Consider the following 72,089-nt stretch of genomic DNA (forward strand, 5'->3'; position numbering starts at 1 on the left):
GGTACCGAACCAAAATCGAATGGTTTGGCAAAAATCGAACCAAACCGAATACCATATGAATTTTTTAATAAATAATAATAATAATAATAATAATAATTAATAAAAGAAGTAAATCCAAGTCCCTTGATGTCTGTTCCGCCGTACTTATTCTCACTGTATCTCCCTTAAATTTTTTATTTGATTTCTTTATAGCTTGTTGTCTACATTGCACTTTTGTGGTTTGTCGTCACAATTGTTCTTTACCTCACAGTTATATCTAACTTGAGTTATATTTACAATATTCGGTATTTTTCTTAGTTTCATGTTTCTATAAATTTAATGTGCTTTATAGTCACTCTAATTTTGATTTCCAGTGCACATAATTATTTTCTAGTACTGGAATACATTTCAAGTACACTAGCAATGACAGATTGTGTCCAAAAATTAACTATAGAGTACTTGACACTTGTTCTTCTAATATCAACTATACAAATAGATGATTATTTATCTTGGCAATAAAAATATTCCAAGTGAACCAACTGAAGAGTCGGTTGTGCAAACAAGTTAACTGATGCTGGGTAATTAGTACTTAGTTTTGTGTTTGAATTTTGGATTGCTATTTTGTTATATAATGTTTAGAGTATGAATTTGGATCATGTGAATTAGGAAATGTTGAAATTTGGAGATCTTAACCCGAATCGAATACTGAACCGAATTAAATCTGAGTCGTTTCAAACTGAACCGAACTTTAAATTTAAACCGAATGGTTTAACTTTTTACAACCTGAAATTTGTTGCTAACAAAGCACATTAAGAACACAAATCACGCACCTAAAGTTTTAAAATGACGCACCTTAAATTTCAACAACTGACGCACCTTAAACATACAAATCACACACCTTAAGAAGGAAAGTCACGCACCTAAAGCTTTAGTCGGACGCACCTTAAGTATTAATAGTTATTATTAATAAAGTACAATGTTCCATAAAGTATTTATGTATACTTATCTCTTATATTTATATGGTAAATCTGCTTTAGATGTGTATTTAGATGAAGCATAGATGGATATGAAGTCATATGCTAGTTTGGATATCTTGAACTATTGGAAGGATAATAAGCATCGTTTTGGTGAGTTAGCTTCAATGTCATGTGATGTGTTAAATATTATTCCTATTACTACATACAATAACATCAAATCAACTTTTAGTACATGAGGTCGTGTGTTAAAAAAATATAGAAGTTGTTTGCTTCCTTCAAATGTTCATGCATTGATTTGTACTCGCAATTGGTTAAACGGTATTGTTTTAGATGATAATTAATGCTAAATCACTAAATTATATATTATTTCATTCAAAATTTTAATGATTTAATTATCATAATTAATATGCTTTCAATTTTCTAAATTTTTGTATATGTGATAATGGTGATGGTGATGATCTCATGGACGGAGCCAAAGAGAGGGGGGGGGGGGGGGCAAGGGGGCAGTTACCCCCTCACTCCACCCCCCGTATATAATAGTTGTATGTATATATGTAAATTGAACCATGTGCTCCATCTCTCCACATTAATGGATATATGCTCACACGCCCACCGGTAAACCGTAGTCGCTGAACCATGACCTTTGGTCTGGCTCTGATACCAAATTGAAGCATGTGCTCCATCTCAACTAAAAGCCTAAGCTTATAGTTGGAGACACATTAATGGATATATGCTCACAATGTATATATATAGTACAAGTTTTAGTATTAATATAAAGAAACAGATAAATATTATCAAGAAGTGAGTTATATTAGTTGGTAGAGCATATATTTGATTATAGTAAATGTCTAGAATTCAAATCCTTTGTTGGCATTATCATAATTTTACAATTTCTCTTGGCTTCAACACAATCACAGTATTAATAGCTTTTAAATATTTAATAAAAATACACACTCACACACCCACACACATATATATAACATTCTTTTATATTAAAAATGAGATGTGTAATTTATAATGTGTTCTCTATTCAAATTATTTTATTAAATTAATTATGTTTCATATTTTGTTATGAGTATTTTTAATAAAATTTCTATGTATTTTATTTTTTGCCCATATCCAATAATATTTATACCTATATTTTTTGGGTAATTTATTTTTTTAAAAAAAAAAATTTATCTATTGTGTTTTAATGTTTCGCCTTCACTCGAAAAATTTGATAGATCCATTGATGCTTCTTCGTCCCCTCTTAACAAAATTTCTGGCTCCGTCCTTGTATGTTCTAACGAACTGAATTTTCTGAAGCCTAGGACCTAGGGTGTTTATATACTGATGTGTGTAATAATGAATTGATATGTGATTATGAACTTTGAATATTAATATTTTTAGTGTGTTTCATTGTTTTGAATGAACTTGAACGTGATTTTAAGAGTTAATATTCAAAATAGTCCCTCGACTATGTCGTAATTACCAATTTGGTCCTCGACTATCACTCTTACCCAATTAAGTCCTCAACTATACAATTTTTACCCAATTTAGTCCTTTGTCAATTTGACTGTTTGTTGACTGTCAAAAGTGAAAATAAAGTTGTAATTTTACAAGTTTTCTCCTTCCTCCTCATTTAGCAGCGCCAAACCATGTAGCAATAAGCTCCGGTTGGGTTCTAAACCTGTCAGTATCGAAGTAGTGGTTATGCATCGGATAGCCCATGAATTTGATTTCCAACGATTTTTTGACGATCGAAATCTGATCGGAGTGTATTGCTGCATGGTTTGGCGCTGCTAAATGGAGAGGAAGGAGAAATCTTGTAAAATTATAATTTTATCCCGACTTTTGACAGTCAACAAACAGTCAAATTAATACAGAGGACTAAATTGGGTAAGAATTGTATAGTTGAGGACTAAATTGGGTAAGAATTATATAGTTGAGGACTTAATTGAGTAAAAGTTACATAGTTGAGGACTTAATTGGATAAGAATGGTAGTTGAGGACCAAATTGGTAATTATGGCATAGTCGAGGGATCATTTTGGGTATTAACTCTGATTTTAATATATTTATTGACTTATTAATTATTACTATTAGTCTAAAGTTAGCCCGCAAATCGGCAATGTTAGTGTTTTTATTTCTTGTCCATTTTAAAGGTATTTTTGTTAGGAAGTTTATTACCTTTAGATGTTACGTTGTAATAGGACTCGTAGTCTAGTATTCATATACTCTTGTAAAGACTATTATTCCTTAATTATTCAGAGATCTTAATCAAGAAGATCAGATTTTTTGCAAACTTATCATACTCAAGGCCATTGATTTCTAAAAAATTACAATATTTTCAACAAGCAATAGCTTCTCGGGTTCTTGGAGTGCCTGCTGCAAGCAAACATTTGTACCACTGCCCCGTCGCCATTACCGAATGTCATCCACAACGCCACTTTTAATTAATTAGTTTGTACATGTTTAAATAATGAATCCTATGCATACAAATAGTGAACTTTTTTTCATATAAATAATAAATTCTCAACTTATTTTCATACTATTTTGTACACATTCAAATAATAATCATTACATATAAAAAAATAATGTATCCTTTACATATAAAAATAATGCCTATAAAGTTGTAACAATTGTGCAAGCTATGGTCCACCAAATAAGCATTGGTTCTGGCAGATTATATTGTGGATCATAGTCCACATTGTAATGTAGATCATGTATAAATGTTCAATTTGAATTTGTTAAATATTCATTTTAATGTATTAAAAATTTATTTTAGATAGTATCTCTAATAATGAATTGTACCTTCAATATGTATTAAAAATAAATGTACCTTGAATCATGGGTCATGATATAATGATTGAGGTAGTCCCAGCCTAAGTTAGCTCGGAAAATCTTAGGGGGTGTTTGGTTCAAGTTATATAAGATAATTAAGATTATATTTAATTGGGAATATAAGATTCGCATGTTTGGTTCAGATTATGTAATTTTTTCAGAGAATGTCACATAACTTTCATATTGAGTTTTTAGCTATGGGAAGGGAATGTGAGATACCCTCCAATTTCTTAGGTAATCTCACATTCCCTTGTCTTATTATTAATTTTGAGTTTTTGACATTTTAATCAATTTGTCTTGTTCTTATTTATATACCTTAGATTTAAACCAAACACAGGAATCTAACATTTCTAGTAATCTAACATTCCCAATAATCTAACATTGCTTAAGATAATCTAACATTCCATGAACCAAACACCACCTAGGTTCTTATTTTTTCTGGGCAATTCATGACTAAAGTCTTGATTCCCGAATGGACCTATGGTCGCCTCTTATTCAAGTTCTAAGCAATTCATCATTTATGATTTATTTATTTCTTAATTGATTGAATTTTTCAGTAGCAACAAATAAAATTGTCTAAAATTGACTAATGTTATTTCTCACTCCTAAATTGACTCCCTCATGCATCTTCCTTTATTTTTGGTATATCGTTTATGTTTTTTTTTTTTTAAAGGAGCCAAGGTGGCAATTTATTCAAAATAATGCGAGATTTGTGCTGGTGGGTTCGCATCCCAGTACATAGCTGAAGTTTGACTAACAACTGAAGTAGCTAAAGCATGTGCTAAATAGTTTTCTGATCTAGGAACAAAAACAACTAAACAAGAAAGTAAAGAATTAATTAAATTCCTGCAACCATCTATTGCGTAGCCAACATATGATCGATCGGTACTAGCTGAAGTAGTTAGATATTGTTTGACCGTTAAACAGTCCGTGAGTAGTTCCAAGCTTTCCTCTCCACGATTCTTTAGCCAAGACAAAGCTTCCTTGCATGCCAATGCTTCCGCCATAAGAGACGAGAAACAATTTGGAAGTGAAGAGACATAGGCAGAGATATATTGTCCGTTCCCATTCAAAAGAACTGCACCTACCGAGGCCGTATTCGTGGCATGGTGATAACTCGCATCCACATAACACCTGCGAGTGTGTTGCCCCGGCGTGGCCGTGACTGCATTGGTGTGCGGCGGTGCAGGGCTGCTTTCGGTTCCACGGTGCACGGCGCACCATGCTTGCATCGTGATGGTGGCCGTCCTTAGCGTCTTCTTCGGCATTGGCATATAGGCGTCCCAAACGGCATTGTTTCTTGCTCTCCAAATATGATATAAGATTGCAGCTGCATACACCAGACCATCAGTGTCCAAATTATCCAAAATCATATTAAACCATTCATTAAAAATATTCGTCTGGATAACAGGGATTGGGAGGCTAGCTTGCCCCCATACAGCCTTGGCATAGTCACACGTGACCAGGGCATGCATGGTATCTTCATATAACACTCCACACATAGCACAACTAGGCTCAATATCAACTCTCTTGTTTCGCAGATTCATAGTAGTGGGAAGAATGTCACTCAAAGCTCTCCATAGAAAGGTTTTCCATTTTGGGGGGATTTTGAGCTTCCATAGCACTTGCCATTTATTAAAGGGAGTAATCGTATTATCATACCTGCCAACAATACACTTATAACCACTTTTTACAGAATATAATCCTCTTGGGTCATCATGCCAATACCACGTGTCTTCATAATCTGGTGATATGGGAATTTTCAAAATTCTGGGTACATCTTCTGGCACAAAAATATCCGTTAAAATGGAAGTATCCCATGTCCCAGTCTCTTGGTCAATTAATCCAAAAACTCGTGCATTAACTAGTTGTGGTGGCATTTCTGTTTGAATCATTGGATTCTGCTCATCCTGCAGCCAGGGATGATCCCATATTCTCGTATCCTTGCCATTCCCTATCCTCCGCCTGACACCAGTACAAACCATGTTTTTTGCTGCCATAATACTTCGCCAACAAAAGCTTGGATTATTCCCAAGATGTGCCTCTGAGAAAGTATCTTTTGGATAATACCTGGCCTTATAAATACGTGCCACTAGGGATTCTGGCCTTGTGAGTAAACGTCATGCCTGCTTTCCCAACATTGCCAAATTAAATGCCCTGAGTTCCTTAAAACCCAAACCTCCATATTTCTTAGGGATGCACAATTTATCCCATGCCTTCCAATGTATTCCCTGATTAGTGCCTGAGTTCCACCAATACCTATTCATGGTCCTCTCAATAGAAGAAACAACATTCATAGGGAGTAAAAAAACACTCATTGAGAAGGTAGGCATAGATTGAGCCACACTTTTCAATAATATTTCCTTACCAGCCTGAGAGAGCAACTTCTTATTCCATGAACCAATTCTCTGTTTAATCTTTTCCTCAATATACGAGAAAGCTGCCTTTCGATTTCTACCAATAAAAGACGGAAGCCCCAGATATTTACCAAAATTCGGGGCTTGCAACACCCCCAGTTCCTGCGCCACCATGTCTCTGTCCTCCTCAGTAGTATTTTTGCTATAACAAATACTAGATTTATGATAGTTTACCGCTTGTCCTGACAACTTCTCATATGCCGTTAGGCATCCTTTTATCACACTTGCTTCCTGCAAATTGGCTTTAAAGAACAACAAACTGTCATCCGCAAAGAAGAGATGGGATATTGGGGGAGCTCCCCGAGCCACTCTACATCCATGAATACTATTATTCAATTGTGCCTGTTGCAACATCATAGAGAGTCCCTCTGCACAGATAATAAATAGATACGGAGACAATGGGTCCCCCTGCCTCAATCCACGAGTAGGTGTAACTGAATCAGTACGAGAGCCATTAATTAAAAATCTGTACGATACAGTAGACACGCATAACATAATTAAATCCACCCATTTTTTTATCAAAACCCATGGCCACAAGCATCCCATGTAAGAACGACCACTCCATTCGATCATATGCCTTTTCCATATCTAATTTTAGTGCAGCCCATCCAACAACACCACACTGTTTCCTGTGCAAATAATGGCCAACCTCCGATGCTATCAAGATATTATCCGTTATAAGCCTATCGGGTATAAACGCACTCTGGGAATCCGATATAATCTCATCCATCAAGGGTTTCATTCTATTAGTCATTACCTTTGCCATTACCCTATATATCACATTGCTCAACGCAATTGGCCTAAGATCAGATACTCGTTCCGGGTTTTGCTTTTTCGGGATCAATACCACATCTGTTTCATTCAGAGTTGCTGGGAAGCTACAATTATTCAAACAATTGACTATAAAGGATGACATATCCCCCCCTACCACATCCCAAAAATGTTGATAGAAGCCAGGATTCATTCCATCCGGGTCTGGTGCCTTGTCAGGATACATAGAAAAGAGAGCAGTTTTGACCTCATCGTTAGTGAACGGCCGGACTAAAGATTCATTTTGTGCCAGAGTGACACGCGGGGCAATACTATTAAAGAAATTTTCCCCATTCTCCGGGTTTCCCGAGGCAAAAATATCTTGGAAGTACTGTAAAACAATCCCCCTCATAGGCTCACCTTCCACCCAATCCCCATTATCATTCATAAGCTTATCAACATTATTTTTCTTTCTACGATGAGAGGCATACTTGTGAAAGAATTTTGTATTGGCATCGGCACCCTTGAGCCAGTGTTGCTTAGCTCGTTGTCTCCAGAATGCATCCTCCTGCGTCTCTGTTCGGCATAATCGTTCCTCCAAAGACCGGAATTCAGCTAACGAGGCTGGATCCGTTTTTCCTCTCAGACGCAGCTGCTCTTTCCGCAAACTCATAATTTTCTCTCCAAACATATGAAACCTGTCACCCCCCCACCGAGATAGCCGAGAGCCACAGAATTTTATGCAATCCTGCAGTCCACGGTCCTTTCCTTCATCCCATGCTTTTTCCACAACACTCCGGCATCCCTCATCATATAACCATGCATTCTCAAAACGGAAACCCCTCCTACTAGCCCCACCCCTCCCTACGGAGTCATGGATGCTTAGAAAGAGAGCCGAATGATCCGACTTGCGGGTTAAAAGATTAGATACTCTGGCTCCTGCAACAATCTCGCGCCACTCATCCGAGACCAACACTTTATCCAAACGTTCCTCTATCCAGTCAGCCGTTCCTTTTCCCCTCTCCCATGTAAACGGATATCCCTGCATAGCCATCTGAGATAGGCCACACTCCTCAATAGTATCCCCAAAACCGCGTAGGAGCCTATCAGGGTGTGGGTTTCCTCCTCGTTTCTCGTGCTGAAAAAGAAGGTCATTAAAATCCCCAACTACTACCCAAGGCAGGTTAGACTTGGTAGCCAAAGATCGTAACTTTCCCCATGATTCCTCACGTCTGGGTCGTTGTGCCAACCCATAAAAACCAGTCATTCGCCATTTAGGAAAGCCATGCATACTGACCTCAATATCCACATGATTATCCGAATAGCTGAGCAGACTAGCTGTATTATTTCTTCGCCACAACAACGCTATACCACCCTTCACACCATCACTATCCACACAGAAAAGACCATCAAAACCTAACTTGACTCGTAAACGTTCAGCATGTGACCGATCAACCATAGTTTCCATCAAAAAAATAAAGTCGGGTTTCTTACGGGACGCAAAGTCCAGAACTTCACGAACTGTCCGTGGATTACCCAAGCCACGACAGTTCCAACTAAGGGTACTCATTGGGTCGGGCGGGTCTGGGAACCAGAACCCGCCTGCTGCAAGTTTTTTGACTGCTCTGCCATAACAACATCTTCCTCCACACTTCCCCGCCCCCCATCATCCGTCATCTCACGGCGCCGCTTAGACACGGCCACCAGCTCTGCCTCCCTGGCGTTACCGGCCCGGCTAGCTTCCACCGGCGCTGCACCACCCGACGCCACATCCGCCGTCTGCCTCGCCACCATCTGTCGGCCGGTTGGTAATAACCAGCTCCCACCGACCGGTCGAGGACCCCGAGATCCCCCCGCCTTCAGTTCCGGCCCATACAAATATTCCTCCACCGGTAGAGCCGAATCCCTCGCTCCCCGACAGAATTTGTATGAATGTCCCAAAAGTCCACAAAAATAGCAATATGTGTGCAGGCGTTCATACTTGAAATTCACCCAGCAACTCGTCTTATCCCTTTTAATAAAATTCATACGCCTCCTCAACGGTTTGTCAACGGCCAACGAAACCCTAATTCGATGAAAAATCTTCCATGGTGCATTATCAAAACGGTCATCCGCCTTGACAAACTTCCCCAAGAAATTCCCAATCTGTTCTAATATTACGGCAGTCGCATACCCCTTCGGCAAACCATGGAGTTGTATCCATAAATCAACCGAATCAAGCTCAACATCATACGGGGACATTCCATCCGCGAACTGCTTGCATACAAAAGTGCTATTATCAAACGACCAAGGACCATCATTTAGAACACGCTGCATATCAGAACACACTGGTATATCGTTTATGTAGTATGGTACACTCTTGATACTATACCCATAGACATAAATGAAGATTCATCCTGTAACATTTCCCAAGACGACAATGATCTTGCTGAGCTACTTATAATGTCAAAACTTATCATTTGGATGAAGTGTGTCAATGATACATAAACATTGCTTGCTTTTAGGCATTGAATCGAACTATGAAGGATCTGTTACGATTTATGAATCCTTTGAGTTCAAGTATGACATTTGGGGGAAAATAGTGGTTATTGGTGGTGATTTTTGATAAATACTACATGTGATTCTCACGGGAAAAAGACAAGACATTGTTGGGCAATTATAAACTCTTCATATATTTGGAATAGTTGTAAAGTGTTAAGATTGTCTAAATAATTAAGATTACAAAGAGTAGGGAATGTTGATACCTTTGAAGAAATATATGCTTTTTCAAAAAGAATTGATGATGTATATAGGTGATTAAGACATGGGGCACTAATATCCTATGGAATCCTCCCGAAGAGATCATTCTGATGCTTAATCGCGATGCTAATGGCGTAGCTGTGAGAAGATTTTACTAAACTCTCGGGGCCTTTGGCCCTTTTCTCTACCAAAAAAAAATGATGGTTTTACAAATATAGAAATCTCGAAAGACAATTTAATACAACCCCAAGATTATCCAATTGCAACAATAGTTAATAGTATATTCCCTATTTTTTTTCCTGATACTTGTGATTTAGAATATTTAAATGGCTGTGCAATTTCAACACCAACATATATTGGATGTACTTGATGAGATCAATGAGTATATGAGTAGCTTGAATCCAACTGAGGGTATAATGTATTTTAGCTCTAGATCTGATTTTGTTTGTTAATCGGATTCTGGTTCAGATGCATTAGCCCAATTGCACACCCACAAAGTTTTTGAATAGGTTAAAATGCTCGGGGATTCCAAATTATTATCTTGCTTTAAATGTGGGGTCTTCAATCAGGCTTTCATGGAACATTGGTTATTCATTGTGTTTGTGTAATGACACGAGATTGGTTATTAGTAAATTAGGAAATCATGTTATTGAATCAAAGATTATGTCAAGAAATAATTTGGGTACTCGAATTTTGATCTCGAGATTGACATTGACTCCATCAGATCCTCAGTTGACATTTAAGTTCCAAAAGGACAATTCCATCTAATGTTATCTTATGCAATAACAATAAACAAGAGTCAAGGTGTCTTTCAAATGTTGATTATTATTGACTTTCAAATGTTGGATTACTATTGAAGAAACTTGTTTTTATACACGAACAACTGTATGTAGCTCTATCTAGGGTTATCAATCTTAAAGTTATTATTTTAAGCCAAAATGAAAAGTACTCTTATTCAAAGACAAATATTGCGTATAAGGAAGTTTTTAACAATTTGTAAAGTTTAGTATTGATGTTTAGGCTTTTAAAATCTAAGCCGAAAAGGAGTGTAGTTTAAAACTGCAAAGTTGAGCAATTAGGTTAAAACTCTGATTTGATCTTAAATTTGTAAAGCGCAGCACACAGTGATGTTAAAACTGACGTTGTAACACAAACAATCTGTAACGCAGTTCGGGCAAACAACCCTAATAATCTAATATGCAAGGCACTTCTCAATTTGAGAACTTGTCTAAATCCACTAAAAGCTCAATATTTAAAGTACACTGTTTGGAACTTGAGATTAGAATGATCTTTCCTACCAAACTATTGAAAGCTAAAACAAATGTACTACTTTCTAGGGGAATTTAGTATCTCAAAGACTCTCGTACCTCACAAGATTAATGTTGAATGCTTGATCTCTGTGATAAAGGACAATCCTTATTTATAGTAGCTACTTCTAATAGATTTGTGAATAATAATGTTATTCCTAATCAAACTAAACTAGAAGATCTTCAATAACAATTCTTCTTAGAACTACTAGTATTCTTTAATATCTATTTCTTTTAGGACAGTATTCCTTCATAGAACTGGAATCCTTTTTGCATATAACTCTGACAAGGTCTTTGAGTCAACATGATCTTTCGGCAAAAAGCAAAAAAAATTTGCAGCTTAATTCCACCGCTGACCGGTAAGAATGGCGGATTGTGAGGGGGGCAAAATGGCGGCTCTAATTCCGTGTGGGCAGAGAGCATTACAGTGGAATGCTAATCATGAATCCAACAACTTATTGTGCGACGAATTGGTGTGCGAGATACTTGTAAGACTACCCACAACAGCAGCCGTTCGATTCCAATCGGTTTGCAAGCTCTGGTATTCTCTCATCTCTTCTCCTTACTTTATTGCCCGCTTCCGTCACCATCATAACCATACAGATAATGATGATGTTCAACCAAGCAGCCTTGTTTTCCGATACGCATATCCTTGTAACTGCACCCAGTGCTGCAACCAATGCCATTCTCGCTTCCGAATCGTCTCTAACTCTTCTTTATTACGAAAGGTGTACGGAGATGAGGGTGTATTCTGTTTAAGTTATCTCCCATGTTCCCCTACACAGCTTCGATTGGAAGCCTCCTTTGCTGACTTAATCTTATGCTCTCGCCTTAGTTTCTTTACCAACAAAATCAATTATTATGTCTCCAATGCGCTCACCAGACAATGGATTGCTCTCCCTCCAGCTGCCTATCATGATGAGGCCGTCTCAATTGGGTTTTTATGTGTGGAGGATACTTCTTATCATAACAAGTTCATGGTGGTCAGGCTTCGTACGTTCTGTAGTGTTCATTGTACACCTTATTCCGGGTTTAAAGCCCAAGTCTTTTCTTCAGAGAACTGGCAATGGAGGACTTTGGTTGTTTCATCCCCTCTGAGCTTGAAGAGCCACGGAGAGAAAGCTCCTCTTGTCGCCTATAGAGGGATGCTGCATTGGCTAAACGGTGATTGTATCGTGGTGTATGATCCACTTAATACCCCGGAAAGATTCTTTCGTGTCATTGATCTTCCAATTCAAATATCCTTCAATATTTTTTACAGAAATAGTTGCTTTGGAGTAAGCCAAGGTTGTCTTCGTGTAATGAAAGTTTCGGATGAATTTACAATAGAAGTATGGGATCTGGAGGACTATGAGTCTGGGTTGTGGAATTTGGTTCACAAGGTTCACCTTACAAATCTGATCCATAATGAGTTATTTGAAAGTTTGCAGAGTGAATTGCCTTGTTTCCAAGGACTAAGTCTTCATCCTGAAAATGGGGATGTTATTTATTTACGGTTATTTAATGGGGTAGTTCTTGTCAACATGAAAAGCAAAATAATAGAGCAATTCTACCCAATAAATGAGGGGGCATTGTTTTGTTGGAGGGATGCCTTTCACCTTGTTGACCAGCCGTGGCCAACACCAGTATCGTTATTGCGGCACTAAACATATGGCAGGCTATGTATTTCTTATTTTTCTTGCTTCTTCCTTTCCAATTCAATAGTAGAAACAAACTTCTTTGTTGGTAATTAATAACTGTTTATTTCTTATCATCTTATTGCATGGCATGCATGGTTGGTTGTTTAATATATAACACTTGAAACAAACTTCCTTGGCGGTAATGTTTTTATGATAGGTTTCGTAGAGCAACTACATCAGTGATTTTTGCTCAAATTTTGAGACAAAATCATTGGACTAGTGTAAGAGGTGTTTTTTTTGAAGTTTTTACTTCTACAACATCTCAGTTTTTGTTTTTCTTTCGCTTTTCTCTTTCATTCTCCCCCTCTTTCTTATATGGTATGACAAAAACTAAATAAAATTCACAACTGATGTGGTTGCTTTTAGACATTACTTTGGTTCTGACAGGACTGTTGTTGGGTATAGTATACACGTGGGATATGTATGTTTAAACATACATGTATGTATATGGAATGGTAAATAGCAGACATTGAAACAATTAGGAGGTTAGGTTCGGAACTCAGTTTACAACTTGAAATTTGCTGCTAACTTTTTGTTTTAGCTATGAGTTATTTTGTATACGTTTTATCATATTAAAGTTATCCAATGCATTCATTTGGTTTTAATTGTGACATCTTTATTGGTATTCAAAGCCTGGATACCTCTACACATTCACACATACAATAAACTTTAGATTTACTTAATATCAGATTTAATTTCTAAGTAAAGGGGTGGGGTTAGATGGATGGGGTGTATTGAATAAGTATAGTCTAGTTATATATACTTTACAAATAATAAATCTCATGTGCAGTAGAAATGAGTTTAAAATATACATGTATAAATAATCAACATTTAATCAGTTTTACATGTTCAAATAATGAATTCTATGCACACAAATAGTAAACATTTTGTATGTCAATAATAAAGTCTCAAGTTGTTTTCATATTATTTTGTACACACTCAAATAATGATCATTATATATAAAAATAATGTATCCTATACATATAAAAATAATGTATCCTATAAATTTGTAACAATTGTGCAAGCTATGGTCCACCAAACAAGCATTGTTTCCGGCAAATTATATTGTGGATCATGGTCTACATTGTAATGTAGATCATGAATAAATGTTGGCAGAAATGTCATATAGGTGGGATCATGAGTAAATGTTGGCACATTATACCTCATAACGTGAACTTCCTTAGCTTCTATTTCAATCAGATTGTGGCTGCAACCAGTAAACGCAAGCATGTTATTTTTGTATCTACACTCAAAGGAGGTCGGTTAATTAAGTTACAGCAATATACAGATTGTCGTTATCCCTTAGTCTATTAACCAAGTTTTTTCTAAGCTCCTCAATCTCAGGTATGTATCGAAGAACCTCATAAACACATCATCCAAAACCAAAATGAAAACCAATGCCAATGTCAATGCCAATAAATGGGTTCAAAAACCACAAAAGCGGTAACATACTTATTTCACAGTCGATGGAAAAATAGATTCACTGTTTTCTAGAAAATTCGTAGAAGAAATTAACATAATCTGGAAATACGTAAAAAAAATTGAATTTTTCGTCGAAAAAAGTGACTAAACCAGCAAGTTAGATGAAAAAAATAACATGCTAGCAGTTTATTTTTATTTTATTTGTCAATGTAAGCAAATTAGATGGGTTACTTGTAAGAAACTTGCTCAAAATGCTAGATGAAAAATAATTGGGAGTATAATAGCTAAGATAGACCATATTTTAATTCATGGTGCTAGATGAACAATCAATGTTAGTACATGGGCATATTTGACCCTTCTGCCATAAATGTTTAATTTTAATTTATTAAATATTCATTTTAATGTATTAAAAATAAAGTTGAATATTTAGGATATATAATTTCTGAAGAAGGATTACAATTGCAAGAACATAGACAATAAAAATCGCGAATTGTCGCGAAATAGCATAATTTCATCGCGAATCAGGTTTTGCGACGGAATCTGTTCTGTCGTCTATTGGCTTGTCGTATTTTTGTACGTGACGAAATAATTCCGTCGCAAAATATTGCGACGGAATAAGGCATCGCAATTTGCGATGGAACTTTTTTCGTCGCACTTTTGCAACGGATATTATTCTGACGCTAATTCTGTCGCCATTTTGGAAATGAATATTTTGGCGCCATATTTTGTTTTTTCCATAGCTATTCCGTCGCATTTTGGCAACTGAATTGTTTTTTGTCGCATTTTGGCAACGGAATTATTTTCCCTATTCCTTCTTACCAAATAATGTAATTTAAATTCCCACCGAATTACAATTCTTTTCCCTCCTCCATCCCTCCAACCAAACGCCCCGTTAGTGCAACAAATATTTCGTCGCAAAACTTATATTCTGGCGTGATTCCGTTGTCTTTTTAAATTATTTTTTTAACAAATTATTTATAATTATTTTTTTTAAATAGTAATATGAACTTTTAAAATATTAATATAAAGAGTAAATTCCGTTTTTGGTCCTACTCTTATAGGGATAATTCTAATTTTATTCCACCATTATTTGCCTTGCGACATTATGACCACTGTTATTATAAGTGTTTTACTTTTAGTCCACCATTAACATTTCTGTCAGTTAACCGTGTAATTCAGGAGTATTTCCGTCATTCTATAGTTAAGCTTCCCCTTTACCATTTTCACTGGTTTTCCTTTCCCTTTCCCAACCAAATTGTATAGATTATAAATGGATATATATTTGAAACCTAATTCAAACCCCTCTTCTCCACCCTCATTTGTCTTTATACCAAAAACGCCATCTTTTAAATCCCAGTAAATCTATGGGTTCTCTTTCTGATGATCAAGAACAACTTCACAGATAACCAACCTACGTAGAGGTAAAAAAAAAATAATAATAATAATAATAATAAGCAGAATACCATTATGTAGCTAAAAGATCAAGGAGTCCTTATGTAGCTAATAATATTCCCAGTTAAATTTCGGACGAATTTTTCTACCCATAGAAAATGATAGGTCAATTGAAAAGAACAAGAAATATAACACTACTGGAAATTATGGAATTTCCGACCACCTGAAAATGATCTTAAATCAAGTCGAAAGCCTTGTTCCGACCACTTTTGATATCCGGAAAAACCTTTGTTGCTATTTCCGACCACTTTTTGGTTTCAACTTGATTTAAGATCACTTTCAGGTGGTCAGAAATTTCATAATTTCCAGTAGTGTAAGCAGAAAGAGGAGTAGTTCGTCGGCCTGATCCCAGTAAATTCAAACATGAGGCAAGAAAAACAAGAATAGATTCCTATAAATTTCTATAATTATATTGGTTGAGACTTGAGAGTTTCTAGGGTAATGAGAAGAGTATGAGTTGTATCAACCATCAAGAACAATTAACCTACTTCAAGTCTTCAACGTACAAAGCTCAAGTTGGCATGCACGCACCAACCGAAGATTAGATGTTGTGAAGATTGTAATTGGTTGTAGTGGCCGATTGCCTTGTGTACAAACCCCATATAAAATCTTGGTGAACAATCTTGTGAATTGGACTGACGTGACGTAGGAAAAGTGCTTCGAACTGCGTGAAGAATTCCTGTGTACTTGGTTTTATTTCTTGTCTTTATTTTGTTATTTAATTTCTCAAAATGACTTAATTAATTGGTACGGTATTTCTTAATCTAAAATCAAGTAGAACTATTAGAAGTAACTTGCATTCAAGATTCACGGCAATTTTTCAAATACATTTACATAAAACCTTACCTTCAATTTCTTCTTCAATCGTCTCAAGTGCATGTATTTGTTTTGACGTATCCCTCTCTTTTGTTTTCTTCTTGTATTTCTCTTTGTTTTTCCTTTACCGTTCTTTTTACGTCTAAAACAGCCGCAGCAGCAACATAATTTCGACCAACAATTGCAAGTTTTACTGGGCCATAGAGGCCGGAGACGATTGCTTTTTTTTTTTTTTTTTTTTTTTAAATTTATTTTTAGTTTATTTTAATTAATTATTATTTTTTAAATAGTTTAAATTAGGTGACCGGTAAGAAATGGAAAAAACCTGTAAATTGGACAAAATGCTTGAAATGGATTAGTTTAAAGACTCAATTGTAACTTTTTTAGTTTAATGGTCTAATTGTATTATTATGTGCAGTTCGATTACCTATTTGACCCTTATGCCTACTATATAATATACAAGAACGAAGCTTTTGTGATTTCTTTCATCTCCTAAAAAGATTTTATTTTTATTTTAAATAAGAATTTTCTTTTTCCATCCAAAGAAAACCATAATTGAATTAAATGTATAGATTTTTAAGGCTATCACTAGACATAAGATATTTTTATATTTAACGACATGAAGATATTAGACACCGGCCGGCTTTGGGTTTCTGGTTCATTCTCAATTTCCGTGTTTATGTTTCAAATTTGAACACGACTAGCTTCTTCAGTGACCCCCCTCAACTAACTTAAGACGTTTGGTCCAACCTTGTCTACGTTCATGTGTTACCCGCCACAATTTTTAGTATCACAAATGTTGACTCATAGTGTTTTGTCAAAGTTGTGCAAAAAGAATTCCAGTTCTATAAAGAATATCAGTCATAAGAGGAATAGCTAATTAATGAAGAATACTAGTTCTAAAGGGAATTGTTATTGAAGTTTTTCTAGTTCTAGTTTGATTAATAATAGCTTTGTTATTCACGAATATGTTAGGAGTAGTTACTATAAATAGGGATTGCCCTTTATTGTAGAACTCAAGCATTCAACATTAATCTTGTGAGGTACGAGAGTCTTTGAGAATAGGATACTAAATTCCCCTAGAAAGTAGTACATGTGTTTAGGTTCCAAACAGTGTAATCTCAGGTGGTACGAGAGTCTTTGGTAGGAAAGATCATTCTATTGTGTAATCTCAGGTTCCAAACAGTGTACTTTAAATATTGAGCTTTTAGTGGATTTAGACAAGTTCTCAAATTGAGAAGTGCCTCACAGATTAGGGTTGTTTGCCCGAACTGCGTTACAGATCGTTTGTGTTACAACATCAGTTTCAACATCACTGTCTGCTGCGCTTTACAAATTTTCAATTGGTATCAGAGCCAAACTGCTTAAGTTACTAGCAGGATCCTAATGGAGTTTCCCAGAGAATGACTATCTAACACAAAAGGGATACAGTGCTATGAGTGCAAAGGGTTTGGACACATCCAGTCAGAATGTCCAACATACTTTAAAAGGAAGAACAAGACATACATGACAACATTAAGGGATGACTCAGACAGTGAAGAAGACACCAACACCAATTTCGTAGCATTCACCTCAAATCATGAAAATAACAATGGAGAAGATATACAAGAATTACTAGAGGCATATACTCAACTACATGCCAAATGAGAATAAATCATCAAAATAAATCTAGATCTCATGGAAGAAAATCAGTTTCTAAAAGATGAAAAAGATAGAGGAGAAAAACGCCTTAAAGATACTCAGAATGAATTAATGGAGTCGAAAGGCAGAGAGGCCAAACTGTTACAAGAGATCAAGGAACTAACTGAGAGGCCTAGATCTCCAAATCCAGCATCCAATGAAAGTCATTCTTCTGAAATTCCTGAAGTGTCGCAACATCACTTCCTTCTGTGTCATTTTTTCTTTAATTTTTATTGATTTGAGCCGTTGATCTAAATTTGATCAACAGCTCAGATCTAACCGCACAACCGCACGGGAAGCTATACTCGCACATGAACCCTTCCCTATATATATATATATATATATATATATATATATATATATATATATATATATATATATATATATATATATATATATATATATATATATATATATATATATATATATAAAAGCCCAAGAGAGCTAGGCCTATAATGGGTAGAAAAAATGACGGTTAAATTTTTTAATCAAATGAATGGCTCAGATTGATCAGATTTTAATTTTTCCTTAAGATTTCCTAATTTATCCTTAATGAATATGATTTTCCGTTAACTTTTCCGTTAAATATTATCTTTTCCGTTAATTTCTGTTAGTTCACCGTTAACTTACTCATTGATTTCAACAAGAAAGGTCTTGGGTTCGAACCTCATCCCAATCACAGTTGGCATAATTAGTAATCTATTTTACTCTTATTAAATTAAATACTCCGTAATAATTTAGTAGCTATAACAAAAAATAATACATATGCTTTCTTTAATTTAGAATTATGTATCTACAATGTCTTTATTCAAAAAAAAATTATTCATTATCTATAAATTAAATAAAAGAAATAATTTCATTAGTTATATTGTATTTATTTTTCTCCAATATAAAAATTCTTTACATTCAAATTCATCAATTGATTATATTCGCTACATTGTCCCTACAATGCTTTATTTAAAAAAAATTATTCATTATCAATAAATTAATTAAGAGAAATAATTTTATTAGTTATATTGTCTTTATATTTCTCCAATGTAAAAATTCTTTACATTCAAATTCATCAATTGATTATATTCACTACATTGTCTATTATCTTTTTCGTGCACTATTTTTTAATTAAAGATCAAAGTTATAATACAAAATAATGTTATATATTTATTTACCAAGTATTTTATTAATACCATGAAAAATTAAAAAAAAATATAATTAATAAAGCCAATCATATTAACTACTTTGAGGGATTTGTTGACAAAGAGAGTATTCAAATCACACAACAAATTGAAGTGAGAACTACCTCGCAATGTCATTGTTTGACAATCAGCACTTAGCGGTTAGCGTTAGCGGATTATATTAGCGAATTTGACCAGCGAATTATATCAATGGTTGGTAAAAATATATTTGAAAAAATTAGTTTTTTAGATCAAGCAGAGAATTGGCTCATGGAATAAGAAGCTCCTAACGCAAGCTGGGAAAGAAATATTATTGATAAGTGTGGCTCAGGCAATGCCTACTTTCTCAATGAGTGTATTTTTGTTGCCAGTATCTGTTTGCTCTGCTATTGAGCGCACAATGAACCGGTATTGGTGGGGTTCTGGGACGGACCGTGGTATTCATTGGAAATCCTGGGATAAGCTATGTATCCCAAAGAAATATGGAGGTTTGGGGTTTAAAGATTTAAGAGCATTTAATTTGGCTATGCTAGGAAAACAAGCATGGAAATTTCTTACCAATCCTGACTCCTTGGTGGCCCGCATTTATAAAGCCAGATATTATCATGACCGCCCGTTTAACGAAGCATGCCTAGGGAATAATCCTAGCTATTGTTGGAGGAGTATTATAGCAGCCAAAGATTTGATAGTTGGTGGGGTGAGGCGCCGTATTGGGAATGGTAACACGACGCAAATATGGAAGGATCCTTGGTTACAGGATGATTTGGATCCTATGATCCAAACGGAAATGCCGCCACAATTAATGGATGCAAAGGTTTCCGGTTTAATAGATCAGACGACTGGTACATGGGACCCATATATTTTAGCTGATATTTTTGACCCAAGTGATGTGCCAAGAATATTAAAAATACATGTCTCCCTAGAATATGATGATACGTGGTATTGGTATGATGACCCAAATGGATGCTACTCGGTCAAGAATGGGTACAGGCACGTGGTAGGCATTTATGAAAGCAGCCCGGGGTTTGATAAATGGGACACTATATGGAAGCTGCAAATACCACCTAAGTGGAGGATGTTTTTGTGGAGAGCTATAAGTAATATCCTCCCTACAACAAACAACTTGCTTATAAAGAGAGTGGATGTTGATCCGATATGTGCCATGTGTAGATTAATCAATGAAGATGTTATGCACTCATTAGTATTGTGTGATTATGCAAAGTCCATTTGGAGCCAATCTGGCCTTCCATTACCCCATATTACCACAAATATTTTTCATGAATGGTTTAGGACAATTTTGGATGTTCTAGACTCTAATGAAATCTTGTTTGCAGCTGGAATTCTATACAATATCTGGAGAGTCCGAAACGGAGCGGTATGGGATGCATGCCTACAATTACCAAAGAGAGTTGTGTTAGCAACTCTAACCATGAAGAGCACATGGCAAGCAATACACACCAAACAGCCACCACGCCAATCTGCTGCGCTGCCCGGGTCCAGTACTGCCACACGCCAATACACAGCGCTGTCCGGGCCCATTACTGCCACACGCCTGTTCCAGCTACGTCAACGTTGCAGCCGCCTCGCTCGTCCCAGGACTGTCCCGCATATCCGAAGCAATGCTTCATAGATGCAGGATACAATGCCGATTTGATGATAGCCACAGCCGGCGTCCTATTACTAGACCATATTGGAGCTTATGTATCGGCCTACTGTGTGCCACCACAAACTTGTTTCTCACCTCTTATGGCCGAGGCCCTAGCATGTAAGGAGGCATTATCATGGCTTAAACAGCGAGGTGAACAATCGGTTCAAATCTACACGGATTGCCAGACGTTGCGAACCTACCTCGAGTCTTCTATCCAACCTCGATCTTATCTTGGCTATGTCCTTGATGAGTGCAGACAATTAATTGCTACCTTTAATTTCCTTTCAGTTATATTTATTCCTAGATCGCAGAATACAATGGCGCATGATTTAGCGTTAGACGCTTTTAATTTTTCTATAGCTATGTACTGGGATGGAATCCCTCCAAACTCTATTTTGATTCATATATAAATGCAACCACATTGGTTTTTCAAAAAAGATTAACATGTAAAATGAGCTAAGGGTATACATATAATAATAATAATAATAATAATAATAATAATAATAATAATAATAATAATAATAATAATAATAATAATAATAATAATAATAATAATAATAATAATAATAATAACAATAACAATAATAATAATAATAATAATAATAATAATAATAATAATAATTGTTTTAAAAAAATAAAAAATAAAAAAATATAATTAAGTCAATCATATTAACTACTTGGGGAATTTATTGACAACAAGAGTATTCAAATCACACAACAAATTGAAGTTGAAAACTATCTCGCAATGTCCTTGTTTAGCAATCAGCAAGCTCTTCAATATTAGTATATATTTAATATTTTATGCCTAATTTTTATTTTCTCTCCCTTATGTCCCGTATTTGGTTTCAACCATACCTATACAATTATTTTATTGACAATTATAATCAATATTGACTATATTATTTTGCATTTGTAATCTTAGAATTGCCTATTTAAATACACAAATTTAACATTCAATTATCTATGCATGAACAATTCCAATATAATCTTGTCTTGATATACTTTAAAGTACTTATTTAAAAAAAAAATATTGGGCATTATCCCAATCGCGCAATGCGCGTAAAAAACTAGTATATATATATATATATATATATATATATATATATATATATATATATATATATATATATGGAATGGTATATAGCAGACATTGAAACAATTAGGAGGTTTTGTTACGAACACAGTTTACTACCTGAAATTTGCTTCTAACATTTTGTTTTAGCTGCGACTTAATTGGTATACGTTTTATCATATTAAGTTATCCAATTCATTCATTTGGTTTTAGTTGTGACATCTTTATTGGTATTCAAAGCTTAGACTCCTATACACATTCACACATACATACTACATAGTAAACTTCAGATTTTACTGAATATAAGATTTGTAAGTAAAGGGGTAGGATGGATGGAGTGTGCCGGAATAAGTATAGTCCAGCTATGCCCTGTAAATAATGAATCTCAAGTAAAGTAAAAATGAGTTCAAAATATACATGTTCAAATAATCAATAATGAATTAGTTTGTACATGTTCAAATAATGAATTCTATGCATACAAATAGTGATTTTTTTTTTTTTTTCATATAAATAATAAATTCATTCAGACCTGTGTTCGTTGGAGGTTCCCTCACATGGAGGTTGTAAGTACTTTATTACTTTCATTGATGATTTCAGTAGAAAACATGAGTTTACTTTCTGAAGCAAAAGTCTGAAGCATGTGATGTTTTCAAACAATTTAAGACTTTTGTTGAAAAGCAAAGTGGTTATGAGATTAAAATGTCAAAAACTCAAAATCAATAACTTATTATAATTGTTAAACCAGGTAATTAATAATAAGTTAGTTTGTTAACAAGCAATTGAAGTGTGGTAGTGGGTCTGCAGAACATGGAGCATGGATTAGCATTAGATATATTATATTTAATATATATTATATTATATTATATTATATTTCATTCAAAAAAAATATTATATTATATTTAATATATCTTACATTTGGTATCAGAGCCAGTCAACCTTTCAACCCCGAGATATTTTCCGTAGTGAAATATGGCTGCAAATTTCAATATTGTATGGTTGGGTCCCAAATTGGACGGGAAACTCGATTACAATTATTGGCAAATTATGATGTCCACACATTTGAAAGCTCAAAATCTTTGGAGCTTTGTTGATCCCGATTTACTCGAAGGAGCTGACGCAGCCGCTATCCGGCGAGATCAGTTGGCCTTGGGACAAATTCATCAAGGTGTTCACTACTCCATTTTGGGCAATTAGCTCGTGCTCAAACAGCAAAGCAAGCTTGGGACATCTTAAAGGTGTCAAACAAAGGAGTCGATCGGGCGCAGAAGTCTAAGTTGCAGTCGTTGAGAAGGTTGTACGATAATTGTGAGATGACCTCTACAGAAACAGTAGACGCGTATTTCACTCGTCTTATTGATATGATGAATAAGATGAGGTTATACGGAGATACAATTGAAGATGGTGCAGTGGTTGAAAAAGTTCTACGACTATGCCGATGAAGTATGACCATGTGGTGGCTTCAATCACAGAGTCACACAAAACCGAGCTCTTATCAATTGCAGAGCTGAAAGGTATGGTAGAAAGTCATATTGACAGAATTGCGTCAAAATCGGAACCACTAGCTGAAGAAGTTTTGAAGAGTCAAGTCACCCTTAATGTGACTGGCACTAATCAAAGAGGTGGAGGATCTAGTAGAGGTCGTGGAAGAGGAAAAGGAGGTTATGGTGGAAGAGGTTGTTGTAACTTCAACCAAGGAGGAGGAAATGGTAACTCCAACCAAGGAAGAAGTGGAGGTAATACCAAACAAGGAGGTAAATTTCCATTTCATTGCAAGTATGGGCACAAGATTGCAGATTGTTGGTATAATGAGGACAACAATCGTGGAAATCAAGTAAAACATTTTATTCATTCCTCTCTCTCTTCTCAATATATATAAATATAATATATAGATATATTATATTTAATATATATTATAGATATATTATATTAAATATATTATATTTAATATATCTTACAGATTCTCATGTTTGGTTCAGGTTATGTAATTTTTTTCAGGGAATGTCACATAACTTCCATATTGAGTTTTTAGCTATTGGAAGGGAATGTGAGATACCCTCCAATTTCTTAGGTAATCTCACATTCCCTTGTCTTATTATTGATTTTGAGTTTTTGACATTTTAATCAATTTGTCTTGTTCTTATTTATATACCTTAGATTTAAATCAAACACAGGAATCTAACATTCCTAGTAATCTAACATTCCCAGCAATTTAACATTGCCTAAGATAATCTAACATTACGTGAACCAAACGCCCCTTAGGTTCTTATTTTTTCTGGACAATTCATGACTAATCCAGTCTTGATTCCCGAATGGAGGCAAATTATGCCCTGGAAATGTGTTCACCGAGAATGGTGAACACAAGGCTAAACGACGTCGCGGATGTGGAGTTAACAGCGCGCGTTGATCAAATTATGAATTTTCTGTTATGAGATTATGAATTTTCATAAAATTCATAATCTCATAACAGAAAATTCATAATCGCATAACAGAAAATTCATAATCTCATAACAGAAAATTCATAATCTCATAACAGAAAATTCATAATCTCATAACTGAAAATTCATAATCTTATAACAGAAAATTCAAAATCTCATGGTTCCAAAGTGAATGTGTAGGCATGGTTCCAAAGTGAATGTGCAGGCATGGATTCATAATTTATGAATGTCCGTGATTTCGGACGAAAATGTGTAGGCATGGTTCCAAAGTGAATGTGCAAGCATGAATTCATAATTTATGAATGTCCGAAATCATTGATCACCTCAAATTAAAGTGAAACCGCAAAATGTGAAAATGAAGAAGAAAAGTCACGCAATTAATTAAGAAAAAAAAAAAAAAAAGAAATAACGGTGTACTCATGGTGAACACGGTTCCATGGCATAACGCTCCCCGAATGGACCTATGGTCGCCTCTTATTCAAGTTCTAAGCAATTCATTCATTTATGATTTATTTCTTTCTTAATTGATTGAATTTTTCAGTAGCAAGTTAGCAACAAATAAAATTGTCTAAAATTGACTAATGTTATTTCTCACTCCTAAATTGACTCTCTCATGCATCTTTTTTTTATTTTTGGTATATCGTTTATGTAGTGTGGTACAGTCTTGATATTATACTCATAGACGTAAATGAAGATTCATCCTGTAACATTTCCCAAGACGACAATGATCTTGCTGAGCTACTTATAATGTCAAAACTTATCATTTGGATGAAGTGTCAATCAGAGGCGGACCCACAGCCCACTCCTCCCCGCCCCACAGCCTCCCCACGCCATATTATATATATTGTATGTATAGGTCCTTATATAGATAATAAACGTTTATATATTAAATATACTAAGTTTTAAATAGAAGTTAATCTAGCTTAGATGGTAAGGCTACTTATTCCTACATGGATAGGCCTGGGTTTGAAACTTGCAAAGTATGTTTGCTTTTGAATTCTAATTGTTTCTTCTTTTTTTTTTTTTTTTTTTTTTTTTTTTTGATAACATTGTGACTTCTTCTCTATTTTATTTTTATTTTTACTTTTTAATATTAATAGTGTGATGACTAATTTATAATGTGTTTTCCATTCAAACTATTTTATCTAATTAATTATGTTTTATATTTTTTATTGTGATGTATTTTAAGTTTTCATCTTCTTTAATTAAGGCTATGTATCTAAGTGTTTTATTTTTTTTTTATGTTTCAAAATATCCCGTTAATAAAATTCTCGCCCCCACTGGAGAAGATTTATGGGTCCGTCACTGGTGTCAATGATGCATAAACATTGCTTTGAGGCGTTGGATCGAACTATGAAGGATCTGTTACGATTTGTGAATCCTTTGAGTTCAAGTAGTATAACATTTGGGGGAAAACAGTGGTTATTGGTGATGATTTTTGATAAATACTACATGTAATTCTCAAGGGAAAAAAAAAAGACATTGTTGGGCAATTATAAACTCTTCATATATTTGGAATAGTTGTAAAGTGTTAAGTTTGACTAAAAATTTAAGATTACAAAGAGTAGGAAATGTTGATACCTTTGAATAAATAGATGCTTTTTCAAAATGAATTGTTGATGTATATAGGTGATGGTGAGACACAAGGTTGCAAAAATCGCTAGGCGCCCTCTAGGCGCCTGGGGACCGCCTAGGGCGCCTAGAGCGATTAATCGGCGCTTAGAGCGCCTAGGCGGCGACTAATTGGAGACTAGGCGCGATTTTTGCAACACTGGTGAGACATGTGGGACTAATGATGGTTTTGCAAATATAGAAATCTCGAAAGATAATTTATTACAACCCCAAGATTATCCAATTGCAACAATAGTTAATATATTCCCTATGTTTTTTTTTTTTTTTTTTTTTTCTGATACTTGTGATTTAGAATATTTGAATGGTCGTGCAATTTTAACACCAACATATATTGGATGTACTTGATGAGATCAATGAGTATATGAGTAGCTTGAATCCAACTGAGGGTAGAATGTATTTCAGCTCTGATTTTGTTTGTTAATCGGATTCTGGTTCAGATACATTATCCCAATTGCACACCCCCAAAGTTTTTGAATAGGTTAAAATGCTCGGGGATTCCAAATTATTCTCTTGCTTTAAATGTGGGGTCTTCAATCAGGCTTTCATGGAACATTGGTTATTCACTGGGTTTGTGTAATGACACGAAATTGGTTATTAGTAAATTAGGAAATCATGTTATTGAAGCAAAGATTATGTTAAGAAATAATTTGGGTACTCGAATTTTGATCCCGAGATTGACATTGACTCCATCAGATCCTCAGTTGACATTTAAGTTCCAAAAGGACAATTCCATCTAATGTTATCTTATGCAATAACAATAAAAAAGAGCCAATGTGTCTTTTGAATCTTATGTAATAACAATAAACAAGAGCCAAGGTGTCTTTCAAATGTTGGATTACTATTGAAGAAACTTGTTTTTGTACATGAACAACTGTATGTAGCTCTATCTAGGGTTATCAATCTTAAAGTTATTATTTTAAGCCAAAATGAAGAGTACTCTTATTCAAAGACAAATGTTGCGTATAAGGAAGTTTTTAACAATTTGTAAAGTTTAGTATTGATGTTTAGGCTTTTTGCAAAATTAATATTAATTATATTTAAAATATTTTATAATATATGAATTGCTTTATGTTAACTTGTATTTTTAAATAAATAGTATTATTATAATATTGCCTAATATTTATTCTTCCCAAAAGATTAAATCCCAACTCCAGCCCGACCTTTTTTTACTGTGCACAAGGAGGTCCCCTTATTTTGAGAGTTTGCTTCCAAAGTGTCATTAGTGAGACTTGATCCCTGTCATTATTTCTAACTTTCACATCTACGATCAGTTGAGCTGTTTATGGGACTATGGCCTAAAATTCATCCGTGCACGGTTGGCGGTAGCGTACTAGTATACTTAAAATCTAAGCCGAAAAGGGGTGTAGTTTAAAACGGCAAAGTTGAGCAATTAGGTTAAAACTCTGATATGATCTTTCGGCAAAAAGCAAAAATATTTTGCAGCTTAATTCCACCGCCGACCGGTAAGAATGGCGGATTGTGAGGGAGGCAAAATGGCGGCTCTAATTCCGTGTGGGCAGAGTAAATTAGGGTGGAATTTATTGTGCAACGAATTGGTGTGCGAGATACTTGTAAGACTACCCACAACAGCAGCCGTTCGATTCCAATCGGTTTGCAAGCTCTGGTATTCTCTCATCTCTTCTCCTTACTTTATTGCCCGCTTCCGTCACCATCATAACCATACAGATGATGATGTTCAACCAAGCAGGATTGTTTTCCGATTTGCATATCCTTGTAACTGCACCCGTCACTCTGGTGGCTGCAACCAATGCCATTCTCACTTCCAAATCATCTCCAACTCTTCTTCCTTATTGCGAAAGGTGTACGGAGAGAGTGCATTCCGTTTAAGTTATCTCCCATGTCTCCCTAAACAGCTTCGATTGGAAGGCTCCTTTGCTGACTTAATCTTATGCTCTTGCCTTATTACCAACAAAATTGATTATTATGTCTCCAATCCGCTCACCAGACAATGGATTGCTCTCCCTCCAGCTGCCTATGATTGCTTAGTGCAGTATGTCTCAATTGGCTTTTTATATGTGGAGGATGCTTCTCATCATAACAAGTTCATGGTGGTGAGGCTTCGTACGTGGTGTAGTACTGCGAGTACACCTTGTTCCTGGTTTAAAGCCCAAGTCTTTTCTTCAGAGAACTGGCAATGGAGGAGTTTGGTTGTTTCATCCCCTCTGAGCTTGAATCACCACAGAGGGAGAAATCCTCTTGTTGCCTATAGAGGGATGCTGCATTGGCTAAACAGTGATTGTATTGTGGTGTATGATCCACTTAATACCCCGGAAAGATTCTCTCGTGTCATTGGTCTTCCATTTTCAATTCAAATATATCCCTCCGAAATTTACAGAAATAATTATTGCTTTGGAGTAAGTCAAGGTTGTCTTCGTGTAGTTAAAGTTGTTTCAGATGAATATATAATAGGTCCCATACTGGATGTATGGGAACTGGAGGACTATGACTCTGGGTTGTGGAATTTGGTTCACAAGGTTCACCTTACAAATCTGATACATAATGAGTTATTTGAAAGTTTGCAGAGTGAATTGCCTTGTTTCGAAGGACTAAGTCTCCATCCTGAAAATGGGGATGTTATTTATTTACGGTTATTTAATGGGGTAGTCCTTGTCAACATGAAAAGCAAAATAGTTGAGCAATTCTACCCAATAAATGAGAGGGTGTTGTTTTGTTGGAGGGATGCCTTTCACCTTGTTGACCAGGCGTGGCCAACAGCATTATCATTACTGCGGCACTAATCATATGGTAGGGCTGGCTATGTGTGACTTATTTTTAATTTCTTGCTTCTTGCTTTCCAATTCAATAGTAGAAACAAACTTCTTTTGTCTACAAACATTATAAACTTTGTTTATGGATGGGGACCACGTGGTTGTGTTTTTGTCTGCACTTAACTGCTTTTGTCTACAGTATAAACTTTTTTTTTTTTTTTAACTTTTGTTGATTATTATCTCTTTATTTTATCTAGATGGTGAGGAAAAATCTGTTTTTACAGTAAAACTGCATCTTGGTGGGGATTTTGTATTGAAACCTAGGTTTAGTTATAAAAATGGGATAGTGGAGTATTTTGACCATTTTAATTGTGATTTTGGTAGTATTCTAGATTTGAGAAGGATGGTCAGAATGCTTAGGTTTTGTGACAAAAAAGTCCAATTTTGGTATAAGGTTGTGAACAAAAGAAAACCTACAGTTTTAAGGATAAATAGTGATGCTGATATCCTAGGGTTGATTACTAAGATTCCAGTGAACAAAGAGGTGGACATATATGTAGAGAATTTGCATGAAAATCAATGGGACTATGATGTAGAAATCTCTAGGGAACTAGGAGATGATGTCTTATTGCATGATGGAGATGCTAATATGGATACTGATGAAGGAGGTGATGAAGTTGAAGGAGATCAGATGATGAAGTTGAAGGAGGTGATGAAGGACAACCTGATCTTGCAAACAATCTTAGGGACACTGCTACTAGTTCAAAACAGAAGGTGGTTGAGGGTTTTGTGGAGATTGAATGTGAGTTTTCTGAACAAGTACTAAGGAGTTTGTGTGATTCAGATTCAGAGGGGCAAGTTCATGGGCCATTAAATGTGTTTGAAGAGAGAAATTTTAAAAAGGAAGAGTTTAAATTTCTGATTGGAATGGTGTTTAATTCTTCTAAAGAATTCAAATGGGCAGTTCAATACCATGAAAGTCTGAGGCAGAAGGATGTTATGTTTAAGAAGAATGAGGGAAGAAGAGTTAGGGTAGTGTGTAGACACCATAAGATATGCAACTGGTCTATTTTTTTTTTTTTTTGTTCAAAATGCAATCCAGGTTCTCCATTTACTATCAAGACTTACAATTTTGTTCACACATGTGGGAATCAAGATGAGAACAAGGTTGTAACTTCTGGATTTTTAGCAAAATTCTTCAAGGAAGATTTCAGAGTGAATACAGAACGGGGTAGATGACCATTTCAGGAGCATGTGAAGTCCAAATTCAACAACCAGCTAACTAGAAACCAAGCATATTTGGTAAAAAAAAAAAAATCTTTAAAGCAAATAGATGGGCAAGACTTAGAACAGTTCAAGCTACTGAATGACTATTGTGAAGAACTTAGAAGAAGTAACCCTGGAACCACTGTCAAAATGAAGTTAGACAGTGAATTTAGTGTGAATGGAAGGCCTAGGTTTCTAAGGCTTTACATTTGCTTTACAGCTTGCAAGGAAGGGTTTGTTAGGGGCCGGGGTGTAGACCTATTATTGGGGTTGATGGCTGCCACCTAAAGGGTGCTAAAAAAGGAGGGATATTACTGAGTGCTATAGGTTTAGATGGTGATAATAGCCTTTTTCCAATGGCATTTGCCATTGTGGAGGGTGAGTTGTAGGAAACATGGTCATGGTTTTTAGAGCTATTGGACAGTGACTTAAACATCTCAAATAATCCTGGTGCTTGGACAATCATTTATGATAAATAGAAGGGCTTAATACCTGCTGTGGAGAAACTATTTCCAGGGCTTAAACATAGGTTTTGTGCTAGGCATCTATATGCAAATTTTATGAAGGATAGGTTTACAGGTCATTCCCTGAAAATGCACTTCTAGGCAGTGTGTAAGGCTACTACTGAGGCAGATATCCAAGCAAAAATGGAGGAGCTAAAGTTGGAGAATCCTAAGGCATTTGAATGGCTAAGTGCAAGGGATCCAAAACACTACTCTAGGGCATTTTTCAGCACATTTCCAAAGTCAGATTTGCTACTTAATAATCTGTGTGAATCCTGGAATAGTTGCATCCTAAATTTCAGGGATAAGCCAATACAAACAATGGTTGATAAGATAAGGTTATATTTGATGATTAGGATGCAAAAGAATAGGGACAAAATGAGTTGTCATCCCTTCACGGTCTGTCCAAAAATTCAGAAAATCCTAGAAGAAGGAAAAGACATATATTGTAGATTCAATGCATATAAATTAAATCTGTTAGTGATATTTATCAAGTTGATGATGACAGCTTCAAGCCTTTCAAGATTGATCTAAGTGCTAGGCAATGTAGTTGCAGAAGATGGGACTTCACTGGCATACCTTGTACACATGCCATTGCAGCTATAAGGAAAAAGGGTGATATTCCAGAAGATTATGTCCATCAATGTTATACAGTGGAGCAGTACATGAGAGCATATGGCCCTGCAATATTGCCTATACGAGCTCCAGAATTATGGCACAAAACTAGTCTACCACCTGAAATCCCACCAAAGTATAAGCCACAACCTGGGAGGCCAAAGAATAAGAGAAAGATAAATCCAACTGTAGAAAAGCCAGATCAAACAAAATCTACTAAACAAGGTGAAGTTAAAAAGTGTAGGTTGTGTGGCATGAGAGGTCATAATAGGACTACTTGCAAGGCAAAAGGCAAACAAGTATGGCCCTTGTTAATTCCTTACTATTTTTCTTAACTGTTAGTGGAGGTCTTTTGTTAACTGGTCTTATTGCATGAAGGTACAAGAACCAGAGGGAGGTGAAGTCAATGAAGAGCTGCAAGAACCTGGACATCATTACCATCAAGAGCAATGCCATGATGTGGTAGTTGAGACACAAGTCCCAGACTTTGTACTAAATGAAATGGTAAGTAATATAAACCCCTTTGACACTGCCCAGTGCATATAATTTGTTGTTTATAATTTTTTGTGCTCATATTTTCAGGAAGCAATGTCATCCCAACCATCACAAGCCATTGAAGGAAAAAATGTGATCCCAAACATGTCAAACTTTATCTCTTCAGACATATCATCTCAAGCTCTTGATCATGGGATTACCACTAGAAGGAAGAAATATGTAACTGTTGGAGGACTTAAAAGCATGAAGAAAAAATGACCTTTCAATGTTGGGAAACTATTTTGTAGGAGTATTGTGTAAGCTTAAATGTAATGTCTTTTGGTGTAAGTTTGCAAACTTTTTTGTGTAAGCTTAAATGTTATGTCTTTTGGTATAAGTTTGCAAACTTTTTTATGTAAGCTTAAATGTTATGTCTTTTGGTATAAGTTTGCAAACTAGTTTGTAAGATGATGACCATGTAGTAATATTACTTTTTGTAAGATGGTGAATTGGTTATGTTAATGGCAATATTGGAGCATTTTATGGAGCAGGTTATGTGAACTCTCAAAGTGGAGCAGTTTTTTTGTAATTTGTCTTGATTATATACACATATTGTCAAAATGAAGACTTAACCATCCACTGTCAAAATGAACACTTAACCATCCACTGTCAACTGTCAAAATTAACACTTATCATTAACCATCACAAGCTAATTCATTACACCATCCACTACTGAAAAACAAACTACACCTGATTACAGTACTACTTAAGCTGCAATAACCCTACATTTGCTACATCAGTTTTCATCCATGTATTCATAAAAAGGAGTGCAAATACAAAATCAATTCCAAATCCATACAAAAACTTAAAATTGGACTCTCAAATCTTCTTATTGAATTCATGATCTTTTTTCTCAATTGTCAATTGCAGCTTGTAAATTTCCTTCTCATACTTGTCTACCCTCTTCAACAATCCTCTAATGACATTTGCTACACGATCGGAGCATCATAGTCCATCCATTCAAAATACCTGCAATTCTCATTTCCTTGAGCAGAACTCACACTGTCAAAATCGAATTACATTACAATATTTAACCTAAATATTCCCTAAATTTACCACTTACCCCGTATATTGGACATGCCCTATATCTCTTCCCTGGGTTAGCATAACTCCAAGACATCTTCATTGGAGCCAAATATCCGCATCTACATCGCACCTCTGCCATGAATTCAGATGAAGAACTGTTGTTGCAAGACATTATCTTTCTTCTTCGTTGCTTGGAGTCTTCAATCTCTTCGAATCTGCTCTTTGTTTCAGAACTACGGCTCTCTGTTTAATAAGGCCTCTTCGAGGAGTTTAGTTGAAGAAGAAGAAGACTAAAGCAATTAAATAGGGCAATAAGAAGAAGACCAAAAAGTGAAATGACTATATTACCCATGCCAAATCGGAGCTATCGCCGGATTTTCCACGGGCTACGGTCGGAGGGGCCAAATCAACTAAAAACAGTTATTTTCAGGGACTAAATCGATGATTTCGCAATTAAGGGACTACATTGATATTTTGCTAACTATTGAGGGACCAAATCATTGATTTTCCCTTATATATATAAATATAAGAGAAGTAATATATATATATATATATATATATATATATATATATATATATATATATATATATATATATATATATATATATATATATATATATATATATATATTAAAATGGTCTATCAGCAATGTTAGTGTTTTTATTCTTGTCCATTTTAAAGTTATTTTCACATGAATTCCCAGGAAAAAAAAAAAAAAAACAAGCAAACATACAAACAGAAAAACAAAAAGCGCAAATTATGCTGTGCAACCGAATGCACCTTGCAAGGTGCATACGGTTGCAAAACGGCGTCGTTTTGGTTAAAAAAAAAAACGCGCGTCCCACTTAAAGAAGAAATCAGATTCGATTCCCGGTAATAGCATTTTTATATAACCACAATTTCATAACTATATAACCACAATTCCATAACTATATAACCACAATTTCATAACTATATATCCACAGTGAATGAATGAAGTAAAAATCCACAATGAATGAATGAATGAAGTAAAAATCAACAATGAATGAATGAATGAAGTAAAAATCCACAATGAATGAACTAAATATCCACAATATATGATTGAACTAAATATCCACAATGAATGAACTATATAACCACAATTTCATAACTATATATCCACAATTTCATAACTATATATCCACAGTGAATGAATGAAGTAAAAATCCACAATGAATGAATGAATGAAGTAAAAATCCACAATGAATGAATAAATGAAGTAAAAATCCACAATGAATGAATGAATGAATGAAGTAAAAATCCACAATGAATGAACTAACTATCCACAATATATGATTGAACTAAATATCCACAATGAATGAACTATATAACCACAATTTCATAACTATATAACCACAATTTCATAACTATATATCCACAATTTCATAGTTATATATCCACAATAATGCTATTGCTGAGAATCGAACCTGATTTTTTTTTTTTAAAGTGGGACGCGCGTTTGTAGTCAAAACGACGTCGTTTTGAACCGTATGTACCATGCGCATGGTACATTCGGTTGCACAGCATAACTATTGAACAAAAAGTTTGTGGGCTGACCCGCGGAGCCCGTCAACTTGCGTGGAGTGGGCTAGGGTTACATGAACCCTAGCCCGTGGATATATCCTTGAAATTAATCTCATGAGAAAAAAGGATTTTTGTTTAAAACCCTAGATGTGATCGAATTATTCTTCTCCGGTGGTGCAAAGTTGACAAGTATGATCTGATCTTGCGGCAAAAAAAGTCAAAAGGTAACTTTTAGGTAAAGATTGAAAGTTTAGGATAGAAAAGGTGCAGCTTAATTTGGATTGTGAGGGGGGCAGTAGCGACAAAATGGCTTTAATTAAATTAGCATTACGCTCCTCGGATGAATCCAACTTATTTGACAATTTGTGTGACGAATTGGTGGTCCAAATACTTGCAAGACTACACACAACAGCGGCCGTTGGATCCCAAGTGGTTTGCAAACGCTGGTTTTCTCTCATCTCTTCTCCTTACTTTATTGCCAGCTTCCGTCACCATCATAACCATACAGATAATGTTGAGTCAAGCCTTGTTTTCCGATGCCATTCTCACTTCCAAATCATCTCCAACTCTTCTTTATTACGAAAGGTGTACGGCCGACAGAGTGTATTCCGTTTAAGTTATCTCCCATGTTCCCCTACACAGCTTCGATTGGAAGCCTCCTTTGCTGACTTAATCTTATGCTCTCGCCTTATTACCCTTACCAACAAAATTGATTATTATGTCTCCAATCCGCTCACCAAACAATGGATTGCTCTCCCTCCAGCTGCCGATGAGGGCTTATTATCGGAGTGTGTCTCAATTGGCTTTTTATGTGTGGAGGATACTTGTCATCATAACAAGTTCACGGTGGTGAGGCTTTGTACGGGTCATTATAATACTGCTTGTACACCTTGTTCCCAGTTTAAAGTCCAAGTCTTTTCTTCAGAGAAGTGGCTATGGAGGACTTTGGTTGTTTCATCCCCTCTCACCTTGAAGCCCTATATAGGTAGAATTCTTCTTGTTGCCTATAGAGGGATGCTGCATTGGCTAACCGGTGATTGTATCGTGGTGTATGATCCACTTAATACCCCGGAAAGATTTTCTCGTGTCATTGGTCTTCCAAATCAAATATTTCCCCTCAATATTTACAGACATAATTGCATTGGAGTAAGTCAAGGTTATCTTCGTGTAGTGCAAGTTTCAGATGAATATACAATAGATCCCATAATGGATGTATGGGAACTGGAGGACTATGACTCTGGGCGGTGGATTTTGGTTCACAAGGTTCACCTTAGAAATATGATTCATAATGGGGTACTGGAAAGTTTGGAGAGTGAATTGCGTTGTTTCAATGTACTAAGTCTCCATCTTGAAACAGTAATTGTGTTGAACTGAAACTGCAGTGTATACAAAATGAAACTGAATAACAAGAGTTACTTTTTGCGAAAGGGTGCGAAATGAGTATTGTTTCTTTTCATTAAACAAAACGACGTGTTTTGAAGTTCGGTGCATAATCCATTATGCACGGTGCACAATATAATTTGTCAAATTATACCATGCATCAAGGTTAAAAATAACATTTAGTTGTCTGTCTATAATTGACATATTCTGTACTTACAATTAACTATTTATGTACCTATAAATAAATTGAAAGCGCGTAACATGTTAATTATGTAAGATTTTCCCTAGGGCCTTAATTAAGTGGTGCAAGTGGACTAGGCTTATTAAGTGGTCTGGTTGGACTGAATAACGAAAAGTTGTTAGTCCACCAAACTCTATGCCTAATATAATCCTGGATTGATGGGATACAGGATGATTGATGTTAGCACATTCAGTTATGGTACTCATACTGCTCAGTAAACACCAATACACTATCTAGGGTTCTGAGTCTAGTCTGAGGCAAAACACGGCTAACGGTCTACCGTTAAGGCAATCACTAGTACAAAAAGAGCCATACGCGTCTTTAAAAGTAAAGACGCGTATGGCGCAGACACTGAAAGTTGGCAACTTTACGCGTCTTTACTTCGTAGTCGCGTAAAGTGGACTATACGCGTCTTTTCCTAGAAGGTAAAGACGCCCATACTGTAATATTTTTTTTAATATTTATTATAATTCAATAGTATCCTGTACTAATATTTGCTCCAACAGAAAATTCCACTACCAAACAACATTTATATGGTTCTAACCATTCAACACAATATATATAATCCAACATACATAATTGTCTAACACAATATAATCATCCAACATCATAATTGTCTAACGCAAAATAATAATCCAACATTAATATATCATAATATATACAATGTAATTCCATCTAGTGCACCTAATAAACATTTATATGCACTCATTTACAAAATAGTTTATCCATAACCTTCGTATCTCATCTATTTCATCCTTAGAATAAGCATTTGTGTCTTGATATGCCTACAAAATTTTGGATAATTAAAAAAAAACAATGAGTATATATACTATAAAATATCTTTCAAAAAAAATATACTATAAAATATTATAATAATTAAAAATATTTAAATTGTACTCCCTCCGTCCCATTTTATCTGTCTTACTTTCCTTTTTAGTTTGTCCCATAATGTTGTCCACTTTCCAAAATTAAACATCACTATCATTCTACTTTTCCAAATTTGCCCTTATGTGTATTTCATACTTTTATGTTAATTTATTGTTCTTTGTACTATCTAGCACTTATTCTAGTAAATATGATAAGACTATTTTTATTTATTTTACCTACTTTTTTACTCTTTATTTAAACAACCAAGATAATTTTGTTCTTCAATTTTAATTTTTCGTTCTTTATGAGCTAAATTAGTTGTGAACATTGTTATGGAAAAAAAAAATGACGAAATCAATAACTGATATAGAACCGATAAATTTTTTTATTTTAGATCAATTATCGGTTACTCCTATTAGTTTTAATTGATAAATTTGCGGTCAAAAAATTTCGTTATTTGATAAAACAATTATGAACGTTCAAAATTTTGATTATTCCATGAATTGATTTTAAATGGGCTATGAGAGTTAAATTAGTGGTGAGCATTCTTACCGGGAAAAAAAATGACCAAATCAATAACCGATATCGAATCGATCAAAAAATTTTGTTTTCGAACAATTATCAGTTACTCCGTACTCCGTATTAGTTTTAATTGATAAATTTGCGGTCAAAAAATTTTCGTTATTTGATAAACTAATTATAAACGATCAAAATTTCGATTATTGAATGAATTGATTTTAAATGGGTTATGAGAGCTAAATTAGTGCGGGGTGAGCATTCTTATTGAAAAAAAAAATGACGAAATCAATAACCGATATCGAATCGATCAAAATTTTTTGTTTTCGATCAATTATCGGTTACTCCGTATTAGTTTTAATTGATAAATTTGCGGTCAAAAAATTTTCGTTATTTGATAAACCAATTATAAACATTCAAAATTTTGATTATTCATTGAATTGATAAATGGGTTATGATAGCTAAATTAGTGGTGAGCATTTTCACTGATAAAAAAAATGACGAAATCAATAACCGATATCGAATCGATCAAAAAATTTTGTTTTCGATCAATTATCGGTTACTCCGTATTAACTTTAATTGATAAATTTGCGATCAAAAAATTTTCGTTATTTGATAAACCAATTATGAACGTTCAAATTTTTTATTATTCCATGAACTGATTTTAAATAGGTTATGAGAGTTAAATTAGTGGTGAGCATTCTTACCGGAAAAAAATTACGAAATCAATAACCGATACCGAATCGATCAAAATTTTTTGTTTTCGATCAATTATCGGTTACTCCGTATTAGTTTTAATTGATAAATTTGCAGTCAAAAAATTTTCGTTATTTGATAAACCAATTATGAAAGTTCAAATTTTCGATTATTGGATGAATTGATTTTAAATGAGTTTTGAGAGCTAAATTAGTGGTGAGCTAGCATTCTCACCGGCGAAAAAAAATGACGAAATAAAAAACCGAAATTGAATCGATAATTTTTTTTTTTGTTTTTGATCAATTATCAATTTTTTAGGTAATTGACATAACCAACTGAAAACTAAACTTCAGGCAATACATAAATAGATCCTTCTGCAATCCTTAAAAAAAAAACTCACAGATAGATCATTCTTGATCAATCTGTAAGCTAAATGCATAAATAGAATACATTCTGCAATCCTTAAAAAACATTTAAAATAGCTAGATAACATGCATGAATCAATTTATACAATGGATAAGCATTAAAATAAGCATTGCAGCCTTTAATTACAACACTCCTGATGAACAGAGTACATTCTGCATTTAAATAAGCATTACAACCATTAATTACAAGGATCAATTTATACAAAATGAGCAAAATAGACCATTCTAATCATCATAGTGTCTCCTGCTATACCCCTAAACACAAAATACATTACTAAAAGTAGCAGTGCTAGATACAAATGTTCACAAAAAATACAACTACAAGTACACTTCATACCAAGCAACCTCATTCAATACTTTCTTGCTGGAGACTTGAAATTGCTTCAATTAAAAGTTCTGGATCACATGAGATAGTGGTAGGTAATAAGCCTTCTCTTGCTAATTTTTGCTTATTTATGTGTGGCAGCTTATAATTGTTCCCACCGAACTTTTTCATAACTTCAACCATACATAATTGCAATGTTAGAAAAACATTACTCAAACTTTCTACTGAAATCTCATTAAAGGCTTTATGAGTAGCAGCAACTAGTTCATCCACATTGCGAGGAGCTTCTTGATGTTGTAAAGACTGAAGAGCTCTAAAAAAACCGAGATCCAATACATTCATGTCCGGACTATTGGGAGGCTGACAAGTTAAGTGAATATCAAAGCCATCTTTCTTTGCAGCCTCCAAAAATTCAACATCATTCATACTAATATGTGGCCTTGCATTATCTTGTTGAATATATATAGTCTTTGAACTACTTGGAGGCCATTTTGCTCGTATTGCAGGCAACACATAATCAATCAACCATTTTCTTGTAACTTCTTTATTTACAGATTCAATGGGCTTAGTTTCTAAGGTTCCAGCTTCCCGATTCTTACTTCTACGCTTAGCTGGTTCTTTATAAACAAATGGGAACATCCCAATTTTTCCATCAAACATTTCATTTCTTTCTAAATCAAACCGAGGGCGAGCAACAGCACAAAGAAACATAACTTTTGTTATAAATTTTTTACTTTTACAAGTACGATATGGTTCATCTTCCTCAGGCAGCAAGTAATACTTTTGAGAAGTTCTTGAGAGGAAAAACCATTTTTCATCTATATGAACGCGGTCATACATATCTATGAAACATGGATTATTATGAGGTGAACTTGAATCAATCATAGATATGCAGAATTGTAATCTTACCTTCCGGTTTTCCTCGGTTAACATAGGCTTGATAGCATTTGAGTGGGATTTCAAAGATCCCTCTTTAACTCTCCGGTGAAGGCTTGTTTTTGACATGCTCAGTGCACTAGCCACAGAACGAATTGTTGTCCGGTGATTCAATGGGATCCTAGCAACATCGTCGGGATTAATCGCAATCCTTTTCCTTCCAACATTGCCTGACAAGTTTAAAGAAATATCAACTGGAACACCATTTGCAACACAAGCAATCCCTTTTTTCCAAATTCTACTAACAGTTCTTGTAGAAACAGAGTACATTTTTGCAACATCTTTAACTGAACCATATTTTACTTTTCCATTCACACTGTGTTTTAACAAAGTTTCAAAAATAACACTTCTCTTATCCTGGGAACATCTCGTGCTTAAGTGAACACCATTAGAACTCTCCTCTTGTATAAACTCCATTAGCAAGACAAGAATTTTTTTTTTCTCTATAATACAGAAAACGTGTGAAGTATTCTGAGAAACAAATAAAAAAAAAAATTGCTTCCTAGAAACGCAGTATATATAGTGAGTACTAAGTATTCTATTGACCATAAGGTAACCAAAATAGAGTATTTTAATCTGTAAATGTCATATCAAAAATTGGCGGAAAATTTTCCCGCAATTTTTTCTCAATTTTGGTGATCCTACTACATCTATATAAACAGAAACTACTGAGTAATTTTTCATTGAGAAGTAGAGAATAAAAAAGAGTGCTCTGTATAATCATCAAAATTGAGTATAAAAAAGAGTAAAAAAAGATTCAGAATTACAGAATTTTTTTCTTTTCGTGCTATGTATTTCAATTTTTAGGGATTTGAGATTCAGTCCACTTTTTTTCTTAAAAAAAAAAAAAAAAAAAAAAAAAAACCTAGATTGAAAGAGAACTAAGAATAATTTTTCAAAAGTTTTAATGTGATAATTTGTAGGAAAACTTCATAGATTGAGTGTAGAACACTAACCTTGGTATCAATTTTTAAAATTGATTGAAAAATTGCAAAACCCATGCTCCAATTTCATCAAAACTCCATATGCTTGCGTTGAAATCTCTACGAAATTAGGATCTTCAATATCTTCCCGTATGAGTATGGCGATGTAGATCTTTGAGCAACAACACATGAAGACTTTGAGTGGATGGAGAATAAATTGGGACTTTGAGTGGCTGGAGAAAAAATTAGAACTAGAGAGAGAGGTATTGAGTAATGAAAGAGAGACAGAGAACGGGAGAGAAAGTGAGAGAAGAAAAAGAAAAAGTGTACGGTTGTTCTAGGCTTCTGGCTAGTGGGTTATTGAATGTCTGGTGAGAGAAAAAAGAGAGGGGTAAAAGTGGAAGAAAATTTACTTTTAATTTGCTACCTAAAAAATCGTGCAAAATGAAAAGAAGACATGGAATTCGGGACTGAGGGAGTATCACTTTGTACTCACCTCATCCAACGAAGTGTAGTTATGAAATTTTGTGCATATATCATATATGAACCTCATAACGTAGTATCCACATTCATCACTACCGGGTTGTTGAGGACACTAAAAGAAAACCACGTACACATGTATATATATATAGATATATGTATGTATTAGTTAATTGAAATATAACTAAGTAAAATTTTTATAGTAAACAATCATATTTTTTTTTATACCTTCACATATTTCCAATTAGCATTACCCATAATCCTTTGCCCTCGTTGAATTGCAGAGGTTCGAAAAGCCCTATTATTAATGTATATATATAGAAATAACTTAATTGCCAATTAAATAATACTAAACTTATGAAAAAGACATAATTTGAAGTACATAACATTTTAATAGTTTTACTTACATATTCACGGCTTGTTTGACTTCAATTTTGCGCCTACAATTCAATGGATCTAATACGTATACGATTCTTGAACTTGCATGAAGCACGAGTAGTAACCAATGATTCCTACAGTTTTTAAACTTGTAAATTATAATTTTAATTTAAAATAATTCAAATGATACTATATGAATTTATAAAAAAAATTATTTTCTTACGCTTGATGGTATGGTGCTAAGATAAATATCTTGTCTTTCAGCGTAACCATGGTATTCCCAATGTATGCTGTAACAGCATCCTCATTTAAGTCAACATTTCCTTTCGCAAATTGCGTTGGACACATAAACCCAATTGAGTTGACTTCAAAGTCCTTGCATAGCTGATGAGCATACCTGAAATTACATATCCTAAAATAAGTTATTTGAAAACACAATAAATTTTTGAATTAATGAAACATATAAACTTACACTATAAAGACTTGAATAATAGACACATCAAGCCAATCCATCGTGAATAAGTCTTTAATATCTTCAATCATCACAAATATGTTACTCATATTTGTATGGTGAAAGATATCATAATCCAACCCCAACTCAAAATAATCCAAGTCTAAAGTCATTCTTCTTATCAAATTATGTAATCGTTTGCCACTTTTTCCCAAGGGTTGCAAGCCATCATCATCAATAAAAGGATGTCGTGCGCCAGTAGCAGACATGTCACATTGTTCCTCGCTTTGCTTGTTGCCTTTATTTTTATTAATTGCTGAATTTTTGATTATTTCTTCCTACAAAGAGAAATGTAAAGATTAAAAACAAAAATTTTTAATACAATTATAAAACAATAACAAATAATTACCTCTTCAATATTGACTAAATGTAAAGGCCATTGTGCAAATGATCCAACAATTTCTGCCAATGTTGTATGAAAACTTGTTGGTACAGGTATGCTAAGTGTTGTTGTTGCACTTGGAAGAAGCATATCAACCGAAACTTTTACATGAAGCGATAGTAATGGTTGACTATGCACCATAGTGTCAGGTCCACTAGGATAAAGTGTCCCGCTTGCAACAACCTCCGTAGTTGAATCTCCAATGTCACATAATACGGCTAAGCGACATGGAATTGGACTCTATTTTATAACAAAAAAAAAAAGTGTTATTGTAAATATTGAAATAAAATATTTCATATTATAGAATAAGAAATATTACCTGAAGCATGCCAAATGGATATGAATCAACTGAATGACAACTACTACGGGTATTAAGTAGTGGTTCAGTAGGCATATGGACGCTCTGAGGTGTACCCACCGCTGATCTCCTAAAATCATTAGAAAATTGTTGGGGGAACTGTTGTGGCATGCTTTTCATCACAAGACTAAGTTGATATTTCAACATATCAATCTCATGTTGCACCTCTAGCAGTGTATCTTGTCTTACTTGTTTAGTAATGTCCAGCCTAACTTTCTCGGCAATATCTGAGTACAAATCTTTCTTGATAATCTCTCTAACGTCATCCACCGATACCACTCCACTCACTCTTTCCCGAGCCTTCTCTGGTTTGCCAAAAACTTTCCTTACATTAAGGTAACTGCCAACACCTCTAACATAACCAGAGAGATCTCCCTTCTTCTTATAAAGAACGGTAGACAATACATCATGTTGTCTACTTGCTTGAAATGACCCCTGACCTAGTTCTTCGACCTTTTCAACCTATTTCAATATATAATAAAACTACATTAAACTAAATAACATTTTAATATTATTTATAACCAAAGTATTCTCAAAAAGTCAATACTTACAATTTTCTCAACCACGCTCACTGTTTTCTCGTTGGGGATATAAAAATTTCCATCATCCCCTTTCTTCGATCGTGCTCGAACCCAATCAAGACTACGATCATTTGATGTAAGGGCCGAGCTAATAGAGGCACATGAGGACTGAGAAGATAAGGGATCAGATATAAGCCACCCTGGCCTTTTCCCTGCATATCCAACATTCCCTAAATAATGTGGATGTTCATTGAGCAATTGTTTTTCCCTTGCCTTTTTACTTTTTTCCTATTGAATCAAAATATATTATTAATATATGCATAACAATTACACATTTTTACTAACATAATCAATTAATTAAAAATACCTTGAACTCCTCCGTAGTGTGACTAGCTACAAATCTCTCCCATTGTTCATCATTCAAATATTCATATAACTCTGTGGGAGATGCATATCTTGGATGCTTCTTGTTTATATATTCACGTACTAATCTATTCTTGAAATCTTTCCACCTCTTCCCAGCAGCTTTGAGAACTATCTCCTTCTTCTCATCATTTTGAATGTTAAACTCTCTCTAAATAACAAAAAGAATGTATAATTAGTTTGCAAATATAAACTATTTATACCATTATATAATCAACATTAATAACAGTTAAATACCTTAACCTCATCCCAAATGGTATCCTTCAGTCCTTGTTCAACTTTATGCCAATCGGATATATTAATGTCTACATGACATCGAACTGATGTGCCAATATAAGACTTGAATTGCTTTCCATATTCACCGATTGCTTTATCATTCTCATCAAACTCAACTGTAATAACTTCATCTACCTTTTTCTTTTTGAGCATTTTCTTGCAAGTTGTGGGTCCTCTCGTCTTAGATTTAGATATAGATTGTGAAGGACCTTGCGATGTAGACTGTGAAGGACCTTGCGGAGCAGAATGTGATGGATTTGCCATATCTGTGTATATATAACTGCACAAAAAAAGAAAAGAATATTATTTATACCACACAAGAATTATTCACAAATAACATAAAATTATAAATTAATCTTACACTTTAAAATTTTATATTCGATTGTCAATCCACAATCCCTCTCCATGATCACTACGCATATAACTGATGTCAGTAAGATCTTCACTCGGAGTTAAAGATTGAATACCAATAGAAAATGGAGGAGTTTCATCAAAATGGTCATACTCTTCTTCATCCACGACATCACCAACACCAACGATACTTCTTTTGCCTTGTAATACAATGGACCACTTAGTATCAACAGGATCAGAAACATAAAAGACCTGTTTTGCTTGTGATGCAAGTATGAATGGCTCATCGTGATAACCAAGTCGACTAAAATCAACTAAAGTAAACCCCAATTCATCTACCCGAACACCTCTTCTATTCTCAACCCAACTACATCGAAACAAAGGAATTTTAAACACCTTATAATCAAGTTCCCAAATTTCTTGAATAACACCATAGTACGACATAGCAGCATCAACTGGTTTGGCATCTTTAGCACTAGAATAATCTCTTGATAGAGCTATTAATGTAACTCCACTATTTTGCATTGTACTCTTATCATCTTGGTGTTTGGTGTAAAATGTATACCCATTAATATCATACCCTTCATAACAACTCACATGCAAAGCAGGACCGTATGCCAACCATTTTATGGTTTCAGTAATATTATTTGGCACTTGTGACAACTCTTGCATTACTGTATCTTTGAACCATCTTATAAATGACCGGAAGCTTTACGTCGCCGAACTTACATTTTCACCCACCGCCGAACGTACATCGTCACCCACCGCCGGAACTACATCGTCACCCACTGTCGGAGTTGCGGCTGCTTTTCTGAAGATGATACTGCTGCCTTCCCGGAGCTAGCTACGACAAACAAAATATCAAGATGCATGTGGAGCTAACAAAGAAGCAAAAAGATGAAGTGGTGGAGCTGCGCTGAAACCTTAAACTATTAAGCTTAAACTATTAGGCTTACCAATGTACACGATGAAGCTAAGGAAACAAGAAGAAGAAGAAAGTAGTGAACGAAAGAGTGGAGCTGCGTTGTAGAAGGCTGTAGAAGTGAAAGATGTATGTGAAAACCTAAGTGTGAAAGTGAAAAAGTAAATGATGTAGATAAAAATAAATTATTTTTTAATGCCCAGCTATACAAGTCTTGGCTTGATATATCAAGCAGTGTAAAATAATTGCAATTAAAAAAAATAAAAAATCGACACATTACGCGTCTGTACTAGGTAAGTATAGACGTGTAAAGTTGTCAACATATTTACAAAATTGCCACCGCGTTTTTTTTTTAATTATTTTACTAGTCTTTAGTTACCTAGTAAAGACCTGTATTGTTACATTTTTTTGGTCAATTCTCTACTAGTGACAACAGAAATATCAGCCATGGCTGAAGATCAACACGGCTACGCTTCCACCCTCATACGAGGTCAGGTTTCTCGTATACTATGGTTCATTATAGTTAGACTATTTAGATCTAACATTTGGTATCAGAGCCTTTATAATCTCTGCCTGGTTGATTGTTATTGTTTAAAAATCAACACTAATTTCATATACATAAAGTTTTGTATATACTTTGGTTTTCAAGTACATTCATCCTAATTTATCAAAATATGCATAGAAAATATATCTTTTTGATATAATTAAGCAAAATATTATGTATATTTTGAATGTATTATTTGTATAATTGGTTTAAGACGGTCAAAAATTAATTTTAGTTGATTTTGTTAAGTTTTAATTATTACTAACTGCCATATTTTGGTATTCATCGTTGGTAATAATATTAAGTTTTGGGTCTATTTCAGCACTAAGACCATTTTCATCCATGTTATAATTCACTTGGGCCATTAAGGTTTGTGAGCCTATTTTGAGTGATTGTGCTATAATTATTGTCTTGGCATGTTTTGAGACATTAAGGATTTAAGGATTTAATTGTTATTTTGGCCAAGAATCACAAACTATTGTTTAAGTTGATTATCTCTTTAATATATTAATAGTTTTCAGGTGCCTTAATAATGATATTAAGTCTTTAATTTTATGGCAAAAGCAATATAGTTGGTATATTGTCTGTATAGTGGTAATTTGGTTATTACCTTAACTTCAGTCTCCCTAAGTATCATAATAGTCATGATTAATTATTATATGGTAAATTGATATTAGTATTTGACATCCCTTAATTACAGTTTTGTCTTTATTGTAGTTATTATTAATTGGCATTATTAATTACTGTTATTAAGTTTAGGGACTAATCTTATTTTATTACCTTTCATAATAATTATTATTTCATGGTAATCTGCTATATTTAGTACATTGGCATGATTACCACTTCATTTTACATGACTATTAATGTTGGTAATTAAGTCCTACCAATAAATTTTTAAATGTACCATTGGACGCTGCATCGAGGCTACTGACACCGACAGTGAAGATGGGAGAACTCTGGAGTTTTTATTCTCTTGTGGATCATCATCGTTGTTAGCGCAATGGGGAGGTGCGTTTTGCATCATTAAGGTCAGCCGGTAATTATCTTTTACGTTATTATTGATAATTAGTGCTACAGTTACAGTTAACCGCTAATTTGGACTAGTCACATATTTTATCTTTAGAAAAATGGAAACATTAAAAGTGCATTACCATACTTTAGTTTGTCATTACTAATGTTAATAGTAATTATAATGTTACTTATTGCTATTAATAATTAATTAATGATAACATTAATATTGTTATGGTATTCAGATATGTATCTTAAACTGTTTTCAAATAAATTTATGTGACAATATTCCAGTCAGAAAATAATTTTCTTGACATTAAGGTTTTTTCGGACTTCAAATTTTATTAAGTTTTCAAAATTTGATCTGAAAACGTTTATAAATGTTAGCGGTTTTAATATTTGTTTTTCCATATTTAGTCTCCTACTTAATGTAATAATATTATTATGCCTATTTATTGCCATTCTGGTTATTTGCAATTGTGCCATTAATAATAATATTATTATTAACTGGGTTATGGAGAGTGATTTTGAATCAATTTAGTAATTTTGGAAAAACATATTTTCTAGCCAATTGACTTTTGCCATTAATTCCATAATTCATTTAGTTCTTTGAATTATGATTGTTCATATTTGGTTAAGTATGAATAATTGAATAAATGAATATTTGGTGTAAATTCATATTCTTTAGATTGTTTTATGCATCCGATCACATTAAGTGCATAATATTAAGTTTAATTATGCAATCAGGGCTTGCGAGATTTTGATTTACAAATTATAGCATATCCTCTTGGTTTGATATTGTTTGAATTTGTAAATTCAGTTATTTCTCATACATTTGATCTTTATGCATTAAAACATTTTGACATGGGCTTATAGTTAAAAAATAATAATAAATAAATAAATAAAATTCAAAGTATATATCCAGTACATTATTATTCAAAATGTTGGGTCTCTTTTGGTTTGGACTCATTGGTGTTTGAATATTAAATTTATACTTTGAAATCTCATATTGTAAATTGCTTTAAGTTATTGTTAGGAATATAGCGGAATAATGCGAAAGCGAAGAATCGAAAATTGAGAATTATAGAAGTTAAATAATAGGGAAAATATATAAATGAAGAAAATTATAGAAATGACAAATAAATTAATAAGATTGGGAAAATATAAATATATATATTAATCTCTATAAAGAGAAAGATAAATAATATATATATATATATATATATATATATATATATATATATATATAATACTCTACGTGGGGACAAAAAAGAAATAGGAAGGATGAATTGATAATGATTGATGCATTTAAAGCAACAAACTAAGCACCTATTTATACAATGATTTCGAACAAATGTTGCGACAATTTTGTGGAAATCCGATACATTCGGCAAACATGCAAGAGAAGTGGACATGGAGCATGCGTTGCCTACGGTTGAAAGAAAAGACTTCAAGGATGAATTTTAGCCACAAAATATTACTCATGTCCTAACAATCTCCACCTGGGATCAAATTCATCGTGAAATTAACAACTGGAACAGTCGACTAAACTCAAATGCTGCTTGAACTTAGCAATAGGAAGAACCTCAAAATAGCAGGATGGATCACCATCAACTTCCTATGCGACTGAAAGAGCATAAGCAACCATGTTGGTTTCATCATCACTAGCATACCTAGCAGGTTTTTTAATTGTCCTCCTAGGACGATCCATAGCAATGCAATACTCTCGCTGTGGCTCGACGAGAGGTGCGACGCTAGTAGATGCATCATCTTTAGTATTACCATTAGCAGTAGTAACACTATCAATAGGCCTGAACTCAAACTCCACCTTCTCACCAGTACTCTGCGTCTCACCTGTACTGGGAACTTTTCCAGAAGAAAGTAGTGCATTTTCATCAAAAGTGATATCTCGACTCAGAATGATTTTCTGAGAATCAGGAGACCATAGACGATACCCTTTTGATTCAGAGGCATAACCAAGGAAAATGCATTTGAGAGCTCTCGGGTTTAATTTACCCGTACTGGAATGAGCATATGCAGGACATCCAAAAACTCTTAAGATAGAGTAATCAACAGGATTACCTGACCAAACTTCCTCTGGAATTTTGAAATCAAGGGATGAATGTGGAGATCTATTTACCAAATAGCAAGCAGTAGAAACGGCCTCGGCCCAAAAATCACGCCGTTTCCATAACCCAGCATTAGAGAGCATACAACGAGCTCTTTCCAATAGAGTCCTGTTCAAACGTTCGGCAACACCATTTTGCTGGGGTTTACCAGGCAAGGTCTTGTGCCTGGCGATTCCATTTGCCGCACAAAAGTCATTGAAATCTGACTCACAGAACTCCAAGCCATTGTCTGTCCTGAGCTTCTTGACTTTTTTACCTGTCTGAGTCTCAACAAGTATTTTCCACTTCTTGAAAATAGAAAATGCCTGATTTTTATGTTTCAGGAAATAGACCCAGACTTTACGAGAAAAGTCATCAATAATAGACATAAAATATCTACAACCTCCCATAGACTGGAATTTAGTTGGTCCCCATAAATCGGAATGTATGTATTCCAATACATCTTTGGTACGGTGTGTAGCAGTAGAGAAACTAACCCTCTTTTGTTTCCCAAAAACACAATGCTCACAAAATTGTAATTTACCCGTACCTGAACCAACAAGGAGGCCTTTCTTGCTCAGGATATGCATGCCTTTCTCACTCATATGCCCCAGACGCATATGCCATAATTGAGTGAGATCCGCATCAGACACCGATGAGGATACCGCTACTGAACCTGTCACAGTACTGCCATGCAAGACGTACAAGCTTCCAGAACGAGAAGCTTTCATGAGAACAACAGAGCCTTTTATGACCTTCAAAACTCCACCTTCAGCTATGTACTTGTACCCCAGAGATTCCAAGGTGCCCAATGATATCAGATTGCGTTTCAAATCAGGAATATACCGAACATTGGTAAGAGTCCTGACAACATTATCATGAATTTTAATCTGAACACTTCCAATTCCACTAACCTTGCATTGGGTATCATTACCCAGCAAGACAACATCACCATCAACCGGTTTCAGAGAAACGAACCAGTCTTTGTGAGGACACATGTGAAATATACAACCAGAGTCCAGAATCCACTCGGTTTCGCTCCGTTTGCAACCGGAGCTAACAGATAACAAAACATTGCTTTCTGAATCACTTTCAACAACACTAGCTTCAGCAGACTTCTTTTCTTTCTCTTGCTTGTTTTTCAGCTTGAAGCATTCAGTCACATCGTGACCCTGCTTCTTGCAGTACTTACAGGATTTGTTGGACTTTCGTCCTTTGGACTTGGATCTAGATTTTTTATTGCTACTCTCTGTTTCAAGTGAACGACCCCTTACAGTCAAGCCTTCACCTTTGTCCTCAGACTTAATTTCAAAGTCAAACTTTTCTTTGGACAATAGGTTTGACTTGACATTGTCAAAAGTAAGAGTATCACTACTATTACCATACAGCATAATTTCCTTGAAATGCTTGTATGATTTAGGAAGAGAGACAAGCAATAAAACAGCACGATCCTCATCGTCAATTACGACATCAATATTTTCCAAGTCCAATAAAATAGAATTGAATTCATCCAAGTGAGATTTAATAGAAGTACCTTCCATCATACGGATTGTGTACAGACGCTCCTTCAGGCGCAGTGTGTTCGCTAGAGATTTGGCCATATAAAGCGTATCCAGCTTGGACCATAAATTTGACGCAGTCGTCTCACTTACTACCTCACGTAGAACCTCTTTAGATAGGCACAAAAAAATGGTTGAACGTGCCTTGTCATCCAAATCTTCCCAATCTTCATCTGTCATTGTAGCCAGTTTCTTCTTCTTCCCGGCTAGCGCTTTCTTCAAACCGTTCTGGGTTAGAACGGCTTCCATCTGAACCTTCCAGATAGAAAAGCTAATTTTCCCGTCGAACTTCTCGATATCGAACTTAGTGACAGTCGACATCTTTGAAAATAATTCTCAAATAAACCGCTCTGATACCACTTGTTAGGAATATAGCGGAATAATGCGGAAGCGAAGAATCGAAAATTGAGAATTATAGAAGTTAAATAATAGGGAAAATATATAAATGAAGAAAATTATAGAAATGACAAATAAATTAATAAGATTGGGAAAATATAAATATATATATTAATCTCTATAAAGAGAAAGATAAATAATATATATATATATATATATATATATATATATATATATATATAATACTCTACGTGGGGACAAAAAAGAAATAGGAAGGATGAATTGATAATGATTGATGCATTTAAAGCAACAAACTAAGCACCTATTTATACAATGATTTCGAACAAATGTTGCGACAATTTTGTGGAAATCCGATACATTCGGCAAACATGCAAGAGAAGTGGACATGGAGCATGCGTTGCCTACAGTTGAAAGAAAAGACTTCAAGGATGAATTTTAGCCACAAAATATTACTCATGTCCTAACAGTTATGCAGTTTATTTGGAATATATATGAGTTTAATGTTTAATTTTGTGCATATTTGTCCATCGCATAATATTATGTTTTTTAAATATGCAATTTTAATATCCCTTTAGTAATGCATAAGTTTAGGATGGAATTATATTAGTTCCTTATTAAGTTGGACTTATGCATAAACTTTAGTTGCGGTAGTGCCTGAAGTTAAGCACGCTTAAGTCCGTTAATTTAGTTCACCATTTAAGCTTTAATCATAGATGAATCATACAGTTTTTCTGGTATACACCCTACAGTTTTAGGCAGGGACGGAGCCAGAATTTTTTGGCGTGGGGGGCCAATCACAATTAAACTAATTAAAAAGAAAAAAATAATTAGACATAGACTAAAGTAGTAAAAATTCGAAGATGGGTAGCAAAATGACAGTTTATTTTTATTATTATAATAATAAATACCATTGTAATGTATTTCATTTGCAAATTAAAAAGCTAACTAGATAGCAATCTATTGTCCAGTGTCCATAGAACATAAACTCAATTTGTAAATCTTTACAAATTGGCAAGTCAATTAAGGTATGTACACTTTAACCCTCAAATATGGCAGGTAATCTTTACAAATCATAAGAATGAATAGAACATAGTATATGCCAAACTAGTACTGTTAAAATAATGTGAAATTCAAATGGCTAATTGGAGCTTGAGAGTCTGAAACTGATTAAACTCATTTTTGAAGTACTTTTGAAATCAAAGGATAGAGGAAAAAATAACTCCAGAGCTAAGAAAGCAATAGCTCAAAACACAAGTCTATAAAATTTAGTTAAAAAATTTACTCAAAACACCACCGACCACAGGAGTTCTCGCACTAACATAAAACTAACTCGGAGTTTTGAAGCTTGCTTGGGGCAAATTATGTTGTGAACACGGGCTCACAAGGTGGGCACAGTTCCATATCCATAATTTCTATACTGTAGATTCATAATTTCTATATTGTAGATCCATAATTTATATACTGTAGATTCATAAAATTTATACTTTAGATTCCAATTGTTGAACTATGTTTTCACAAATCACAGAACTATATGTTCATAATTTGATAACTATACAGTTTATAAATTATGAATTTACAGTACAAAAATTATGAATCTACAGTACAGATATTATGAATCTGCAGTATAGAAATTATGAATTTATTGTATAGAAATTATGAATCTACTGTATTTAAATTATGAATCTACGGTTTAGAAATTATGAATCTAAAGTATAAATTTTATGAATCTACAGTATAGAAATTATAAATCTACAGTATAGAAATTATGGATCTACAGTATAGAAATTATAAATCTACAGTATAGAAATTATAAATATAGAACTGTGTCCACCTTGCAAGATGGACACGGTGCTCACAGCATAACATTCCCTTGCTTGGAGGGGGCAAATACTTTCGTATTTTGGTGAGGTTTTGAAAGCTTAAACTTTTGTTTGGTGGGGAGATGCTTTCGGGTGGGGGGGGGGGGGCGGGGGGGTGCCTAGGCCCCCTGCAAGTCACATATACCTCCGTCCCTAGTTTTAGGTTCATACCCCCAAACAGTTATACATTAAGTATATTTGAATCGGAGAGATATACTAGTTTTAATGGCCATGACTTAAGAACATCTTGTGCCACTAGTCTTCTTAAATTGATACTCTATTTAAGGAATTAGTTTTCAGTGAGACTTTGTTTCTAACCACCTTTCCTTGGAGTATATTTAGATTTTCTCATCACAATTTGGTATAATCCGTTTATGAAAATTTTAAGTATTCCTTGCCAATATGATTTTATTTCGGTTCATTAAAGAATAGTCAAAGCATCTTTAATTTACTGAAATATTTTGAGTTTTCAATCTTGGTTAATTAAGGAAATGCTACAACATATTCAACTACCTAAGATTGTTAAGTTTCAATCACATAAAGTTTAGGCAATGAATTGATAATTGTCTAGTGATCTTATAATTTTAATTTGGTTTTGGAGTGGCCACAACATCCTTAATCTGTTAAAATTATATATTAAGCGGTTTATTTTGATCACATAAAGTTTTGGGCATACCATTTGTGATTAATTGTATGTAATATGATGAAATTTAGCCCACTCGTTATATTTGTATGATTAATCAGAATGAAATACTGAATTACGGTCATAATTTAGCCCACATGCAATTATGTATCGAAATGTAGTTTAGTGGTTTTACCAGTGATGATATAAATAAATCAATTTATTTATTTTGTAAATAATTTCCAATTCTATCATGAAGGTTAATTTTATGATATAAACTTTATATCATATTTTTTAATTTGCCCACAGGGATTAAGAAAAGGAACATGATCTCTTAAGTTTTTTTTTTTTTTTTTTTTTTTTTTTGTTTTTTTATGGTAAGGGTTGTAATGAATACTATTGAATAAAACTTTAGCCTACAGACAAGTTATTGGAATGCTTCTGTGACTTGACAAATTTATGGACTTAGACGTTTGGTTTATTGTCTAAGTTATTGGAATGCTTCTGTGACTTGATTATCTTTTGGCTATTTTTGATGAGTGGGAGTGATAGACGTGTCAACTGTAATCTCTTAGCCGTTAGAGGTAGTGCATAAAGTTAACTTATAAAGAAGTCATAGAATATAGTTAGCATTATGCTAACATTAAGAGATATCTACTTAAGGCATGCTTATAAAGTTTTAGAGATCATACAGTGTACTCTTTTGTACAATTTGGATGCGTTTTCTCCTTCAGTTGTGCACATATGTATTTTGAGGAACATCCCTTAAGGCACCAAGAATAAACATAGGGTCTGTTCATAAAGGACTTAAGTTGGAGAATTAAAATGCATGTGACCATAATGGATACTACTCTGATTAAATAGATGACATATCACTATGATTCGTGTATTTTGTTCTTTGATGAATGTTGTGCTAGTACTTGCACCAAGTGGGAGAATGTAAGATTTTTCCTAATAATATATATTATATATTATATATTAGGACCTTAATTAAGTAGTGCAAGTGGACTAGGCTTATTAAGTGGTCTGGTTGGATTGAATAACTAGAAGTTGTTAGTCCACCAAACTCTGTGCCTAATATAATCCTGGATTGATGGGATACAGGATGATTGATGTTAGCACATTCAGTTACGGTACTCCTACTGCTCAGTAGACACTAATACACCATCTAGGGTTTTGAGTCTAGTCTGAGGCAAAACACGGACAACCGGAATATCAACCATGGCTGGAGATCAACACGGCTACGCTTCCGCTCTCATACGAGGTCAGGTTTCTCGTATACTATGGTTCATTATAGTTAGACTATTTAGATTTAACAAATTACAGAAACATAAATGGTAACTACAGAAAAACATAAATGGTTACTACAGGCACATAAACTGTTAAGTGCAAGTAAAGAATACGTTAATTGTAAATATGTTGGTTAATATATTATGTGTCATCAATTTATTTACATATACATAAACCATTAAGTGCAGGTACATAATATGTCAACTACATACACATAATTTTTGGACTAGGATCCACAATGCAAGACAAATCTAGTCCATGGTATAACAATTGTATGGTATGGCTGTGGGCCATGAATGGGTACACTATAATGTTTTCTTTGCCTGACCTGCTTGTCATACATCAATCATTATACCGTGGATAAGGGTCCACAGTGCACTACGAACCATGGTTCTGTACAACATCATTTTTTTAATTTTAATTTTGACAACGATTGTTTGATTGTTCAATTCACGTTATAAATTTTTTTTATATACTATAAAACATGTGTATATGTCTTGTGTTGAAGATGCATAATATGTTTGTTAACTACAAAAACATAATATGTTAATATGTATTTATTGTTAACCTATTATATGTGTTCAATTTATTTATTTACAAGAACATAGCCTGTTAGCTGAAAAACATAATATTTTAACAACAAATACATAATTTTTGAACCATATCCATAATGCAAGATGGACAATGGTATAACAATTGCATATCATATGCACCTTTCTTTAGTTCTTAGCCTTGGCTCTCAAACTTCCCTTGAACAAGAAAAATGCTTGTCTATAACTTTTGTCAGCACACCTCTAAACGTCAAGAAGCTCAGATCCTCTCTCCCTCAGAACGAACACCCCCAAGACCTCATTCTCAAACGGAACAGTTAGAAACAGCCCTTGAGCATCAGTGCATCACAATATATATAATATTAAATTGTCTAAAAGTAGTGATTTAGAATTATTCCATGAGACATAAATTGGCATTTGATTTGAGTGGTATACAAGAAGAAGAATAGAGGAGTCAAGTCTGAGATGAATTGTTCCACCAAAAACTAACCGAAAAACTTGTAGTGAGAGAGCGTACATAGTGCCACCAGTTTGGGGGAATGTACAGCATTTCTCCTTCCTCTAAAATGCAGTCCTCAAACTCAACCTCCATTATCTTCTCAAATTCTCTAGTCTCCTCTATATTGTCCAGATCAACCTTCAACACATACATTTCACAGCACCCTCAGATACTACTATACGCTAATATCACAATTAAATGATTACTAATAACTACTTTTAAATATATACCTGGCTGGAATTGCTAAGCATGGCCTCACTATGTGGGTAAAGCTCTTCTGAGATTGTGGCAGGGTAAAGCCTGATATACTTTTTGCCAACCACCTGAAAGTAAATATATCTACACTCAAACACATGGAACTCACAAAGCTCCAACACCATTATCAATACAAATAAATAATCACTTGAAACTCTACGGAGGAAGGAGTAATCCCAGCCAAGATGGCAAGAGATCCACACTTGTAACCTCCACAAGGTCACGAGTTCGAATCCTTGTCCTCTTAGTTTGAGCCGGTCAGTTATAGATAACCTAGGCAGGGTTTACTTCCTTGTGGCCCTTTGTCGGCTAGGATCACAAGACGGGGTTTACTCACTCGAAAGGGTTGTGGGGTTCCCCTCATCATCAAAAAAAAATAATAATCCCTTGACCAGTGAATGAGTTATTTTTTCCCCAGACTTTCAATTCTTAGTTTATCAATATTCCATCACATAATGTGGCCAAATCTTGGGTAGATGAATATTCATTTGTCACTGAGGTGTAGCACATATGTAGTCACAAGCTATCTTATAAATGGAAATGCAGCAAATCACACTCAACACAGTTCCTATACCCCAAACCTTATAGCAGCAAAGAATTAAAGGCTGTTCCTATTGTTTTTCGTCCTGATAAACTGGTCAAACTTTAAGCAACATCCAACAATTGGTAGGTTTACTCTCAATACATTTCAATCTTACAGAATTTAGAAGATTAAACAATGATCCAAAGATACCAAAAATAGAGGAAACAACGGACAACTATTAAAGTGTGTGAGGAGGAGGACAATGAGTGGATACAATCAAATATAGGTAATGGAAGCCAACAGAAGTAGCAGTAGAAATTAACCATCATAAAAGCAAAGGCAAGAACAGAGGAACCCTAAAACATGGCCAAAATCTATCATTAATCTAATAGATTAATCAGGTTTTATGTATTCACTAATTGATACCTGAGCAAGAATATTATGGTGAGGATCGTGATGCAGGGGTGTCACTGTACCAGCTGGACCGAACCACGCATTAAGTGACTTGATTTCCCCACCCCCAGCAGAGCAGTAATCAGGGATAAGAATATCTTGCCTCAGCTCCTGGATCTGGCAATTAGAAAACAGTCAAGCGATTGCCATCTAGATACTATGATTTACCTTAAACGTATACAAAAAATTTATTTACCTGATCGAATAATGGATGCTGAGCTAGGTATGTAGTTTCAGTGGAGGTGGGATCGTTAGACTGAATCCTCTCAAGAAACTCAGAGAATGTTATTAGTTCTTGTTTCCATTCTGGGCACAAATAGTGCTTTCCAATCTGGATGATTAATTCCAAGAATTCATACGGAGTAAAAAGAAATTTCTGATTACATGATTATGAACTTAGGACACTAACATGATCTTAAAGGATTTAAGGCACAGAATGTAGCCACACCACATTGCCAGAAGAAAGCAAGCTACAATTTCCACATAAAAATTAGTCAAGTACACAAGTATCCAGCAATCCAGGAAAGGATGAAAGGTAAATACACCAAGAATGAGCCTATATGCACAATTATAGACAAGCACAACACAAATCAATGGAATGTCTCAATGTCCATTGGTAAAGCTTAATTAAATTATGGTGATTATATGTAATAAATAGATAGTATAACTTCTTTAAGCTAATAATCAGTCAATAGATAACTTCCACTAGTATATATATCCCTGTTTGGTAACATAATTAGTTTATCAGCCAATTTTGGCTTATTTGACCACTATTAGCTGTTTGACTTGATTAAAAGCCAATATAAGTGTTTGATTAATTAGCTTTTTTGTACCAGCTTATTACTCTAAAATGCTAAAATTCAATGGTTTTTCGATCAGCTTTTTAATAAAGTCATTTTGCATGTAATCAACTATCAACTAATAGCTAATTTATCAAACATCTTTCTACAATCACCTAATACTATCAACTAATTAAATCCACTAACCCAATCAGCTAACAGCTATCTACCAAACACTTCCAATATCTTTACAATCTACAATCATATGTTTTCCCAAGGGCACCTAAATTTACTTTCTGGATTATGTGATAGTAAACATGAATGAATACAAAGATCACAGTAATGGTGAAGTAAAAGCAATCTCGATTATTACCTCAACTGGCACTGTGCGGAAGCCGGCAACACTTCTGAGGTAGTTCAAATCATTCCATTTGCTCTTAGCTGGCCATTGATCCAAACAACCTCTAATTATGACTGGAGTTCCAGATATATAATGGTCTTGTATGAACCCTTCCAAGGACAAAGCAGACCTTTTCACTACTAACTTACAAGAGAGTGATCTTGCAGGTAAAATTCTCGAAATCTGCATATCCAAATAGATACTCGGTTAACTGAAGAACAAAAATACAATTTTCTTTTTATTTATTTTATCATATAGGGAAGAGCAAGTGAAAAGTGGTACGTTGTGCTGATAGAGTAGGACCTCACCTCCGCCATGTTCACTTCTTCGGAAACAATGTTATGATTTTGTACAGAGGAATCGAGAGCAATGCTGGCTTTCTTCGAGGCTTTTTGGATCGCGAGGTTCAAGTCAGCTCTGAGGGCCGGGCCGCCCATGATCAGGCCCATGTCGAGGGCCCGAATAGCCTGGCTAAACTCGCCGGCGGCGTAATGTAGCTTGGCGACGCGGAGGCATGCCATGGAGTAGGCGTCTCTCCAGATAGGCAAAACCGAATGCCACGGCCCCAAGTGTAGCTGCTCCCAGGCCATTTCCCTCGCCGCCTCCGCCGCCCTCACGTCGCCGCCGGCCGCCAGCGCCTCCATGCTCACGTACGCGTATCCGCCTTGTTCCGCTATGCTCTGCAGGAGATTGGCGCGGCCCGCGTCGAGCACTGGCGTCTCGAGCAAGTCCTCCTCCTCCTCCTCCACCGGAGTCGCGGAGAAGCCGGCGCCGTTAGCGGCGGACATTAACGGTTGCGGTGTCGAACCTCTAGAACCTTCGGAGTTCTGAAGATATGACGTGTCAGAGAGAAGAGTGCGTGTGAGGTGTAGAGATGCGAAGATATTTTGGTGCTTACGCGGCATTTTATATGCAAAAGTGCAATAAAAATATCTGCCAGAAAATGATGGATCTAAAATAATCATTAATCAAGACTCAAGAGGGTCCGAGTCGTGGACCCCACCTCTAATTACTAATCATTTCCTATCACATTATTACAATTACTCCGTATTTCTTTTTGGTACATATTGTCCTTCCATGCATTATTAGTTTATTAGTACCCCTCTCCCGGAAGATATTATCACAATTTCATTAGACACACCTATTTATAAAGTATTTTTTTTATAAAAAATATTATATAAACTTTCATTTTTTATTCTCAATGTTTGTTTCACTCTCAAATTATTAATGAAAATAGTTTATATTTATTTATTATATCATAGAATAAAAGTGAGAAATATAAATTGAAAGTATACATAATAAAACACTAGAACTCTTTCTGTATTCAATGGAGAGAGAGGGTATATATATATATATATATATATATATATATATATATATATTAAGTGTAAATAAATACTCCGTAATAGATTGTGTCGTAGTTGATTCATATTTTTAGATAACAGAATAGAGTATTTGATTTCCTCACCAAAAATATTAATTCATGATTGAGGTTTATTAATGATCAAGCATCCCCTCAATGCATATTTTGGAGGTCTTGAGGCCTATGTAGTGTTTCTAAATTCTAGTAATCTTGTTTTTTTTTTCTGTGGTTATTTCTCTCTTTTTTGATTTAAAAAAAAAATAAAGGTATATGTAATACTCCGTAAATATTAATCTTTTAAATATAAATTTAAAGAGTTTTTGCTTTTTTAAGTTATAGATGTTGATATATTTATGAAACGTGACATTTTTTAAATATCCTAATATAGTACGAATGATAACTTTTATGAATCAACATGTACAAAGACTCCATTGGAAAATAAAATAAAATTAGAGCGATAAAATTGAAAAAGTTGAAGTATTGAATTCGATAAGATAGATCTTTACAAAATTTATAATACAACATTTAGTATCCTCAATTCCTCATCACTATAGTTATTACACTAATTAACAATTTGATTACTTATCAACTATTTTAATTCTTAAACTGTTGGATTCGATATGTTTACAAATTTGAATGAAGTGTGCTTAAAAGTAAATTTTTTTTTTTAGTACACACTATCATATCAATAGTATCTGCTCAACAAATATGTCAACCATTGAATTGGAATGAGAGTCAAACTTATTACCAGGGCCGTTCTAATAAAAATAGAGGTCATGTGCGGCATTTAAATTTGGGCCCCTTTCCACAAAAATATATATTAATCTAGATTCAAGGGAAAGGTTGAAAAAATCGCTAGGCGCATGATTTTTATTTTTTATTTTTTAAATTTAAAAAAATTTAAAATTATTTAAAATCACGGCGACCTACTCGGCGCCTAGGCGGTTGGCCGTTGCCTAGCGCCTAGGCACAATATTCTTTGCAACCCTGGTCAATGGCATCCCAATTGCTTGGATCATATATGTCAAATAAAAATGAATAATTTGGTTTATCATTGTGACCATCATAGTCTAAATAACTATCAACATTCTTATCATTTTTATCATCATAGTGATACTTATCATTGTTGTGAACACTATCATTTAAATTTTGTTTTTTCCAGTCTCACAATCACATTGATCTTCTTTATGAAAATTAGCATCAAATAAATTTTTCTTTAAAGAATAAAAGAGATTAGGAAAATTAGAGATTAGGGATTGAATAACAAGAATATATATCAAAGTAAGAATTTCAAAGTAATAAAAGTTTATGATGATGTTTTGTTGGTGTGAATGCATGATTACTGCAATATTGTTCTAGCTTTATAATCTCATATAATATATGTATATAATTTTTTAATTTTTTAATTTTTTTTTTTTTACAATTGAGCCCCCAAAATTTATAGGCCCAATTAAAAAAAAAAGTATATACGTATTTATGCAATATACTATACAACAGGTCATATAATATATGTATATAATTTTTTTTTTATTTTTTTTTCCAATTCAGCCCCCAAATTTTGGAGGCCAAATTGTTAAAAAAAAATAAAAAAAAACATATGTATATATACTATATAGCAGGCTGCAACACAACCTGCTGTATAATATATATACATATGATGGGGCCCCCAAAAATTGGGGGCCCTGTGAATGGTCCTAGGCAAACATGCATGTCCAGGGCTGGTCCTGCGACCTTCCTTATGAAAAGTAATAATGATGACATTAAAATCACAAAGTGTTTGAAAATAATTTTTTTTTGAAAGTAAAACCAAACAATTTATAGATGCAACGGAATAAAATCAGGAGAGGCAGAATCTCAGTACAAAATATTAGTTAGGCAATAAGCTGGTGTAGTTAAAGAATGAGCTAAGTAATTAAAAGATAAAGAATGAAATGGATAGAGCAGTCATCGAAAGAGTGCATAAGATTCCTATAATCTGCACTTACAATAAGCTTGAAAATAACTTAATTGCACCCAAAAGAAAGAAGGCTAAAGTGTCATCCCGGACCGTGAACCATTCCTGATTATTCATGTCGCACCATAATCTTTAATAAGTGATATTTAAAACAATAAATCATAATTTTTTTTCATCTAAAACTTTTTACAGGTTTCCTATAAATTACTAGTAATAATATTATTGACATAAAATTTTTATTAGTTTTTTTGATATTTTTCTTCTTTTTCCTTCGTATTATATTTTTTTTCTAATTTTTCGCTTTTTCTAAACGTATAGGCCTGCTCTGCATTTTCGCTTCTCGTTTTTCTCATACCAAACTTCATAGAGCAGGTCTATACAGAACCGGCCTGATTGGAGAAACGAAATAAAGAAAAAAAAAAATGTGCGCATATTATAACAAGGACTAAACGAAATACGAGCATCGGAGTTGAGTGGAAGTTAATGATACCAACTTCTGGAAGTTTTTGATACTAAAAATTGTGGCGGGTCACACATGAACGTAGACAAGGTTGGACCAAACGTCTTAAGTTAGTTGATGGGTCACTGAAGAAGCTAGTCGTGTCCAAATCAGAAACACAAAACGGAAATTGAGAATGAACCAGAAACCCAAAGCCGGCCGGTGTCTAATATCTTCATGTCGTTAAATATAAAAATATCTTATGTCTAGTGATAGCCTTAAAAATCTATACATTCAATTATGGTTTTTCTTTGGATGGAAAAGATAATTCTTATTTAAAAAAAAAAAAAAAAAATCTTTTTAGGTGATGAAAGAAATCACAAAAACTTCATTCTTGTATATTATATAGTAGGAATAAGGGTCAAATAGTCATTGAACGACACACAATAATACAATTAGATCATTGAACTAAAAAAAAAAGGCTGAAATTGAGTTTTTAAACTAACCAATTTCAAGCATTTTGTCCAATTTACAGATTCTTTCCATATATTACCGGTCATCCAATTTAAAATATTTTTTAAAAAATAATTAATTAAAATAAACTAAAAATAAATAAATAAAAGCAATCGTCTCCGGCCTCTATGGCCCAGTAAAACTTGCAATTGTTGGTCGAAATTTTGTTGTTGTTGCAGCTGTTTTGGGCGTAAAAAGAACTGTAAAGGAAAAACAAAGAGAAATACAAAGAACAAAACAAAGCGAAGGGATACGTCAAAACAAATACATGCACTTGAGACGATTGAAGAAGAAATTGAAGGTAAGGTTTTATGTAAATGTATTTGAAAAAGTGCCGTGAATCTTGAATGCAAGTTATTCCTAAAAGTTCTACTTGATTTTAGATTAAGAAATACCGTATCAATTAATTAAGTTATTTCGAGAAATTAAATAACAAAATAAAGACAAGAAATAAAAATAAGTACACAGGAATTGTTCACTCAATTCGAAGCAATTTTCTTACGTCTGCGGGACAACTCACGTCAACCTAGCTAATCCACTAGATGTTCACCAAGATTTTACGGGGGGTTTGTACACAAGGCAATCAGCCACGCACTACAACCTTCACAACATCTAATCTTCGGATTGGTGCGTGCATGCCAACTTGAGCTTTGTACGTTGAAGTAGGTTAATTGTTCTTGATGGTTGATACAGCTCATACTCTTCTCATTATCCAAGAAACTCTCAAGTCTCAACCAATATAATTATAGAAATTTATTGGAATCTATTCTTGTTTTTCTCGCCTCATGTTTGAATTTACTGGGATCAGGCAGACGAATTACTCCTCTTTCTGCTTATATTTCTTGTTCTTTTCAATTGACCTATCCATTTCTATGGGTAGAAGAATTCGTCCGCAATTTAACTGGGAATATTATTAGCTACATTAGGACTCCTTGATCTTTTAGCTACATAGATGGTATTCTGCTTATTATATTTCTTTTCTTCTTTTTTTTTTAACCTCTGCGTAGGTTGGTTATCTGTGAAGTTGTTGTTCTTGATCATCAGAACGAGAACCCATGGATTTACTGGGATTTAAAAGATGGCGTTTTTGGTATAAAGACAAATGAGGATGGAGAAGAGTGGTTTGAATTAGGTTTCAAATATCCATTTATAATCTATACAATTTGGTTGGGAAAGGGAAAGGAAAACTAGTGAAAATGGTAAAGGAGAAGCTTAACTATAGAATGACGGAAATACCTCTGAATTGAATTACACGACTAACCCACAGAAATGTTAATGGTAGATTAAAATTTAAAAGTGAAATACTTATAATAACAGTGGTCATAATGTTACAAGGCAAATAATGGTGGACTAAAATTGAAATTTACCCTATAAGAGTAGGACCAAAAATGGAATTTACTTTTTATATTAATATTTTAAAAGTTCATATTACTATTTAAAAAAATAATTATAAATAATTTAAAAAGACAACGGAGTCGCGCCAGAATATAAGTTTTGCGACGGAATATTTGTTGCACTAACGGGGCGTTTGGTTGGAGGGATGGAGGAGGGAAAAGAATTGTAATTCGGTGGGAATTTAAATTACATTGTTTGGTAAGAAGGAATAGGGAAAACAATTCTGTTGCCAAAATGCGACAAAAAACAATTCCGTTGCCAAAATGCAACGGAATAGCAATGGAAAAAAACAAAATATGGCGCCCGAATATTCATTTCCAAAATGGCGACAGAATTAGCATCAGAATAATTTCCGTTGTAAAAGTGCGACGAAAAAAGTTCCATCGCAAATTGCGATGCCTTATTCTGTCGCAATATTTTGCGACGGAATTATTTCGTCACGTACAAAAATACGACAAGCCAATAGATGACAGAACAGATTCCGTCGTAAAACCTGATTCGCCGCGAAATTATGTTGTTTCGCGATTTTTATTGTCTATATGATCTTGCAATTGTAATCCTTCTTCAGAAATTATATATCCTAAATATTCAACTTTATTTTTAATACATTAAAATGAATATTTAATAAATTAAAATTAAACATTTATGGCAGAAGGGTCAAATATGCCTATGTACTAACATTGATTGTTCATCTAGCACCCATGAATTAAAATATGGTCCATCTTAGCTATTATCAGTGTTGCAAAAATCGCGCCTAGGCGCTAGGAGGCCGCCGCGAGGAATGGCCTCGGCGGCCTCCTCCGCGGCCGGCCGCCTAGACCGCCTAACCGGCCGGTTCGGCGGTTCGGCATTTTTTTTTTTTTGAAAATGTCGGAAAAGTTTCGAAAGGCATAACTTTTGACTCGGTTGTCCGATTTGGTCCACTAATTTCTCAAAAAAATGCTTCTTCAGCTCTTAATTTTAGTTTTTTATGTATTTAGATTGTTTAAACAATCTTTTGAACAATTTTACAACCACTTTTGTAAATAGTTTCTAAGAAATAACTATGGAAACCTTATGTTTTAGTACTAAATTTTGAAAATTTTTAATTTTAAAATTTTTTTTAATTAAAAAAAAAAATCGGCGCCTAACGTTTTTTGCAACATTGGCTATTATACTCCCAATTATTTTTCATCTAGCATTTTTAGCAAGTTTCTAACAAGTAACGAACCCATCTAATTTGCTTACATTGACAAATAAAATAAAAATAAACTTCTAGCATGTTATTTTTTTCATCTAACTTGCTGGTTTAGTCACTTTTTTCGACGAAAAATTCAATTTTTTTTACGTATTTTCAGATTGTGTTAATTTCTTCTACGAATTTTCCAGAAAACAGCAAGGTTGCAAAACTCGGCCGCCTAGCCGCCTAGGCGCTAGGCGGCACCGAGCCTTAGAGTTTTGGCCTAAAGGCGGTCAAAACTCGGTCGGCCGCTAGGCGGCCTGGGCGGTCAAACTCGGCCGAGTCGGTCAACTCGGCCAAGTCGACCGATTTTGACCGATTTTGTCTGATTTTGACCGATTTTGTTCGATTTTGACCGATGTCGTCTTTCTTTAATTATTGATTTTAATATTATTATGACATTATGACATATAAATTATCATTATTTCATTTATTTAGATGTGTTATTTGAGTGAACGTTGAAAACAACCTCATTAAAATTGTCGAACTATAAGTCTGTCACTATTTTTTTTAAATTTTTTTGGTGCCCGCCTAGCGTCGCCTAGAATCCGCCTAGGCGCCGCCTAGACCGTCTAGGCGCTAAGCGCTGCCCGGCCGCCCGACTAGCGCCTAGCGCCTACTGCAACCTTGGCAAAACAGTGAATCTATTTTTCCATCGACTGTGAAATAACTATGTTACCGCTTTTGTGATTTTTGAACCCATTTATTGGCATTGGCATTGGTTTTCATTTTGGTTTTGGATGGTGTGTTAATGAGGTTCTTCGGTACATACATGAGATTGAGCTTAGAAAAGACTTGGTTAATAGACTAAGGGATAACAACAATCTGTATATTACTGTAACTTAATTAACCGACTTCCTTTGAGTGTAGATACAAAAATGACATGCTTGCGTTTACTGGCTGCAGCCACAATCTGACTGAAATAGAAGCTAAGGAAGTTCGCGTTATGAGGTATAATGTGCCGTGCCAACATTTACTCATGATCACACCTATTTGACCCTTCTGCCAACATTTATTCATGATCTACATTAATGTAAACCATGATCCACAATATAATTTGCCGAAAACAATGCTTATTTGGTGGACCATAGCTTGCACAATTGTTACAAATTTATAGTATACATTATTTTTATATGTATAAGATATATTATTTTTATATATAATGATAATTATTTGAGTGTGTACAAAATAATATGAAAACAACTTGAGACTTTATTATTTACATACAAAATGTTTACTATTTGTGTGCATAGAATTCATTATTTGAACATGTACAAACTTGATTAAATGTTGATTATTTATACATGTATATTTTAAACTCATTTCTACTGCACATGAGATTTATTATTTGTAAAGTATAGCTAGACTATACTTATTCGATACACCCCATCCATCTAAACTCGCCCCTTTACTTAGAAATCTGATATTAAGTAAATCTAAAGTTTATTGTATATGTGAATGTGTAGAGGTATCCAAGCTTTGAATACCAATAAAAATGTCACAACTAAAACCAAATGAATGCATTGGATAACTTAATATAATAAATCGTATACAAAATAACTCACAGCTAAAACAAAAAGTTAGCAGCAAATTTCAAGTTGTAAACTGAGTTCCGAACCTAACCTCCTAATTGTTTCAATGTCTGCTATTTACCATTCCATATACATACATGTATGTTGAAACATACATATCCCACGTATACTATACCCAACAGCAGTCCTGTAAGAACCAAAGTCATGTCTAAGAGCAACCACATCAGTTGTGAATTTTATTTAGTTTTTGTCATACCATGTAAGAAAGAGGGGGAGAATGAGAGAGAAAAGCGAAAGAAAAACAAAAACTGAGATGTTGTAGAAGTAAAAGCTTCAAAAAAAAAACACCTCTTACACTAGTCCAAAAATCATGTTGATTTTTTGTCTCAAAATTTGAGCAAAAATCACTGATGTAGTTGCTCTACGAAACCTATCATAAAAACATTACCACCAACGAAGTTTGTTTCAAAGTGTGATATATTAAACAACCAACCATGCATGCCATGCGATAAGATGATAAGAAATAAACAGTTATTAATTACCAACAAAGAAGTTTGTTTCTACTATTGAATTGGAAAGCAAGAAGCAAGAAATTAAAAATAAGTCACACATAGCCAGCCCTGCCATATGTTTAGTGCCGCAGTAATGATACTGCTGTTGGCCACGGCTGGTCAACAAGGTGAAAGGCATCCCTCCAACAAAACAACACCCTCTCATTTATTGGGTAGAATCGCTCTATTATTCTGCTTTTCATGTTGAGAAGGACTACTCCATTAAATAACCCTAAATAAATAACATCCCTATTTTCAAGATGGAGACTTAGTACATTGAAACAACGCAATTCACTCTCCAAACTTTCCAGTACCCCATTATGAATCATATTTCTAAGGTGAACCTTGTGAACCAAAATCCACCGCCCAGAGTCATAGTCCTCCAGTTCCCATACATCCATTATGGGATCTATTGTATATTCATCTGAAACTTGCACTACACGAAGATAACCTTGACTTACTCCAATGCAATTATGTCTGTAAATATTGAGGGGAAATATTTGATTTGGAAGACCAATGACACGAGAAAATCTTTCCGGGGTATTAAGTGGATCATACACCACGATACAATCACCGGTTAGCCAATGCAGCATCCCTCTATAGGCAACAAGAAGAATTCTACCTATATAGGGCTTCAAGGTGAGAGGGGATGAAACAACCAAAGTCCTCCATAGCCACTTCTCTGAAGAAAAGACTTGGACTTTAAACTGGGAACAAGGTGTACAAGCAGTATTATAATGACCCGTACAAAGCCTCACCACCGTGAACTTGTTATGATGACAAGTATCCTCCACACATAAAAAGCCAATTGAGACACACTCCGATAATAAGCCCTCATCGGCAGCTGGAGGGAGAGCAATCCATTGTTTGGTGAGCGGATTGGAGACATAATAATCAATTTTGTTGGTAAGGGTAATAAGGCGAGAGCATAAGATTAAGTCAGCAAAGGAGGCTTCCAATCGAAGCTGTGTAGGGGAACATGGGAGATAACTTAAACGGAATACACTCTGTCGGCCGTACACCTTTCGTAATAAAGAAGAGTTGGAGATGATTTGGAAGTGAGAATGGCATCGGAAAACAAGGCTTGACTCAACATTATCTGTATGGTTATGATGGTGACGGAAGCTGGCAATAAAGTAAGGAGAAGAGATGAGAGAAAACCAGCGTTTGCAAACCACTTGGGATCCAACGGCCGCTGTTGTGTGTAGTCTTGCAAGTATTTGGACCACCAATTCGTCACACAAATTGTCAAATAAGTTGGATTCATCCGAGGAGCGTAATGCTAATTTAATTAAAGCCATTTTGTCGCTACTGCCCCCCTCACAATCCAAATTAAGCTGCACCTTTTCTATCCTAAACTTTCAATCTTTACCTAAAAGTTACCTTTTGACTTTTTTTGCCGCAAGATCAGATCATACTTGTCAACTTTGCACCACCGGAGAAGAATAATTCGATCACATCTAGGGTTTTAAACAAAAATCCTTTTTTCTCATGAGATTAATTTCAAGGATATATCCACGGGCTAGGGTTCATGTAACCCTAGCCCACTCCACGCAAGTTGACGGGCTCCGCGGGTCAGCCCACAAACTTTTTGTTCAATAGTTATGCTGTGCAACCGAATGTACCATGCGCATGGTACATACGGTTCAAAACGACGTCGTTTTGACTACAAACGCGCGTCCCACTTTAAAAAAAAAAAATCAGGTTCGATTCTCAGCAATAGCATTATTGTGGATATATAACTATGAAATTGTGGATATATAGTTATGAAATTGTGGTTATATAGTTATGAAATTGTGGTTATATAGTTCATTCATTGTGGATATTTAGTTCAATCATATATTGTGGATAGTTAGTTCATTCATTGTGGATTTTTACTTCATTCATTCATTCATTCATTGTGGATTTTTACTTCATTTATTCATTCATTGTGGATTTTTACTTCATTCATTCATTCATTGTGGATTTTTACTTCATTCATTCACTGTGGATATATAGTTATGAAATTGTGGATATATAGTTATGAAATTGTGGTTATATAGTTCATTCATTGTGGATATTTAGTTCAATCATATATTGTGGATATTTAGTTCATTCATTGTGGATTTTTACTTCATTCATTCATTCATTGTTGATTTTTACTTCATTCATTCATTCATTGTGGATTTTTACTTCATTCATTCACTGTGGATATATAGTTATGAAATTGTGGTTATATAGTTATGGAATTGTGGTTATATAGTTATGAAATTGTGGTTATATAAAAATGTTATTACCGGGAATCGAACCTGATTTCTTCTTTAAGTGGGACGCGCGTTTTTTTTTAACCAAAACGACGCCGTTTTGCAACCGTATGCACCTTGCAAGGTGCATTCGGTTGCACAGCATAATTTGCGCTTTTTGTTTTTCTGTTTGTATGTTTGCTTGTTTTTTTTTTTTTTTTTTTTTTTTTTTCCTGGGAATTCATGTGAAAATAACTTTAAAATGGACAAGAATAAAAACACTAACATTGCTGATAGACCATTTTAATATATATATATATATATATATATATATATATATATATATATATATATATATATATATATATATATTACTTCTCTTATATTTATATATATAAGGGAAAATCAATGATTTGGTCCCTCAATAGTTAGCAAAATATCAATGTAGTCCCTTAATTGCGAAATCATCGATTTAGTCCCTGAAAATAACTGTTTTTAGTTGATTTGGCCCCTCCGACCGTAGCCCGTGGAAAATCCGGCGATAGCTCCGATTTGGCATGGGTAATATAGTCATTTCACTTTTTGGTCTTCTTCTTATTGCCCTATTTAATTGCTTTAGTCTTCTTCTTCTTCAACTAAACTCCTCGAAGAGGCCTTATTAAACAGAGAGCCGTAGTTCTGAAACAAAGAGCAGATTCGAAGAGATTGAAGACTCCAAGCAACGAAGAAGAAAGATAATGTCTTGCAACAACAGTTCTTCATCTGAATTCATGGCAGAGGTGCGATGTAGATGCGAATATTTGGCTCCAATGAAGATGTCTTGGAGTTATGCTAACCCAGGGAAGAGATATAGGGCATGTCCAATATACGGGGTAAGTGGTAAATTTAGGGAATATTTAGGTTAAATATTGTAATGTAATTCGATTTTGACAGTGTGAGTTCTGCTCAAGGAAATGAGAATTGCAGGTATTTTGAATGGATGGACTATGATGCTCCGATCGTGTAGCAAATGTCATTAGAGGATTGTTGAAGAGGGTAGACAAGTATGAGAAGGAAATTTACAAGCTGCAATTGACAATTGAGAAAAAAGATCATGAATTTAATAAGAAGATTTGAGAGTCCAATTTTAAGTTTTTGTATGGATTTGGAATTGATTTTGTATTTGCACTCCTTTTTATGAATACATGGGTGAAAACTGATGTAGCAAATGTAGGGTTATTGCAGCTTAAGTAGTACTGTAATCAGGTGTAGTTTGTTTTTCAGTAGTGGATAGTGTAATGAATTAGCTTGTGATGGTTAATGATAAGTGTTAATTTTGACAGTTGACAGTGGATGGTTAAGTGTTCATTTTGACAGTGGATGGTTAAGTCTTCATTTTGACAATATGTGTATATAATCAAGACAAATTACACAAAAACTGCTCCACTTTGAGAGTTCACATAACCTGCTCCATAAAATGCTCCAATATTGCCATTAACATAACCAATTCACCATCTTACAAAAAGTAGTATTACTACATGGTCATCATCTTACAAACTAGTTTGCAAACTTATACCAAAAGACATAACATTTAAGCTTACATAAAAAAGTTTGCAAACTTATACCAAAAGACATAACATTTAAGCTTACACAAAAAAGTTTGCAAACTTACACCAAAAGACATTACATTTAAGCTTACACAATACTCCTACAAAATAGTTTCCCAACATTGAAAGGTCATTTTTTCTTCATGCTTTTAAGTCCTCCAACAGTTACATATTTCTTCCTTCTAGTGGTAATCCCATGATCAAGAGCTTGAGATGATATGTCTGAAGAGATAAAGTTTGACATGCTTGGGATCACATTTTTTCCTTCAATGGCTTGTGATGGTTGGGATGACATTGCTTCCTGAAAATATGAGCACAAAAAATTATAAACAACAAATTATATGCACTGGGCAGTGTCAAAGGGGTTTATATTACTTACCATTTCATTTAGTACAAAGTCTGGGACTTGTGTCTCAACTACCACATCATGGCATTGCTCTTGATGGTAATGATGTCCAGGTTCTTGCAGCTCTTCATTAACTTCACCTCCCTCTGGTTCTTGTACCTTCATGCAATAAGACCAGTTAACAAAAGACCTCCACTAACAGTTAAGAAAAATAGTAAGGAATTAACAAGGGCCATACTTGTTTGCCTTTTGCCTTGCAAGTAGTCCTATTATGACCTCTCATGCCACACAACCTACACTTTTTAACTTCACCTTGTTTAGTAGATTTTGTTTGATCTGGCTTTTCTACAGTTGGATTTATCTTTCTCTTATTCTTTGGCCTCCCAGGTTGTGGCTTATACTTTGGTGGGATTTCAGGTGGTAGACTAGTTTTGTGCCATAATTCTGGAGCTCGTATAGGCAATATTGCAGGGCCATATGCTCTCATGTACTGCTCCACTGTATAACATTGATGGACATAATCTTCTGGAATATCACCCTTTTTCCTTATAGCTGCAATGGCATGTGTACAAGGTATGCCAGTGAAGTCCCATCTTCTGCAACTACATTGCCTAGCACTTAGATCAATCTTGAAAGGCTTGAAGCTGTCATCATCAACTTGATAAATATCACCAACAGATTTAATTTATATGCATTGAATCTACAATATATGTCTTTTCCTTCTTCTAGGATTTTCTGAATTTTTGGACAGACCGTGAAGGGATGACAACTCATTTTGTCCCTATTCTTTTGCATCCTAATCATCAAATATAACCTTATCTTATCAACCATTGTTTGTATTGGCTTATCCCTGAAATTTAGGATGCAACTATTCCAGGATTCACACAGATTATTAAGTAGCAAATCTGACTTTGGAAATGTGCTGAAAAATGCCCTAGAGTAGTGTTTTGGATCCCTTGCACTTAGCCATTCAAATGCCTTAGGATTCTCCAACTTTAGCTCCTCCATTTTTGCTTGGATATCTGCCTCAGTAGTAG

General features: G+C 34.5%; 7 protein-coding genes across 7 annotated transcripts; 2 read left to right on the top strand and 5 right to left on the bottom strand.

Annotated features, from left to right (window-relative positions):
• Nucleotides 1-4,466: 4,466 nt before the first annotated feature.
• LOC109159832 lies at nt 4,467-5,777 on the bottom strand. The gene has a single exon (XM_019307944.1). The coding sequence runs from the start codon at nt 5,775-5,777 to the stop codon at nt 4,467-4,469; it is 1,311 nt and encodes a 436-aa protein (XP_019163489.1).
• A 5,578-nt stretch (nt 5,778-11,355) lies between these two features.
• On the top strand, nt 11,356-12,636 carry LOC109159833. Its single transcript, XM_019307945.1, has one exon. It carries the CDS (start codon nt 11,356-11,358, stop codon nt 12,634-12,636), a length of 1,281 nt encoding a protein of 426 aa, XP_019163490.1.
• Nucleotides 12,637-27,467: 14,831 nt separating this feature from the next.
• LOC109159834 (putative F-box protein At3g23950) lies at nt 27,468-28,757 on the top strand. Its single transcript, XM_019307946.1, has one exon. The coding sequence runs from the start codon at nt 27,468-27,470 to the stop codon at nt 28,755-28,757; it is 1,290 nt and encodes a 429-aa protein (XP_019163491.1).
• A 7,700-nt stretch (nt 28,758-36,457) lies between these two features.
• LOC109159771 lies at nt 36,458-41,994 on the bottom strand. Its single transcript, XM_019307883.1, has 6 exons — nt 41,854-41,994; nt 41,605-41,778; nt 41,411-41,515; nt 41,232-41,301; nt 41,020-41,118; nt 36,458-36,620 (listed from the first exon to the last, which is right to left on the bottom strand). Exons 1-6 carry the CDS (start codon nt 41,940-41,942, stop codon nt 36,531-36,533), a joined length of 627 nt encoding a protein of 208 aa, XP_019163428.1. The 5' UTR covers nt 41,943-41,994; the 3' UTR covers nt 36,458-36,530.
• Nucleotides 38,547-40,812, bottom strand: LOC109159770. Its single transcript, XM_019307882.1, has 2 exons — nt 40,557-40,812; nt 38,547-39,770 (listed from the first exon to the last, which is right to left on the bottom strand). The coding sequence occupies exon 2, from the start codon at nt 39,667-39,669 to the stop codon at nt 38,686-38,688; it is 984 nt and encodes a 327-aa protein (XP_019163427.1). The 5' UTR covers nt 39,670-39,770; nt 40,557-40,812; the 3' UTR covers nt 38,547-38,685.
• LOC109159835 lies at nt 41,980-44,116 on the bottom strand. The gene is made up of 7 exons (XM_019307947.1): nt 43,814-44,116; nt 43,521-43,727; nt 43,184-43,441; nt 42,594-43,094; nt 42,242-42,514; nt 42,100-42,170; nt 41,980-41,995 (listed from the first exon to the last, which is right to left on the bottom strand). Exons 1-7 carry the CDS (start codon nt 44,114-44,116, stop codon nt 41,980-41,982), a joined length of 1,629 nt encoding a protein of 542 aa, XP_019163492.1.
• An 11,239-nt stretch (nt 44,117-55,355) lies between these two features.
• On the bottom strand, nt 55,356-58,809 carry LOC109159726 (lysine-specific demethylase JMJ30-like). The gene is made up of 6 exons (XM_019307825.1): nt 58,241-58,809; nt 57,906-58,115; nt 56,950-57,084; nt 56,727-56,870; nt 55,753-55,845; nt 55,356-55,660 (listed from the first exon to the last, which is right to left on the bottom strand). Exons 1-6 carry the CDS (start codon nt 58,718-58,720, stop codon nt 55,478-55,480), a joined length of 1,245 nt encoding a protein of 414 aa, XP_019163370.1. The 5' UTR covers nt 58,721-58,809; the 3' UTR covers nt 55,356-55,477.
• Nucleotides 58,810-72,089: the final 13,280 nt, after the last annotated feature.

Source organism: Ipomoea nil, unplaced genomic scaffold, assembly GCF_001879475.1.
Source record: "Ipomoea nil cultivar Tokyo-kokei standard unplaced genomic scaffold, Asagao_1.1 scaffold2845, whole genome shotgun sequence".
NCBI classification, from domain to species: Eukaryota; Viridiplantae; Streptophyta; class Magnoliopsida; order Solanales; family Convolvulaceae; genus Ipomoea; species Ipomoea nil.

What these genes read in the sequence shown, in the direction of transcription:
- LOC109159832 (XM_019307944.1), bottom strand. Translation starts at nt 5,777, where the DNA reads ATGGCAGCAAAAAACATGGTTTGTACTGGTGTCAGGCGGAGGATAGGG.
- LOC109159833 (XM_019307945.1), top strand. Translation starts at nt 11,356, where the DNA reads ATGGCGGATTGTGAGGGGGGCAAAATGGCGGCTCTAATTCCGTGTGGG.
- LOC109159834 (XM_019307946.1), top strand. Translation starts at nt 27,468, where the DNA reads ATGGCGGATTGTGAGGGAGGCAAAATGGCGGCTCTAATTCCGTGTGGG.
- LOC109159770 (XM_019307882.1), bottom strand. Translation starts at nt 39,669, where the DNA reads ATGTCAAAAACAAGCCTTCACCGGAGAGTTAAAGAGGGATCTTTGAAA.
- LOC109159771 (XM_019307883.1), bottom strand. Translation starts at nt 41,942, where the DNA reads ATGAGTAACATATTTGTGATGATTGAAGATATTAAAGACTTATTCACG. An exon ending in TTAGCACCATACCATCAAGC is followed by an intron (nt 41,516 to 41,604) that starts GTAAGAAAATAA and finishes TAAAAACTGTAG; the next exon opens with GAATCATTGGTTACTACTCG. An exon ending in CTAATTGGAAATATGTGAAG is followed by an intron (nt 41,119 to 41,231) that starts GTATAAAAAAAA and finishes GTTTTCTTTTAG; the next exon opens with TGTCCTCAACAACCCGGTAG.
- LOC109159835 (XM_019307947.1), bottom strand. Translation starts at nt 44,116, where the DNA reads ATGGCAAATCCATCACATTCTGCTCCGCAAGGTCCTTCACAGTCTACA. An exon ending in CCATTTGGGATGAGGTTAAG is followed by an intron (nt 43,728 to 43,813) that starts GTATTTAACTGT and finishes TTTGTTATTTAG; the next exon opens with AGAGAGTTTAACATTCAAAA. An exon ending in ATCCATTTGGCATGCTTCAG is followed by an intron (nt 42,515 to 42,593) that starts GTAATATTTCTT and finishes GTTATAAAATAG; the next exon opens with AGTCCAATTCCATGTCGCTT.
- LOC109159726 (XM_019307825.1), bottom strand. Translation starts at nt 58,720, where the DNA reads ATGTCCGCCGCTAACGGCGCCGGCTTCTCCGCGACTCCGGTGGAGGAG. An exon ending in AAGAAGTGAACATGGCGGAG is followed by an intron (nt 58,116 to 58,240) that starts GTGAGGTCCTAC and finishes TTGGATATGCAG; the next exon opens with ATTTCGAGAATTTTACCTGC. An exon ending in TGCTTAGCAATTCCAGCCAG is followed by an intron (nt 55,661 to 55,752) that starts GTATATATTTAA and finishes TATGTGTTGAAG; the next exon opens with GTTGATCTGGACAATATAGA.